We start from the raw sequence: 69,589 nt of genomic DNA, 5'->3' as shown, positions 1-69,589 counted from the left end.
CGCTCCAGTGATTTGCGGTGTGGCGGTCTGAGCTCAGCAGTGCTTGGGGCTGGATCTGGCCCTTGACCACCAAAACACCATTTCCACGAGCTATCTTCCCTCTCTGCGTTAATGGGAAACACTCATGCTGCATGGCAAGGGAAAGGGAAACTGCAGCAGTGAATGCTCCCGTCATGGTAGTTGTGAAATGTGAAGTGTGGGGCCATCCTGGTCAGGGGGATGCAAATCCCTGGTCACCATGTCCATAAATCCTGAGCACGATGATTGACTTGTGCCCTGCGTGAACCCCTCATTGTAGGGGTAGAAATCTCTTGGTGTTTATAGCCCCATCTTTGTCACCAATTAGGATGTTGTTATTGGATTAGATGCAGCAAGATAAGAAGCCTCCTGGGGCAAAGTGATCCTCTGGGGAGGCCGAGGCAGTTGGTGAGGGATCCACCCAGGGAGCAATGTGGCCACCACCGAGCGCCTCCAGTTCATCCTTCCCCTTACTGGCATTCATTTTGCAGGGCACCCCTCAAACCGCCACACCTGGGAATGGGCCTACGAGGCCTCAGTGTCCCTGTCTTGGTAATGCAAAGGGAACTTTGTTCTGCAAAGGACAAAAAATGTGTCCCTGGCTCTCTTGCAGGCTGTGTGCATGTGCCCAGAGATGGCGGTGTTGGGGATGTGGGGCCATTTTGGGGTGCCTTGGCCATTTTGGGGGACTTGGACCCCTTGCTGGGTATGGGCCAGCCCCTTTTCCCACCACAGTAGGGAACCCCTGAGGACAGCAGGGGCGCTGTCCCCACAGGAGGAAAAAAAAATAATAAATATAATAATCAACAGTAATAAAAAACTACAATTCCCAGCATGCAAAGGGGCGCAGCATGGCGGCCCGAAACTACACATCCCAGCGTGCCACGCGGCCCAACATGGCCGACAGCAAGCCCCTCGCCAGCCTACATATCCCAGCGTGCCGCGCGGCCCAGCAAGGCGCACGGCACCCCCCTCTTCCCCACGTACTACATTTCCCGGCATGCTGCGGTGCGCCCCGAGCATGCGCAGTGGGCCTCGGGCGGCGGGGCCGCCGCCTGCCTCGGCCTGCGGCGGGCAGCAGGGGGCAGGCGGCGCCCGCCTGAAGCCTCCCCAGGCTCACGGGGGCCGAGAGCCGCTGGCAAAACGATTTTGTCGCCGTCTGTGGGAAGTGGCAGCACCTAAGGGCCGTTTTATGCCAGTTCTGGCTGTGCAGAGTTATTGCTGGGGGTCTGAGTACGCCAGAGTAGTGCATTTAGTGTACAGAAGCAGATTTCGGCGTGTGTATAGCGCTCGAGTTGGTGTTGGGGGCAAAAAAAACCACACCAAGCAAACCCTGACCTGTGCAATGTATCAGTGTGAACATGGGCAGGAGATTAAAAAGAGTCAGTAGTGATTTATCCAAGCTACATGCGTCATCTCCTTTTCCTCTGCCTCAGTCACACAGTACACGTTGCCATTGCTGGGACTGCAGGATTCCCCCCCTAATTTGATCAAATTCTGTCCGTGTAGCCAGGGCAGAATTGGGTGGTTCTGTCATGGAGGGTTCTGTGAGTGATAAGTGCCCCATAGCTGCAGAATGTCGTGTCATACAAAACAAGGTGTGGTTGTGCTCGCTCACGACCCGCTGGAAGAAAGCTGATCGCTTTCATGGGTTAAGACAGGCAGCAGGATATCTGGAGAGAATTGTGATTATTCTGGTGGAAATTTAAGAAAATCAAATTCTAGTTCTCACTGTTTTGTGACATCCAGTAAGGCAAACGGTTGCCATTATGCAAGATTTGTTTTAAAGCCAGAAGAGTGTTTTTCCCTCTTATTTGGGACAGTCACCCAGAAAATGCTGTATGGCACTTTAAAGAAATAGTGAATACCAAAAGCTGTTGTGTAAATCTTTGCTGACATCTTTTTGGTCATTTCATCACATATTTTGTGGATAATCGAAAATATTCAACTACTGGAATTACCATGATTAGCAAAAGCACTTTGAGAATGACTCTCTTGACCACGCACTTAACATGTTACAGACCTGTGATGTCTTTTGTTTCACTATCTTAATATATTTATTTAATATTAATTTACTATTATTGCAGAGTTCTACCTTGCAATAAATTGCATATTATAAATTTCAAATCCACAAAATGATTGAGAATCATACACGAGTAGGGAAGGCAAACATAACAAAAGAGAACGAGCCACATCAAAGACCCTTACTGTTGGTGAAACTCTGAGGTGTGTGCATGGTATTGTCTATTCCTGTAATGGCTGAAAGTTTAATTAGTGTTTTGTTTTCATCTACTTACAAGGAGTCTCCAAACTAACAACTCAGGGAGTTGAGGTATGAAATATACCGCTAACTTGAGGTATTGACCTCTGAGCTACTCACCTTGTGTTCCTTTCACAGTGAGTGGTGATACAGCCATTAATATCCAACTCGTAATCCATGCAATCAAACAGTGGGGTCTAATTTTGGACAGAATAAATCATCCTGACATTTATGAGAGCTTGTGCAAGACCAATGACACAAAGCGCTGTTGCAAACCGCCTCCTTTACCTGCATGACAGTGAAGGAGGCTGTGGGCAGGGAGCTGGCATGCCACAAACACTGAGAAAGAAGGATGCGTGCCTCTCGGCTTACAGGAGGGCAGCCTTCCAACAGGATAATGCAGGGAACTGGACTACAACTGAGTAGCATCACAGATTCTTCCTGTGTTCAGCTGTTACAGCAGGAACAGTCCAAGATCTGACCAGCACAAGATTCTGTTTTAGCTGGTTTTACACCTTTTTTGCCTTGATCTCTGAATATATTACTCTGCAATAAGGATAAGGTCCTTGCTTCGTGAAAAAGCATCTATAAATATGGAAGACGATGTGGATTTGCAACGAGCATGCTGATAAATGACATTAGGGCAGTGACCTCTTTGGCACAACAGTCTAACCTTACTGCCCCTCAAATTCCTATTATGCTACCTAAATTAGATGTGTACAGAACAATTATACAAAAAGGATCATTCTTCCTGAATGTAGCAAAACCAAATTATTTCATTACTGTAAGAAAACTCTTTCAGGCCAGCAGTCTTGCATGTAGTTTATGAACAATGACTCATGTTGATTCTGCTCTTAAGAGAGGTGATCAGAGTTCATTTTGCAAAGATTGGCAGGCAAATAATCTTCCTATTTCATCTCTAGAACACGTGTAGTTGGAAGCTTCTTCTGGAACTTGAGATCGCTGTTAGACTGAGTCTAAGCCTCAGCATTCATTTTTAAGGCTTTCAGCTGTATCCTCTCATCACCATCTTCACCATTGGAGATGGGACTCATTTCTTGAATATTCAAGAGATCTCCGGTACTGCAAGTCTTCCCCGTGTTACTGGAACTCATTCTCAGGGCTCTTCTCGGAAGGTCTTCCTTTCTCGAGCTGATCTTCTGAAGTTTAAAAGGGAGCTTGTTTTTCTCTCCTGCAATGTCAATGCAGTCAAGTGAACAAACCTTTTCTCTTCTGGTCTTGTTGTTATCAATAGGACTGTTCAAAGAAGATGACAGAGAGAGGTTTTCTTCTTGCTCTTTAACACTGTAAGGAGGAGTGGGGACTTCAAATGTAGCATGAAACTGAGAATAATCAACACGGAAAAAGCCATCTTCCAGGGACATTACTGGCAGGAATCTGTGACCCCAAAGAACTTCATCTTCTGTATACGAGGTTCTAGCTTGACATGTCATTCCTGTGGAAACAGAGACAAGAGCATGGCATTGTAACATGAGCACGCAGACCAGCAATGGTCCTTAATACAGGAATCACATAAGGGTGTTGTACTCAAGGAGTGGCAGGGTGCATCTCTTCTCAGCTGTATTGGCCATTTTGGGCACCAGTAATGGCAAAGGGAGGTCTTCTGTAGCCACGGAATGTCAGTAACCTATGGCAGGATGTTCTGGAGCATGCAGGAGCCTGCAAGGATTGAGAACTGCCTCGCTCAAAATACCAGGACTGAAGACAAAGACTGAAAATTAGAGCATGCGTCTTACTCTAAAGCTTACCAGTAGTCTCAACGATTCCTTCAAGGATGACAACTATTTCAAATTGTTCGCTTCTTAGTGATCTTTGTGAGAGACAGAAAAAGGGGCTCTTTGAGTTAATTTCATGACAGATGGTTAATGGGGAAACTAAAAACAGCTGGTCAGCTCCAGTTCCAAATCCAACATCCAGTTCACATTGGTCTAGTGGCAGAAATTCCCCCTCCGGTGTCTGTCGGGACTAAAGATGAAAAAACAGTTCAGTAAACACTGTGTGAAGCAAAACACAAGAAGCAATGCAATGAAATTTAAACCCGCCTCTTTCGTGACATTGTTATCTCTGTATCAGGTCATCATACGGAGATACAAGTAATGCTAAAGCCTACGAAGCTAATGTGTATGACTAACTCTGACATTTCTCATCATTCCACCAGATCTCAAACTGGATTATGACATATACGTATTTTACAAATCCCTGACAAAAACATCAGGTACTACATGCCTGGTAACAGATACTTGCTATGCAGCAAAAGCTGTGATTAGTGAGAACACAATCGACGAGCCAGGCATATTTTAATCCATTGTCTGAATTCCCATTGCTTTACTTTTATGTTACTCATTTTGGTTTGCAGGAACTGTGATGTTCTCAGGACTCAAAGGACTTTAAGGTAAGCAGCACAGTAATAGTAGAGCATGTCTGGTGCATCACAGTTCCACAAAATCATCCGAATCACTGTTAGCAATGCTATCATCACTTCCTAATTGGTATGTACCACCTACTGTTCAGTATTTCTTATGGTCATTATTAAGCTGAGTGCTGTGTTTGTATAATTTCCCAGGTCCATTATAAAATACTGATAGGTTAGCTTTTTCTTTCCTAGCTCCCTACGATTTTCCTGGTATTCAAAGTGTAACTGAAGGCGTACTGCAGTCGACCAGGCAGATCCTCAGCTGATTGCCTTGAAGGTCTCTGGTGGAAATTGCCGGGTAAAACTGATGCTTTGCAGAGCCTATTGAAAATCCCATTTAAATTCCTGTCTGCTTATTGCTTGGTTAGAAAGCACATAACTCTTTGAGAAGCTTATTATTGATGATAAATGATAGCTGATGACATAGTTACTAAATAGTTCTAGCTGTGTTGCATTAGTACTGACAAATGTATTGGTTTCATTGCTTGGAAACTCCATCCATTAGTCACAGGGGACAAGCTGAAGCCAGCAGTTTTGCTGTTGACTTGGATTGGATTGGTTTTCCTCAATGAAAGTTTCTGTCTTTAAAAAAAAAAATTAAAAAAAAAAAAACAACCTCTAAGCAACTGCCATACTTTCAGATCATCTCTCTGCTTCACTTGCATCTTAAAAATGCTAAATATCTGCCTGCCTGGCGTTTCCTGCCATTACATAACCAGTTAGGTAGCTGCTGGAGTGCTGCTCCTTACTAAATACAATGCTTTATTTCATTTATGTGCTATGTGTCTGCTTTTATGCTCAGGAAAAAAAAAAATCTTCCCATCTAAATAACCAAGTTCTCCCTTAGACAAGAAATGGTTTCTCCACTAGCGATGAGGACAGGGAAAATGTCGGCTGCTTGCTTGTAAAAATGTTCTTGAGGATTATTAGTGCTCTGAGAGGTAAAGGAAAGCAATAGAAAGTAATAGGGATCAAATTCACTACTATTTAGCAGTCATGATGTTCTGTGGTACGCAAAGTGTAATCAAACTACTGCAGAAATAGCCCTCCTCTTTCCCTGAGGGAGCCAGCAGAACCGAGCTGCAGACTTCGCCGCGGCTTTTGTTGCCTGGCTACTGTTCAGCAGGTGCACAGATCAGCTGGCGATGGATGATCTTTGCTCGAAGGTAACGAGGCTCAGCATGAACTCTGTGAACCCACGTCTAAACCTCCAGTTCTTCCAAAGTTTTATCGAATACAATTCCCTAGCCAAAGACGTGTGTGTTTGCAAAAATCACTGCCTGGATGAGTTAAGACCTGTTTCATCTAGAAACCGTTTTTTCTCTGGGGAATAGTTTTTGATCAAATTCACTCAACAGTAAACAAATCCAGCAAGGATTAGAGGTTACAGATCTGGGAGAAAGCAAAAGGTTGTGCTTGAGGTATTCGGCATCTACACACATGACTGATTTATGCAGGGCATGGAGAATTTTCAAAATAAACTTATTTGTTAAATGAAATGAAATGAACCTAAACAAAATAGTTTAATAGCCATCATTTTTTTTTTTTGGCTTTTTTTTATTTTTATTTTTTTCAGAGGAGCACAGAAGAGGGCACAGGGCTGTAAACAGTCAGCAATATTTTCTCCTGTAGTTTTCTGCCACTGGATTTTTGTTTTATTTCTTATTACAAGGCAGATTTGCATCACATCATCCTTTAGTCTGTTTTTGTGTCTGGCCAAACATTTTATGCCCTCTTACTCTTCGCTCCTGTTCTTCATTCATTCTTGGTACTTTTCTAAACCCTGTTTATGCACATCCTTCTTTAACTAGACATGATGCAGTTATATTATTATAATGATATACTATTACAATAAGGTTGGGCTTTTTCAGGCCAAAGAAGAGATGGCTTCGAGGGAAATCTAATAGCAACCTTCCAAAACTGAAGAGGAATGTAATTAATAAGATGGAGCCAGGCTCTTCACAGCACTGCACAGCGGGAGCATGAGAGAGAGCAGGCATAAGTATAAACGTGAAGTTCAGATTTAATTTAAGAAAAACTCCTCCACTGTTTGGACAGTTAAGCAGTGGAAGAGTTTGCCCAGCAAGGCTGCACAGTCTCTTTCTTAGATGATTCCAAAATGAGACTGGATAAAGCCCTGAGCAGCCCGGTCTGACTGTCTAGCTCACCCTGCTTTGAGCAGGACTGGAGACCTCCTGAGGTCCATTTCTAACCTGAATGATTCTTTGATTCTAAAAAGCATCTCATTTGCCCCATCTGCATGCGCCCTGCTTATCGAGTGATTGAGATCACAGTATAATTAGTCTTCTGACTTATTTGCCATGCCTATCGCCTGCCATCTACAAACCTTTAGTTACAGTTCTGTTTGCTTCCTGCTCATTCAAAACTGAATTAGGACAGCTCAAAGAATAGGTGTATGCCAGTCATAACTCACACTGCACAGGCTGTTTGACTACCGTGCCTCACAGTTCAATTTTAAAACTATTACTTAGCACATGCTGAAATCAGTCCATGATGATTTTACATTCCTTGGCTTTCTGAATCAAAATGTCCCATACCACCAGCTGAAATGCTGTGGTGTGAAACACCAACACTATCATGTTTATCAGTGAAATCTGTAGTCCCATCAAGAAAAGATACAAATAGGTATCACGGCTAATTTAAAAAAAAATCAATCACCATATGGTGGATGCTGCTTGTTGCTGTTATCACCAGGCTCCTCAGGCACACTGGGAACTAACAGGCTGTGACACTGAAAAAGCCAGAACCTGGAACTGCACTTTTTCAGCAGCTAGTTCCAACCAGCTTTTTTGTGGTTCTTGCCCCCAGAGTTTGCTTTTCCCCTCTTTTAGAGCCCTCAGTGTAAATTAGAAAGACTCAGGTTTCTGGAAAAGTTGTTATTGAAACAAGCACACATAGTCTTGTAACTCTGTTTTCTAACTCTCCACAACAGCATCCAAAAAGGGCTCCAAACCTCTCTGTGCCATCACTGTGCCACATTGCTAGGCAGTGCCCTGGACCAAAAAAGAGCCAGCACTGCTTGATGGCACCAGTGCAATCTGCTGATTATCTGAGGGTGTGTAAAATGCTAGTAGTAAATGCCATTGGGGCAGACTTCGATTGGTGTACTTTCTTTGCAAAGGTAAATCCGTGGGGCTCCCTTGGTCCCGCTGAAACACTATGTTCAGTACAAAATACGGCTTCTGTCTCAAGTGGGAAGGCATGATAAGACATATCCCTTCACATTGTTTCACTGTGACACAAGGAAAAACATCTCACTATCTAATCGGATGCAGAAGTGTAGCAAGATCAGCTGTCAGCAGTGCTGCACGCAGCACAGCTGAAGGCACAGCTCGCAGGAAGGCAGGACTTGCTAGAGAGAAATGGTTTGTCAGCTACGTCACATTCACCATCGGTTTACAGGACACACAAAGGAAGCTCCTGCAAGGCAGCTGATGTGAATTCACATGCTGCTGGAACAGCCGCTGCGACTGCTTGGAACAGCGTGTCCAGCTGAAGGAGGCACCTCGACAAACCGATGAGGATTTAAAAAGAGACCTGGGAACCAAGAAGAGGCTAGAAAACAACCCGTGTAGTAAGGACTGAGGGTGCAGGTAGTACACAAACATCCCCTTTCAAACCTTCTTGTGTCCATAGCTCAGCTTTGCCAAAGGTCGCAAAGCAGCTTGAAGTCATGGGCATGATGCTAATGTGTAAGAAATCAAATATTCCTCAGTGATCCACTGCCTCATCTATGAAACAGCGATTGTGGGAATCAGCCAAGCAGGTCTCTCGAATGCCCTCATGTTTTCTATATATACCAAGCATTGTGTAGCAACTGAACTGTTAGCACCAGGCTGCGTGCTCAGTGTCTTATTTCAAAAGAAGTTTGCAGTGAATTACTGTCATTGTCAAATCCCAACTGTGGCGCTGCTCCTATTCCACCTCGGCTTGCATTCCATCTTGGATGAGGGCCAGAAATAAATACTTTAGCAGAGGCTTTCTGCTCATTTCTAATGCTAACGATCAGGAAAAATAATGGATTATCTGGCTTGCTGATTCCTACAGAAATGGTTCTTCTATAATTCTGGGCAGTCTGTTTCCATGTACATATTCAGACTCTTTTTGAATCTTAGCAGATCTCCGAGGTATTCTGTGACAAGCCAAATTCACAGCTAAGTCAAGCATTCTGCACAAAACAGAGGAAAAGCAGCCCTCCACATTTACCACTGTCCTGTCATCTCCTGTATCAGGCTTGTTCCTGCAGATTATTAAAATGGCCAAACAGTTGTTCCAAAAAGAGGATTACCATACAGAATACGGAACATTTCTGACACAACTGCACACAGTATTTTCCTTCCATGCTACTCTTGCCCGGTGTATCTGAGAACTTCTGTGGCTGCCAAACCGTCTCCTTTATTTTCTTTATTTTTTTTGGATGTGATCTCCTTTGAATTCCAGTTCTTTCTTGCATTCTGAATTACACTGACCACTGTCAGTGCCTACTAAATGGATATTGGTGACAGTTAAAGGGCTTTTCCACTCAAGCTCATGACACAGACCCTCTGCAATGCTGGAGGGCCACTGGCAGGACCCGTGGGGTAAGGAATTGTGAGTTAGAGCTCCCCGAGTTTTCCCATGGGAAAAACAGGGTCAAGGTTTATCTTTGTTCTCAGCAAATGCTGAGATCGATTCCTTATTCACCTGTGAAGGGGCATGCCTTGGTATTCCTCCCTGCTTCTTCAGACATCCTTCCTGAGCAAGCTGGCTTCCCACCAGCCTCACAACCCCCCTCTGGTGAGACTGTCTTTTCCCCTCCACCTGCTTGCCTCTTCCCTGGCTCCTGCTGGAGGCAATCACCGCAGTTTCTTCTGAAACTCTGTCCCACCCCAGCCAAGTCCCCTCGTCCACGCACCACCGGGCAGGGCAGCGGGGTTGCTCTTACTGCGTGTGTTTGCCCTCGAGCCGTGCCCTCCCAGCATCGCCCACCACAACCGGGGTACCTCAGCCCTCCTGCTGCCTCGCCGAGCCTCACCTTGATCAGCTTGCAGCGGATCTGGGCAGAAACCATGTGGCTGTTGCGGAGGTTGCCCACGCGGAACATGAGGCAGAGCTTGCCATCCCGCTGCGAGACGACTGCGGCGCGGCTGAACATGAGGGTCTCGGCTCGCTTCTTGGGCTGGGACATCTTGATGAACATGCAGCCGATGAGGAACGCGTCGACGATGGAACCCAGCAGCGACTGGAAGAGGAAGAGCACGATGCCCTCAGGGCAGCGCTCGGTAATGTAGCGGTGCCCGTAGCCGATGGTGGCTTCGGTCTCTATGAAGAAGAGGAAGGCGGAGGGAAAGTTGTACACGTTGGCCACGCACGGGCTGTAGGTGTCATCGTGCGCCCGGTGCAGGTCCCCTCGCAGGTAGGCGATGCCCCACCACATCGAAGCCATGACCAGCCAGGCGACCGTGTAGGTCAGCAGGAAGATGAGCAGGTTCCAGCGCCACTTGAGGTCCACCAGCGTGGTGAAGAGGTCGGACAGGTAACGGCTGCTCTCGCCGCCCAGGTTGCCGTGCTGCACGTTGCAGCGCCCGTTCTTGTCCACGAAGCGCTGCCGCTCTCTGCGGGCACCGCCGCCGCCTGGGCCCACCGCCTGGTACTCATCCCCAAACTTCCTGCGCACCGCAGCCATGCCGCCGAGCCCTTCGGTGGGCCACGGGGGGAGTGCAGGGATCCCCACGGAGCTGCAGCCAGCCGGCGAGGCTGCGCAGCCAGCGGGAGAGCCGGAGCGGTGGGCGGCAGCGGGGCGGAGCGGAGCTCGCTGCTGGTGGCCGGGGGCTGGCTCGCTGAGGCCTGTGGGGTCCGGTGGTCAGCTCGGTGTTGCCCGTAGACAACGGGGTGCTGAGCGTCGCTCCCAGGCTGGGCAGGAGCTGGCTGCTGTGGTTTGGTCCAAGCTGCTCGCAGCCGGCGCCTCGCTCGTCGCTCTGCCCAAATCTCGGCTCACTGTAGCACCCCGGTAGCGGAGTGAGAATAATGATGGGAGCGGCAGCGAGGCATCCGCCGAGAGAGGCCGTGCTGCCAGCAGCGCCAGGGATTTTAAAAGGAATTCCTGAAATAGGTCAGCTTTTAAAGGGATGCGAGCATGCTAATCCTCAGCCTGCATTTAAAAGAAAATAAGTATTCCGAGCAAACACAGGCAAGTCTATCAGAATTAGACTGTGATTATGTCTGGGAGTTATGCTTACAGTCCAACTAGCAGAGAAGCTGCTTGAAAGACAGCTCCCTAGAAGCTTAAGTGATTTTAATGCAGCTCTTGTTTTTTTATTAATGGACAGAAAAGGTCTGAAATCAGCAATGGTAATTATTACTTGCATTAGAAGCTCTGCATAGGGCTAGGCTAGTGACTTTTGTGCCTGCCATATTAATATTTGTAATGTTTCTTTCTGAAACATAATCAGTATTTGAATTTAATTCTCAGTTATATAAGAACAGTATTATTATTCAGGTCACTCATTTCAACACCTGATTTTCAGCAAATCATCTTCATTACAAAGTAGTGGCCTGCAGTTAATGACATTTTTAGAAAACAGTCTGTAACAACGGGTGATGGTGTGTTGCTTCAGTTCTAGACTGAGAACTGAATAAACTATCAGTCTGCCCAAAGTTTAATTTTGGATGTTTTAAATTTTTAATAATACTGTTAATTTTTAATGGTATCGTTTCCAGAATAATCTGAAAGAACTAAACATGTCAGCCTTACTGGTTTAATGATTCTTAAGATATTGTGGATTTAACACTTCGTTCTCATCCATTCTTTCACTTTTCCTCATTCTTTGTGTGCTACATTGAAAATAGGAATACAAGTATATGGGAAAGGGACAATATTTATCTGCTGTTAGTGGCACAAATCCCATCTTAACTAGGCTCAGCTTAAGTAGATGGAGTTTAGAGATTTTGGGTTACGTTCATGAAAGGCCACAAGTACCAAAGTTGAAACTTAGGTCTTTAAAAATTCCTGCCTCAGTCACTGCCAGGTCTAGATACTTTCAGGCTTTTGAAGATGAAATGGGTGCTGTGTTTCAAGTGTTCACCCAGGGTAGGAGAGTACGGTTTCAATTCCCTTGAAGATAAATCTTCAACTTGCCAGGGAAATGCACCATTCAGCAAACTGTCTGCTTGCACTGTACAAATCTGGCACTTGTTAGCCTATCCAAACAGTAATAAGCTCATTATGACTCTCTGTTTACCACTACAGGTAGCAGTGTTACTGCTACATACAGTGGTGAGGCTGCGTTCCACAACAGCAAGATTACTGTGCAAAGAGTACCTCAGGGTGTGTTTGAGGTTAATTAGCAGAAAACCCATACTGCTTGCCTGTAGATACCATCTTCAGTCATGGGCCAACCTGATGCTCTTTTGTTCAAGCACACGATACTGGGTATGCCCATCAGGGCAGCACATTCCTCTGCTTTCCCTCTTCTGTTCCCCCTTCCCAGGTTGTACATGCATGTGCAACCATACACGTTCCCCATACGTGGGGATCCATCCTGACCTTCAGCTCTAATAGATGCTCTTCATAACGCCAGGTAGAAGGCAGAAGCCTGGGTCTTCCCGGACAAACTCATATTGCTTAGTGCCAGGATGGATGGAATTTGTAGACAAAATACAAGACTAGCAGTGACATGCAGAGTTGTGTCTTGGGATAATATAATCTGGGGAAAAGGAGGCTGAGAGGTGACCTCGTTGCTCTCAGCAGCTTCCTGAGGGGAAACAGAGAGGGAGATGCCAACTTGGGCTCCCTGTGAACCAACGGTGGTATTCATGGGGACAGCACAAAGCTGCACCAGGGAAGGCTCAGGATGGACATGAGGAAACATTTCTTTACGATGAATGTTGTCAAACACTGGAATAGGCTGTCTAGAGAGCTGGTTGATGCCCCATGCTTGTCAGTGTTTGAGAGATGTTTGGACAATGCCCTCATTCATATACTTGAACTTTTGGGTAGCCCTGAGGTGCTCTGGCACTTGGACTTGATCATCGTTGTAGTTCAATTGGAAGTGACCTATTCTGTTCTATTTTCCAAAGGATGTGTACTGGGGCTTGAATATCCATTGCTAACATGCTGGCCTTTCAGAACAGGAGGGCTTGTGTTTCTATTGAAAGAAGAATCTGGCTGCTCCCTTGATGCCTGGCCACCAAACATCCCCCAATTTATCCTGAAGTATTTTCATGTGTGCTCCACTTCCACATTAACCTCCCCCCGTGAAGAAACAATCCAGAAAGCCACCGCCGGCTCCTCCAAGCCTCCCAACACCCCAGCTGCCACATGTGGCAGGGGCTGGCCGGGGGCCGAGGTGGCATCTCGGTGCCATCGCTCCCTGGGGATGCTTTGGGAAAGGGCGGCTCTGGAGCCTGTGGGACACCGGGCAGGGGAGCAGCTCCGGCCCGGGCCCACCGGGAGATCTTGGGGAGATCCCCCCCGGGCACGCCGCCACCTCACAACCACCCCGGGCTCCGCCGTTGTCGCCCGCCCAGCCCCGGGCAGCTCGGGGGAGGGAATGAGGGCGGGAGGCGGCGCGTAACCGGCTCTAGGGGCGCATGAGCGAGGCTCGCAGCGGGCTGCAGGGAGGCGGGCACCGGGGGAACCGCTCCGCCGGGGCGGGCAGGCAGCCAGCACCGCTCCGGGCCCGGGCTCGGGCCCGCAGCCGCAGGTAACGGTCGGCCGGCGGCAGCACCGCTCCCGGAGCGCCGCTCGGTGCCCGCTGAGGGGAGCGGGGCGGCGCCATTTTGGGGCCGGGCCGGGCTCTGACGCGGCCTCCGCTGCACGGAGCCGCCGGGGTTCCTCGGGCGAGCTCCGCCTGAGGGAGAGGGCTCGCGGGAGGCGGAGACGGGGTCCCAGAGCCCCTCGCAGAGCTTCGGCTTCGTGGCCGGTGAAGCGGTTCCGGAGCTGCACCGCCTCAAACCCCCTTCCGTGGGTGTGCGGGAGCTGCCTCGCTCCGTGCCCGGGAGCCTCGGGGAGCGGTGCCGGGGCAGCCGAGCCGCCTGCCTGCCCTCGGGTTATCGCTGAGCCGCTGTGGAAAAGCCCCTGTGAGGGTTCCCTGCTTCTCTCAGCCGTCGGAGCAGTCCCTCTGCTAGTGCTGAGGTGGGCGAAGTGGCAGCTGAAAGGCTGGCTCGGTCAGCCCCTGACACTCGGTGGGCACAAAGGCAAGGAGAAAAAAAAATCCACATCGTAGCCATCACCTATGAGCTTCTCGGTGTGCAGGTGCCTTTCCTGGCCTCCTCATCAATAGGGTAGTTTCTGGGAAGATGTTAAAGTGTCCCCGCTTTCAGAAATGGGCTTTTACTGCTGTGGTATATCTGGGTTATGGAAGCTTTATGAAGGCTTTGACCAATATATCTGGGTTACAGACGATTTATGTAGGCTGTGAACTGCAGTAGGTCTATTTTCTGAGGTAATGGGGGCATGACGAAGTATATCACATCTCTGTTTAATCTCTGACCCCATGAACAGCATCCATGTGTTTAGCCCTTCCCACACATCAACAGGCCTCTTCCTGGGCAAGGGAGGTGGCTCAAACACCTGGGCAAGGACACACACACAAAATGAATTGTGCTGTAGAGTTTTAGATGAATCTGTTCACATATCCCTTTCGTACCGTATGGCTGAAAGGGTAGATAAATGATTTTGAGCCCCCCTTTCAAAAGTCACATGCCCGTGGCTGAATTTAGTGCCTTGAAGCCAGCACTGAGTATTGACAGGAGGATGGCAGCGATGAATTATTGAACGTGAAATACTTTTCAGTCTTCTGAGTGTTTAGTCCAAGCAACTGAGTCTTAACATGGATTTTACAGAGCATGGGAAAGGCCTCTACAGGAAGCCACCATTTTGACTGCTGTGCCTAGCTCATCTAAGTCTAGCGCTCTTGAGTTTTGTGCCACGTTTTTGAGATCTTAAAACATATATTTTCCATATTGCCGGGTAGGATGCTGTTTGGCTAAGAGTCTGGAAAATAACCTGATTTACTTTGGTTTTGGTGCTAAGTGAGTTTGTCTGCAGGAAGCACGCGTTCTCACAGAGTGGGCAATTAAAGCTCTCTTGATAATCAGAGAATATTTCAAATATGTGTCAAATTAAATGGAGTAGTAAATGTACCAGAGGGATGGGTTGAATGAATTGTGTGTCCTATACATTTCTTCTGGCATGAAGTGGCAAGTAGAGGATGGAATTTGCATATTTCTTCAAAGCAATATGTAATAGGAATAGTCTTGAAAGTTAATTAAATGAATTTTCAGCCTGTGTTCTACAGTGGGGTATGATCCATAAATCAGAACAAAATTTCAGCTGCCTGTGAGCTCACCAGTTAGAGAACACACATAAAAGCACAATATACATCCTTTATTGCGTTCAGTAAAGAGTGAAGTACCTCTCTTTCTTTTTGTGTGTATGCTGTTATGGCTGTTTCTTTTTCTGCAAGCAAGAGTTTGAATAATTTTGTGAGCACAAACAAGATTTTAAATGCCAGGGAGGACACAAAATGTTCTATCCTGGACTATTGATTATAAGTGTAGATTCAATTTTGCAGTTTGAAATGAAATATTTCTGGAGTCATTTGCTCTCAAGAGAAATCCACAATAAAAGCATCTAATGGAATTTTTGGTGCAAAGGAGTCAGCCTTATTTGTTGCAGCATCCTTAGTACCCATGACCAAGGCTGATGGAGTGACACTCCTGCTGGCTTTAATGAGTTGCATCTAATCGTAGCACGGTCTGCATTGGAATGCCAGAACATCTTCTCATGATGGCATCTTCCTGCATGCTCTGTCTATTCCTGGGCATATGGTGTTCATTGGTGCTTTTAGCCATCCATTCTGTACTGTACTTTTTCTTTTCTTTTTGAGAGAATTACTTAGGCCTTCTAAAACTTGAGACTAGAATAGGGAAGCATCTGTTCTCTTCAGCATTAACTCTATCCAAGATATTGTAAAGTTATTATATAACACAGATCTTACATTCTTGTGTGTTATTGCGTATGTAGAAGAATAACCGAAGGACTCTGCCTGATTCATGTTAAACCAAATGCTTAAAAGTTGTACTAGGAATTTGCTATTTTTACATGATTTTCATTTTTCTCATGTGCTCAAGCTTAGATTTTATCTTTACTCATTTCAGGAGTGCCTCTGAATTGCAGTCCAGAAAGAAGAAACAATCGTCTTGATTTAAGTTGAACGTTTGTGTCTAAGACTAAGAACAAAGCCATGCCAGTGCTTTCGGAAGACTCAGGTAACTAATCTGCATGCTTTCAAGAGACTGGTGACTGAAAACTCGGTGTACGTGCAGGAAATGAATTCATGTTGCAGTTAAATAAAATAACATTAAGATGGCTCAGCTAGATTTCATGGGAGTTACATGAAACAATATATACAAAGACAGTCGAGTATAAAAGGTGGAATTGAATAAAGTTATTAAGATTTCAGGAAATACCTGGTTTCATAAGAATTCTTGAATCCCTGAATGAGCGTATGCTAGTAACCAGGCTCCTATGGACAAACCTCTGTATAACATAGGCTCCTATGCATGCTTGTTAAATATCAGCCCTTACACCTCTGCTGCTTGCTGTGCCACCTGTTATTTTATTTTTTTTAATCAGCCATGGTCCACCAGGAAAAAACTGATGTTTGTCTGCCTCTGTACACTGCAAGATAGGGATATTGACGGTTTAAGCACTTAGAAAACTAGCCACAAGCTTTGCTTTCAGCTCAGCACCAGGCCTTTTCTTCTCTGGTCAGACCTGACTTCCTAAAAGTTGCCTCAGAAGTAGAAATGGCAGGGTAACACTTGTAAATAAAGTTCCTTGGGAAGCAGAGCTGGTGGCTGTGCAACAAAGGAGGTGGCTCAGTCACCTTGTGAGTCTGCTGTGATGCTGTAATAACTCAAAGTTTGTTAGAGGGCCAGCTGTTACAGGAACAAAGGGAAATGAACAAAGGGAACAAGGGGAAAACTTCAATTGTAATAACTTTAAAAAGTGCATGGTTGTAGTATTTTTTGCCTTAATATATGTTGTGTCTCAAGCTGTATTTACTGCTTAAGAAGGAAGCATTAAAAATGAGTGGAGGTTAAGCACTAATCTATGTGCAAACTTAATAATAAGCAAGATGGTACCCAAGTAAATGTAGTTGACACTTAAGTTTGTAATAGAAGATCCTGTGAGACGTGCCATTTACAAAAGTTCTATTCTGTCTTGAATTTAAACCTAGGTTTACATGAAACTTTGGCTCTTTTGACATCTCAGCTAAGACCTGATTCAAATCATAAAGAGGAAATGGGATTCCTTAAGGACGTCTTCAGTGAAAAGAGTCTCAGCTACCTGATGAAGGTAAAAGTTTACCAATTTACATTTTCCTTACAGGTTTATTTATTCTCTGTTCCCTCAATTTATCAACCATTTGCTTTGGCAAAGCTAACTTCTTATGGCATAGAACTCAGTTCTGACCAGAGCACATATTTATTTGAGCACAAACATGGAGAACATTCAATGAAAATTGAGAAACTTTGTTCAGACAAAAAAATTTCTGCCTGGTGGTGGGTGGTCATGTTGAATTGTGTAATTGGAATCAGATTGGAAGTGCCATTCTTAAGGTTTAGTTGATAGTTGGATTGAGAGCGTTTTATAGGTTACTTGATGTGATTGGGCACTGCATGTGCATTTTGGCAATAGCTAAAAAGCCATGTGAAATGCCTTCATTTTTCTCTTATGCTGCTGAAGTCCTAACAGATCTTCTGGTCTGTGAAACTAAGATTAGCAAAAAGAAAACTCAAAAACTCCTAGACAAAAAAATGACCTCAAGAGAGAATATTTTTCTGATGCTAGTCTCAGAAAAGTTATACATAAAATATTCCATGTATATTTAGGAAGTTTTGTATCTCTCTGTGGTAATATACTCGAATACTCTTTTTTAGATTCATGAAAAACTCCGTCATTATGAAAGACAGAGTCCAACTCCTGTTTTACATAGTGCAGCGGGATTAGTTGAAGATGTGAGTAAAAATTCTTGTTTTCCTTTTTATCCCCCTTTCTTCTTTAAGCCTGCTCTTCTAACAAATGAAAGCAATTGTGCTCTGTATTTCTCCTCTCTCCTGCTTCCCCTCCTTCTACCTTCCTCCTCCCTGCCCCTTCTCTATCCTCCTAAGCAATCAGCCTAGTGCAAGAATGCTTCCATTGTTTCTCTCTTGTTTGTTTGTTTGTAAGGATTGGGACTCCAGGGTGCATTTTGGTATCCAGGCTCTGTAGGGGTACAGGGAGACTTCTATTGTGTGATGCATGCAGATAATGCTGCCTGGTTATAGAAACAGTGTTAAACTGCTTTATCACAGCATAAACACAAGAGTGTTGTTTCACATACCACTAGTGAATTCTGTATCGAGTGTCTAGAATTACAGACGCCTTTTATTTTCAAGTTGCTCATTTTTATTTTAAAGGTAATAGAAGAATTGCAGACTGCACCAGTGAATAATGAAGAAAAAGAGCTTCTTCAGCTGTTGTCAACACCACATCTCAGGGTAAAAAAAATACACCGCAGACCTTAGTCAAATTCTTTCGCATAACTCCCAACAGTATTCTGTACAGGAAAAGTTACTTTGGGGAGTCTGTAAGAGAAATCAAAAGCCTCCTACAAACTAGTTCTGTTCCACTGTGGTTTCCTGCAACAGGCTTTAGAAAGTGAAGGGGATTGAGAAGACACAGTATTAATGCCTGGACTTACTTTACGGATTGACATATGCCACCATATAATTTACATGGTGGATAAGATAATCACCATTAAGAGAGTCTTTGACTTCCCTCTTTTTCTGAAGTGTATAGACGCAATGAGACAAGTGCAAAGGTGTGTAGACTAAATGAAAAGAGTAACTGACCGATATGACTGAAAAGCATGGGTCAGTTTGTGAGTGAGTTCCTGTCTTTGAAAGTCCAGGAGAAGGGAAAGGAAACACCCTGTGTTCTTCCACCATGTATATTAGTGCTTTGACAGTAGATTAGCTTCTTATTTCTTTTTATTAATGTAAAAAGAGCAGAGTTTAACACTGAATACAGGCCTTTTCAGTATTATAGCCGGAAGACCAATAAGAAATCACTTATTTATGCTACAGGACTTCTGTGTAGGATTTTCCTTAAGATAGCTTTTTGGGGAGTTTTTTTTTTGTATATATATTTTTTGTTTTTCAGTTTGCTGTAATGTCTGAAACATAACTGGAAAGCTGTGATACTCCATTACATTACTGTTTCTGACTTTCTTTAAACAGGCAATGCTTGTAGTACATGACACTGTAGCACAAAAGAACTTTGACCCAGTCCTTCCACCTCTTCCCGATAACTTTGATGATGATTTTGATGAAGAATCAGTGAAAATTGTTCGGCTAGTGAAAAATAAAGAACCCTTGGTATGTTTAAGATAATCTGTGTCTAGTCATACAATTCTGTAGTGCAAAAGAGTTATTGTAAGTACAGAGGAGGTAGGTGAAAGAATCTGAAAAAAAATTAGTGTTCTGAAGCTAGTAAGATAGCATGAGAAGAAAACTTTGGTAAACACACCTTCACATCTTGCATGAGATACTTTATAGATACGTGTTCATACCTTAACTTTGCGGGGAGTATGACCTCTGAGGAAGCAGTATATGTTAAAGTAATTATGCTTATTATACATATTAATTATTTTATTTTTGTAGCTAATGTAAAATGAATACCTTCATTTACATGAATGTCAGTGATGTATGGTAGGAGTATATTTGATGGCTATATGTAAACCGTATATTGATATAATATTAATTTATACAATTGGAAGTGGAAGAATTAATTTCCTAAGAAAAAATAATTGCACTGGGGAAGAGATCTGCTAAAGTGCTTTTTGAAACTGTACATGACAGTAGGTAGTAGAAGAAAGCAGGGACTTGATTCCTGATTAAAGTTTTATATTGCCAGCAGAGCTCGGAAGGAAAACAAACACATGGAAAAAAAAAAACACCTAATACTTGGTTTTCCTCCCTTTTATGCTTAAAAGGGCTGGCTCTACTGTATAAAGATTCAGAAGACACATAGAGAAAGCTCATTGCAAGGTATTGCTTTGCACACTTGAGTGACTGATCATGACTATAATGTGTAGGTGTGTGATAAACACTGAGCACAGTGGTCAGAAAAAGAGGGTGCACACATCTTCCTGCAATCATTTGAGATAGGCACTAGCAAAAATTGAATAGTGGTGAAAATTGTCAAGGAGGAAGACAAAAACTATAATAGAAATGAATTCCAATTTAGAAGATATACTAGCTTACACATTATTTTGTTGCTTAGTGTATCCTAAGGAAATTTCTTATGATGGTTTCTTTTTTTGGGGGGGGTTATGTTTTATTTCAGGGAGCTACCATCAGAAGAGATGAGCATACAGGGGCTGTGATTGTAGCAAGGATCATGAGAGGTGGTGCAGCTGATCGCAGTGGTAAATTTCTGAAGAAAGGGGGATTTAAAATAGCATTTATAAACTGTTTTAAAATTCCTAGAATCATGCACACACACATGCACTATATACACATACCTAGAGCAGTAACTTCTAGCTAAATCTAATGGTTTTTATTTAAATATATGTAGACTATTTTGTTAAAAAGATACAACTTGCCTAACTCTTCATAGGCAACTGTTAGAGGTCAAGTCTGAACTACTATGTGGGCTCTCTGTGTAGTCAGTGGAGAGAGATGGACATTGCTGGAGAATGAATCATCCCAACAATGTTGGAATGGGTTTCCACTGCTGGAATTGCCTTTCTTTCCCATTGACTCTAAGGGGAGCCTATGTGGTAAGCTCATCTGACAACTGAATTTCAGGTGTCTGATGGCAGGAGAGGCTTCCCTGCACAGGCTTCAGCATGCTTTCAGATTCTACAGGGTTAATTCATGCAAAGTTTGACCTTTTGTTTTCTAGAAGGTGCTCATCCAGACTTTATTAAATTAAACTGAATTGGCCTTATATGTGATTCATAGAATCCAAGCCTCATGCACTTCTCTAATATACAGGTAATACAATCCCTGAATTAATGAATTACTGTGATGAAAAAATATTAGCTAATTACAGTTTTTTCTTGACTGTTACCATTTCTCATATTAGCATAATCTGATAAATGTAATGCAAAATGACTAGAGCGTGTGCTTAGCATTTCCGTATTTCATCAGTAATCTATTATTTTAATTAGATACATTTTTGTCTAAAAGAGGCACTAGGAAAAATGCCAACAGAGATGGGAGAGGTAGGTTTAAGCCTTAGAAGAAAGGGAGGAAAAGAGATTTTTATTTTTTTTTTTAGTTTTAATCTTACATCTTGATATGCTTGGTGTTTTCAATGTATCGTGAGTTGTTTTCTGTTTGCTTTACCGACAAAGTCTTATAAGTCACTAAGTAGTAGTTAGACTGCATACAAATGCAGTATTTCTTACTTACCTGGGTAAACAAACCTAAAACTCGTAAGGGCCTTTTCATGGCTTGTGTTTTTTGTTGTGGTGCTGTTTTGTTTTGTTTTTTAAAAAAAAAACAAACTCCAACAGTGTTTCAGGGACCATGTGGTGTTGATTTGTCAGTTGACAGCCATGTTATTCCTGCCTTTATAGTCAGCAGCTTGTCTCCTGACCTTACAGAATGTGATCGTTCTTAGGAAACTGTTCCGGTTTTGCATTCTTAATGCTAATCCAAATATAAAGACAGTGACTTTTCCAAAGTATCTCACCACATGTGCTCTGACTCCACATTGGTCTCATATGTGACTGTGGTGCGTCAAAAAAAAAAAGCCATGTGGATGAAGAGCACATTGCCAACAGAAACGCTTGGCTGTAGTAGGAAATCCACTAAGCTGAGGGGGAAAAGAAAGGGAGTTATGTGCTATTGACGTAGGTCAGACATCAGAGGAGTGGTGCTTTCTGGTCTGTAGACTTACTTTAATATACTTGTCTTTTCAGGTCTTGTCCATGTTGGAGATGAACTGAGAGAAGTCAATGGTATTGCTGTGCTTCACAAACGACCAGAAGAAATAAGTCAGATTTTGGTCTGCACTGATTTTTGTTTCAAGATCTTTTCTATTGGGTGATCTAGTAAATACAATAGCTGATGAGATATAACCATGAGTTTAAGCTGTATGTATAGAGCTAAAAGATGGAATCCCTGCTTGTCTTTGCAATAAGAGTTGTTCTTCTCACCGTGGATTATTTAGTCCTCTTCTTTTGACTTCAGAAACTTCCATGGAACTGAATCGGTACCAAGTAAGATACAAATATAAAGTTACATGTTGCATTGTCAAGAAAGTCCCCTTCATGCTTTGTTTATGACAAGCAAATTGCAAATTAAAAGTGTGTTCCTAATACAGAAGCAGTTTATTCATAATATGGTATGTTGGGAACCAGAAGGAAGTCAGCTGTGTGTCCGTTACAGCTGCCAGTCTGTTCTGTATTACCAGATTTCTTGAGGCATTGCCAAATTCGTGCTTCAAGCTTCTCTAACCCACAAATATTGATAGCTCTTTCTAAACCTCCACATCTGTGGTCAGCCTGTTGTGTTGCAGAAAGTGTCATAGCTCTTACTCGTCTCTGACTCCCCTCTTGTGGCTTGGTTCCCCCTTGTCTTGGTGTCAAGTGGGGTTAGTGACGCATTAAGAAGAAAAACAGCCCTCAGAGACAGAAGTATTTGGCAACGGTTCCATCACCTGATTTTAATTTTGATCAAAATTATACTGAATAAGGAGAATGACCCCTTTTAAATCAGGAGGGGGAAATCAAACCCATCCTTTGCAATAATGTATAAAGTTTATTTGTGGGGGCCCTGGGATGGTATTCATCTGTCATGTTTTAAATGCCTGCAATGTAATTGTTTCCTTTTCATGGTTTATTTCTGAGGAAGAACCACAAATATTTATCCAAGCTGATTGTATAGCTTTTTAATCTGTACAGAACAACAGGCTTCTATGGGACACAGTTCATCTCATGCAAAGGAATGTATCTAAAAATAGATTAGATAAACCTATTGTAAATTTCCAAGCACCTAGAAGCACTTTTAAATTTACTGTAGCAAATAAGTGAAATTTGTTAGCAAAGATGCTTAGAATGAATGTAGATGTCTATATTTGCACCCTGAGCAGTTAGCAAGAAGAGCTGTTATCTGTGAAAACAAAAATATTTTTAAATGGTGTATGTCAAAAATATTTAGGCTGCAAAAACTTAAGTTTGTATCAAACTTTAAGCCACAGAAGTTTTTCATGACATATGAACTGTAATCCAGAAATTAATTTGGTTGCTAAAAGGAAATGAGGGAATTTTAATGCACGTCTTATTATGTTCTAGCTAAGGAGTTACTGTCGATGAGTGTCTCCAATAGGGAAGACGCTGTTTTGGAAGATTCATGGAACATCATGATAGCCTCTATAATGAAGTTAAATAGTAGGTTAGCTTTGCCTGTTAAAGTTCTGAGAAGAATAGAAAGGCACTTACTCCTAAATTGGAAATTGAATGGTTTGCATTGTGTCCTTATTGTGCTTTCAATGTTTAAAAAAATACATAAAAAATAAAAATCTCTTTTTCTCAGGCTCAGTCTCAGGGATCAATAACATTAAAAATAATTCCAGCCGTTAAAGAAGAAGATCGTCTAAAAGACAGCAAGGTATGTAACTTGGTGGAATACTGAAGCACAGTTTTCATACTTGCATTTACAGGGATGCCAGTATTTTCTAAGATTCCTGCTGATTCAGTGAGGGGCAGCACAGAATTAGACCCATAATCTAACTAAAAAGATAGTAGGGCACTTTCTTGACGTAAAAGATAGTGCCATCTTATTCAGTATAATTACTTAGATGACTTCTGTCTTCTTTATCTTGGCACATGCTCATTCGTAACGTCTCTGAAATCTACCCTCTTGGTTTGGTTCACATAATTAAAGCCAGTGTTCATGCCAGTCTCCTCTTACCACATCCACTCTTATCTGTCCGTTATCTCTGGGCATTTTGCCACTCACTTGAGATAAAACAGATCTACCCGTGAGCAGAGCTGCATTCATCATCTGACCATGTTAGGTCATGGCAAACTTCAGCACACCTCTCTGAGTGCTTCATTTGGCCTCCTTGATCAGCAATGACGAACTGTTCAACTCATCCCTTCCAGGATACCTCTGTCAACCTCTGTTGCTGCTTCCCTGCTCTCAGTTGATGAATTTTTCCTTGAAGTGCCTCAAATTACTTATAAAAGTGGTTCTGCTTTGATGTGTTAAGTAGTGACAAGATGCAAATCAAAAGATGAATAGTAGATTTTGATGCATTAAGGGAACGTTCTAAAGACAGCCTTTATAATAAGGCTACTTTGCCTTGAATCCTTCTTTACTGTTTTCTCTCTCCCCTTAATTTTTTCTTGCTTGTTGTGTTTTGTACTTATGTAGACTGTGAAATGTGCTTACTTGGGACTTTGACTCTTGAGTCTCATGTTCCACGGTGCCAATACATAATGACTGGGTAGATGCTTGAAAGTTAGTTTATTTTTCTGCATAGGCGAGTAAGTCAAAATACAGGAGCAACTTGCTGGGATTCAATATTTTTGAGTAGCACAAGGCATAAAGGAGAGATGGAGAGCGTATAGTTTCCTAGTTAAGGATGTGTTAGGAGAGTGCCTTCTAACAGCAGTTTGAAATTCCAAATAGGACAAGAAGAAAGGGTATGTTGCTTTCTTTTGAAGGTGTTTATGAGGGCCCTTTTCTGCTATAATCCCAAAGAAGACAGAGCCATTCCTTGCCAAGAGGCTGGTCTGCCGTTTAAGAGACGACACATCCTGGAAGTTGTAAGCCAAGATGATCCTACATGGTGGCAAGCAAAGCGTGTTGGAGACACCAACCTCAGAGCAGGCTTGATCCCCTCAAAGCAGTTCCAAGAAAGGTCTGTCAGTGAACATTACAAGCTTTTTTTTTTTTTTCCTTATTTTTCTTTAACTAACCATATGGTGTCCCACATTTTTATGTTGCTTTTGTTCACAGGAAATGAAGGGCAGGATCATTCTAGGGAGAATAGCAGATGCTTAGAGGAAAGTGCTAGAAGGCTCCATCTTCTCCAATTATATAATAAACTTCCTAGCTTTTTGGGGATAGTTTGTAACTGGCTTGTGCTTTGTAGCATGACAGAAGCACTTGCAAAACATATTAGAAATGAAATGTGGAATATCAGTCTCTTGAGCTTCTTGCCTAATAGAGACATTGTATTTTGCAAACTTGTGCTTCCATAGTATGAGGAAATACTGATTTATTCTAACAGTTCTGAATTTAATGCATTAAATGCATGAAATAGTTGTTTGTTTGTTTTTATTTAAAAAAATAAAAAATGTATCTGGTGTTTCATCTGGCTCCTAAGAGTGTCTTTAGCTTAGACCCAGGTATCTGCAGCTAGAAGCTTTCTCTGTTTTCACAGCAGGATACATGTAACTTCTAAAGCAATAATATACCCAGTGTCTTCTATTTACAGTAGTAGGGGATTTACAGATTTAAGAAGGAATCTGATTTTGGCCTCTGGTTTTATTATGTGATTCTTACTCTAAATTGCTGCTTATATCTTCTCTGGACTGTGCATGTTGAATCAGAGACGTTTTTTTTCCAAGAAGTGCCATTTTGTTCTTTATTTTCAGTGCTATATGTATAATATATAAACTCTTTATAATTCTGAACATAAATGGCTAAATTGTGATTATTTTCTATTTAGACGACTGACTTACAGAAGAACTATAGGCACTCAGCAGAATCCCAAAATTGTGAAGAAGCCGTTATGTAAGTTCCTTAAGCGATGTCTTAGTTGATGCTGACTTAGCAGTAATGTTTTCTGATTTCAATAATGATGCTTTTCAACATGTTTTGTGTAATCTGTCACTGATTGATTTGCATGGATATAAGCTGCCACATGGGAGGATTTAGCTTTGAGCTTTATTCAGTGCTGCGGGTGCCTAGTGTTTTAAAAAATGGTCATGGCTGACTGTCTCTTTCTGCTCTAGAACACGAGTCTGTAAATGTTTTTTTAGGTGCTGTAAAACTTGTTAGTGTTCACATCTTTCCACAGTTTGAAACTTGAAAGCTGCAAAAATAACCCAGTGCGCACTTCTTCAAATTCATACATTAGTACATGAAATGACTGAGCTCATAGGAAAACAAACTGGGGCTTTAAGGAGGATAAAAGCCATTTGAGCTGTCAATACCATCTGCGTTTCAGGCTACAGGAAGAGTTCAGCTTTACTGGTCCGTTTCTTAGCGTTACAGAGATGGTCTTAGGCTTTAAAAGGGTTCTTGTTTACAGCTCTGAAGCCTCTGTCAGTGAATTATTCACACAAAACCTGCCACTTGTGATGAAATTGATAGTGATGAAAGGCAGGAAGCATTCTATTATCCCAGAATACAACGTTACTCTTGCTCTTAAAGTACTTCAGCCCGGCTATTACTGATGTGTGGGAGAGCCATGAGAAGCCCAACTGTGCTAGGAGTGCCACCCTCATGTAGACTAGGAATCTGGAAAGCGTCCCTCTTCGATGACAGAAGCCAGCTTCTGCCCCATGATGCTGGTGTATCTCATGAAGAAATACTCTTATGCTATGATGCTGAGTGAAGATGCTCAACCTAATTATAACATTGCATTATTCATTCGATTGAAGCTTTTCAGTATTAGTTTCCATTACATTCAATGTTAGGAGGCATGTAATGGGGATTGTTACTTAGGCAGACGTTTTTGAGACAATTAAGCAGACAAATGGTTTTAATACTAAATTATTTTTTTACTACTAAATTTTAGCATAAAGGTCTTTGATCAGTTGGTAAGGATATATTACTGCGTGGGTTTTTTTTGAGATATAAAAGCCTGATAAGCAAATCAGACCTAAAGAACCTTCCTTAGCATGCTCTCTAATTCTACACAATTATTTGTCAGTCTGTAATCATATCGACTCTGTCTTTCATGCTAACTGCAGATGATCAGTCTTCTGATAAAGGTGGGTACTCTCCTAACTCATTTTCTCTCTGAATGTAAACAAATCTAAAAGGTTTGGTAAGACCCCAAGCAAAGGGAGTAGTAGACATAGCTTATTCCTACAGCAGTTTCTTCCTTATATATTACTTAAACTAATTTAACTTGGATTGGCTTAGGTAATCCAAAGCTGGTTGTTCTCATTTGGGAATTATAAGCACTCAGTATTGATCTTAGGATTTCAGTATAGTGTTTTGCAGCTAAGGATCATGCTTTCATTTTTCATAATTCAGGGGCCTTGGAGGTAGTAGGTAGTAGTTGGGAGGCATTATTATTTTATTTTTTTTTAACCTAAATATGCATCATCATATTATTATTATTTTGTGTTGGCATGTGTCTGATAAAAAGCATGGTGTCATTGCCATTTTAGTAAAGAATAACTCAACAGTGATAATTTAACTTAATCAAAATGAAGACATTTAGAGAAGTTATTTTGGTCATCTCTGATTACCCTTCTTCAAGTCCAAATATCTTTGAAAAAGTCAGAAGAGGCAATGTAATCGTATCCATTTATAAATCCGTTCATTAAAATAGAGCTGTGTTTGTGGAGTCTTCTTGTTTTACTTAGTCTGAAAAATACACTTTTCAACAGCAGCACTGATCAAACATAAAAGCTGAAGGGTATAAATTCTGGAGACCATAAATACCGAGACATACAATAGTATTGTGCAATATTGACATAGAGGTTGTTGTTGTTGTTTTTAATAGAAAATACTAGGTAAGGCAAATACTTCTGTGTGTGTGTGATTCATATTTGTGTTAGAAAACAGTATACGCATATAATGCTGGATATAAAAATTTTCCTTTCCTCACCAACCAGCCAGATGCATACAGAAGGCACTGTTTAAGCTATCTCCTTCCTCTTCTTTCTCCCTCCTCTTCCCTGTGCCCTCCCCACCTTCTTTTGTTGCAGAGGACTGTGACTGTGAAGGATATTTCAATGGACATTACATAGGTGAGAAACCAAAATTCCCTTCCTTTTCCCTGTAAGAAAAAAAACCAAACAATTAAAAAGAAAAAATATAAAAAAATATATTTTTTTCAAAAATAATTTTTTAAAAAATAAAAAAAATCTACATACATAAACATTTCATAAACTAGATTATTTTTGTGTGAAGGTGCTTGGTTTTCTACCTGATAAACAGGTTTGTCATGGATTAGATTAGCATACGTGCAGTGATTTGATCTTTAAAAAAAAACAAACTATGAGACTAACTCGTATTCAAAGACTGTAGCTACTAACTGAACAGGAAGTTTAGGTAAATGAAGACATGGTTTTAGTGTTTCTTATGTTTTTTCCTCTACAGCTGGTTTACGCAGGAGCTTTAGATTAAGTCGTAAAGAGAAGGAGAACAATCTCAATGACACAAAGCAAGCAGATCAGGCAGATGCAACAGAGTTCCTAACGTATGAAGAAGTCACAAAATATCAGCAGCAGCCTGGTGATCAACGGAGGCTGGTTGTTTTGATTGGTAAGATACAGAATTGGTTCAAATTTTTAATATACTTCCTTCTTCCCATTTTTACGCCCACTCCAAGAGATTTTAATTTTTTATCTATTTTTTAAGATACCTATTCTTGGTCAGCATTTGTTATCGTCTCTTAAGTGACAATCCTTTAAAACACAAAAGCAAACAAAAACACCTCACCAAATCCTTCAAGAAATAATGACACAGGACTGTGTAATTTGCTTGATTCACTTTCAGTGTCGGGGTCTGCTTCTCAAACATGCAAGCTTATGCTGTCAGAACAATAATGAAAAGCTGGATGTTGGACAGAATTACCTATCAAAATTTTGCATGTAATTCTAATTCAGTGTGCTTAACAGCTTTTTGCTTAGCCAGTTTTCTGGAGAAAATCAAGCGTATCATACAACACTGACTGCTAGTATTAAAGATTTTCTGATTTACCGCCTGACAAATGTTTGTCCAAAAGCTGTCAAGGATTCGATTTGTTCCTGATAATATTCTTCAAAGTAAAATGTGGCAGGTCATGAGGTGTTTCATGGACAAGTTTCTTCAAGAACTCTCCTGTATTAGATTGTTTGTGTAAAACAGATTTATTTATTTTTTTTAACAGTATTTCATTCCCCACAAAAATCTGTAAGTCATTTCTATTTTATTAGGTTGCTTGGGGGCCAAATTAAATGAGCTCAAGCAGAAGGTTGTGTCAGAGAACCCACAGGAGTATGGTGTTGCAGTTCCACGTGAGTCAAATTTACTGACATTTGTGTGCTGCTGCTTTATCCCATAAATTCTGTTTAATAGTGTAGCGCTAGTTGCATTGATGAATGGTAATTTGTATTTCAAATGTTGATTATATGCATATTTCATAAGTAGTTGAAATTATTTTCTCATTGTAATAAACCATGCTTGCCTTTAATAGCTGAGTAGATGATTATATAACTCGATGCATATGCAGTCTGGAATTTTGTCAACTCAGTTGTTTTTTTAACTGTGTTTTTCCAAATGAATAGATTGCATTTTTCTCAAGGCACATTAAAAAAAAAAATAAAATAAAAAAGAGAGAGAGAGAAATTAAACACAGAAGCTAAAAATAAGATTGTAAGCTGCAAAAAAGGAACTTATGTGGAAAAGCTAATATCTTACGATTCAGCCAAAACAATGCAGTATTCAGTATATTTGTTTAAAAGAGGATGCTTTTTCTTCAAAATGTAATAAACTACATTTAAAGAGAGCAAAAAACAGCAATTAATATGTACAGGGGAAAAAAAAGTCAAAACTTTTACAAGGTTTTGAATTGTTGATTACTGTATCTAGTCTGTTCATACGAGCCAGTTGCAGTGATAGAGGAACAAGATGCTTTTGAAATTTAAAAAAAAAAAAAAAAAAAAAAAAAGACATTGAGGGCATTGTTGATAAAGGACTGTTAGGCAGGTGTTCAATCACGTGAGTAATTTTTACTTGAATCTAAACGTGCACACACAAAATACCAGACATTACTTCCATGCCAGGTATAGATTTCTAGAATGATCACCAAAGCTTCTCCTATATTAATAACAAATATTAAATGAAACAATGTCAAAAGCAGGGGATGTACATAATTGTGCAAGTTTCACAGAAGTGTGGGAACAGTGCTGACAGTAAAGGAAGCATTCTGAGCCTACTGCTGACAGATCAAGCTGCTCTTCTCCTGCATTAGCAGGGAATCAACTGAGCTGTAGCAGGAAGGCTTAAAGGAAACAGTTCAATGGGAAAAACGTCAGGGAAAGGTAGAGATGAAATAATAAAGGTAAGTCAAAAGTGGTCTACCTATAATGATTTTCTACTAAATGTATCATTCTTGGTCTACAAACTAATAATGTTACAGTTTTTGTCTTAATATAAATTCAAGGAATGTAAATGGGTAGGAAAATCTGACTTGTCTCCTATGTTTTGCTTCCTCTCTATTCTAGATACAACCAGGTCAAAGAAAAGTCATGAGAAGGAGGGGGTAGAATACAATTTTGTCTCTAAGCAATCATTTGAGACAGATGTGCAGCAAAACAAGTGAGTTAATTTTAAAATACTGACATAATTAGCAACATTTTTAAAACATGTTCAATTACATTTCGTGTAATACAAATACCAAAATCAGATGTAAACTTGGAGAAGCTGTTTGAGAAGGGTTCCACTTGCCAGTAAAGGTTTTTACTCAGTTTGGACTCTTAGTATGAACCCAGAAATCTAGTAAGAGACGATTCAGAAACAACAAAGGAGTGGTAGGAAGACCAAAAGTTAGAATCATAAGTTATATGATTGGTCAGAACTGAATCTAGTGAAAGTAACAGATAATTAGTTGGTCCTACTCTATCCTCTGTTTAATGTGAAAGATAGCATTGAGGAATTTTATTTGCAATTCCACTTTAAAGTGAATTGTAGACTAAATTTGTGCATGTAAAGGACTTTCTGGAAGATGAATTATGTTTCCTAGAAATGCAGATTTTGGCTAGTATCCCAGAAGAAGCTAAGTCCATATCCTTGTTGGCCTTGCTCTGTTTAATGTGAGAAACAAGTTTCTTCTGTTTGGCTTGAACATCAGTCAACTGAATTAATGCAGCTTCTTCCCCTGCTGTCAGTAGTGCTGATTCACTATTAGTGACATGTGAAGAAGACACTTGCTACTAAGCAACCAGAAGGAAAAAAAATAATTGGAAAAAGAAATGTTTTTTTTCCAGACTTCCCTCCTCCCATGTATTTAACTACTGTGACTTTGGGAAACAACTGTCAAATGATGAAAGTTAAATATACTTTCTGGACAGTATTTAATTATTTTTTTTAACTTTTTAGATTTGTGGAACATGGAGAATACAAAGAAAACCTGTATGGCACAAGTCTTGAGGCAATCCGGTCTGTGATGGCCAAAAAGAAGGTTTGTTTGGTGGATGTGGTACCCGAAGTAAGTTCTGCAGTTTATTTTAAGGAAAGCAAATGTTTCTTATTAGGCTGCCAGCCTAAGTAACGAATGTTGTTCACTGTTTGTGGCTACTCACTCTGCAGAGAGCAATGATGATCTTGGAACGTGCATTTCTGACAGGTGGCCTGGCTGCTAGCTGAGCAGAATAGGGCTCTTCAGAAAGCAATGAACTGTGTACAGTTACTAGATGCCTAGATGATACAGCTCACTGTGCGGTTTTATCTTGCTGTAGGAGAAGTGCACATTTCTGTCCTAGCCTGCTGAAGTCCCAGTCTGTGTTTACAGCATGGATGATTATTTTTTTTCCGTTCTTGTTCCTTCTTATTACTACTGAAACACTGCTAAAGTTGTAACCAGTATACATACTAAGGCATAGCACGCTAATCTTTCTTTGAAATTTTGATGCAGATCGTGCAACAAGTCAGGAAAAGACTTCTAATGTTATCTCAGATAAATTACAGATTTAAAATAAGTGTTTGTTACAAACAGTAACTTATCTGTCAAACCCATTTTTTGTCCTTTTCTCAATGTTTATGGCTATGTCTTTGTTTTGGAAATTGCAGATCAAAGCAGGGTGTGTGTGCAGTTAGACCATGCTCCAGGAAGCATACATATGCTTGTAATACCTTACAGGGCACTGACATTAATTTTTCTCTTGAAGAGCAAGAGGTTATAGTGGTCAGACGTATACTGCACAGGACTTGATTTCACTTGTACACACTATGATATTATTGATCCCAGCTTGAGCAGATCATTGGCATTCTATGCAGCAATAAATACAATATGGATTGACAAAAAATATCTGTTCACAGGCAGTGAAACACTTGAGGACTGCTGAATTTAAGCCTTATGTTATCTTCGTGAAGCCTCTCATTCCAGAAAAGAAAAAAAATGTCCTAAAATCTCCAGTGTCAGAAGAAATCTCAACGCCCTTCGTAAGTATTCTATCTTTACCTTTGAAACACGAAAGAGGTATTTGGGCTAGTATTTCTATTGTATGGAAGAGCACCTCTTCCATTACAGGGAGCATCATAGTTAGGCACTAAGTAGGTCCTGTGGACATCCAGCCTGTCAAATGGAACTTTAAAATGAGGTTTTGGACTCCCCTAAAACTTGACTATATAAGTAATGAGAACACACAAATTAATGAGAGCACATCTTACATGTGGATCTGTGTATGTTGGTGAAGGGTGCAGCCTTGGAAGATGCTACTGAATTCAGATAAACAGCTTTTCAGCTTTAGAAGAGTACAATTTCCAGATGTTAGGTTAGGCAGCACTTCTAATTTTGTAAAATGTTGTGTTAGTGTCTTACTTCCCTCTTGTAACATGTTTCTTCCCCCTCCCTAACACGTCTTGAATTTTTGAAACAGCCTGCCAAATTCCAGCTGTGGCATACGTCTCCTTAATCTCAGTTGTAAGATTTTTACATACCCTTTCCTAGTGGTAGCAGCTCTTGTTTTGTTTCTTTCAAAGTACTGATTTAGTGTGCTAGTATACTTAAAATGTTGATAATTAATTAAAGAAGCTTACTGAAAACTTTGTTTTATCTTTTTGTGTTGATCAGCAGGATGAAGAACAGCAAGAAATAATTAATTCAGCAACATTCATTGAAGAGCACTATGGCCATTTGATTGACACTATACTGGTGAAAGAAGATGTCCAGAGTGCATGTAATCAACTTAAAACTGTGTTAGAGAAGCTAAACAAGGATTCCTTTTGGGTGCCAGTCAACTGGGTTAGGTCATAGCTTGCTATCATCTATTTAAAGGAAAAAATTGTATAAAAAGTATCTTGTAAATATATGGATTAGAGAAGGGAAATGTGTCAGATTTGGTTCAAAACTGCCATTCTATCTAGAAAGTAATACATAAAGACTGTGGAAAAAAATGAAAGTCAAAAGCTGACACTGCCCCCTTGAATTGGAATCCTGAGTAGCAGCTGTCATTTAAAAGTGTGTACTCAGCCTAAACAGATGAGTAAAATGGACTGGAGTAACTTTTAGACTGTAAATACTGCATTTTGTAAGGTAAAAATTCACAGAGGGTCCCGTGCTTCCAGAGCGTTTAAGCAGGGCCAGGACATTAACCAGCTGGAAGTTTCAGTCTTCGGTGATGCTTTGTGTGGCCAGGTACGTCTGAACAAGGTACTCTTCCAGGAACAAATCTACCTACAGAACAAACTACTTCAGGTAGGTGGGAGGAATATTCTTTGGAGAGTGCTTATATCCTGTCAGTTACTTAAAAGTTCAGCAGACTTCCTTGCACTTAAGATCACTGGTTGCAAATCCTTTCCAGTCAGGCAAAAAACCTAGATCAGCTATGTAAATTGTATATGTGTTAGCAGCTGAGAAATGGGGTGGTTTTGTTGTTGTGGGTTGTTTTGTTTGTTTGTGTTTTTTAAGCCCAGCCTACACTTCCCAGTGCTTCTGGCTGTCTTGCAGAGTTAGTAATTAGTATGCTCGTCCATGGCTTATGCCCACTTTTCCCAGTCTCTTCCTAATGACACAGGACAAATGTAAAGCAACCTGTAAACAAACCTGCGTGACTGATCGATCTCATAAACCAGAGACATTTCTTTAGTCTACATTAAAATTGCATAACAATGTAAAATAGGACTTTAAGAAGCTTATTTTCTACAAGGTATCTTTGCAAATGCCACCTACTTGGGTACCACATGGACAGCAACATAGCAGCTCTGAAAGGCTGCGAAAAGGAAGAGGCAGAAGTACCAAGCAGGTGAGCTACAGCACTGAATAATTATTCTTCCAGCACTTATGAATACCTTTGTTTGAAATCAGGTAAAGGCTTCCAGAGCATGTTGTTGTCAACATCAAGTCCTAAGAGGAAATCTTAACTGTTAGAGGGCTTTGCAGGTATTGCAGGAAATGCGAATATGAAACCTGTATAGTTATTTTTAGGTGGGCAAGACGAAGAAAACACAGCAAGATCATTCTGGAAGTGCCTGTACCTTTTAGTTATTTGATGAATGTGTGGGTCTTGTGCAGGTGTGTTAGCTGAAACTTGTTCCTGTTTTCTATTGCCTCTTGAGTTCTGATCTTTCCTATGTACTATGCCCTTTAACAACACCTTCTGGTGCACCAGTCTTATTCTTTTAATCTTAACAGTATGATGTTATTCTTGGTCCAGTGCATTCAGCAAAACTAACACCATTGCTTATTAAAAACACATTTCTTACATACCAGTGTCACTGAATCTACGTTAACTCCAGCCCGGAAAAGTTGTGCATCCATCCCCAAACCTGTGCGCCCTGGCAACTTCTGTGTATCATCCTGCAAGGATAGTGCTTTTCACAGTCTGGTAGATCTGTTCTGGCTTGTCAGAGTAGATATGCTGCCAGATTTGTGGCCTCTCGCCAAATGCACAAGGATTCCTTCACACACTGGTGGCCTGTCAGCTCTGCCAGTAGGTTGCTATAATCTTGGCCCAGCACAGCCACCAAAGATAATGTGACGTATTAGAGGCACACTGACAAATCTAGTGACTGATGTGCCTTCATCCTGTGAAAATCTGAGTGTAATATTTTAAAACTATTTAAGTAACAGCATCTCAAACTAAGTAGATTTATGAAAGTATCAAATAGGCAGATTGATCTCACCATAGATTTATATTGCAGCTTACACTTGGTTGTTTTTTTCCTTTTCTTTACAGTCTGCAAAACATCAGATTGTTTAGAGAACAATTTAAAGAAAAAGAGGTAAGACAAAGGGTCAGAATTCACTTAAAGCAATGTTACTATCTAACATCTTAGCATATTCCAAAGGACTAGTGATAACTTAGTTTATGATCTAACATAGTCTAATAGTGAGATGTGCAAAGAATGCAAATTCATAAGTACAGTTGAAGTTACATTAACTGAAAATTTAAGATGTTAAGATATACTACAGCTGTTAAATATAAACTAAAATATTCAGTATGAGTTGAATAATCTTTTTTGAAATCTGTGCAGACACCCCATATTGATGTACAGTCACAGAGGTACTAACTTGAGATAGCTTCAGAAATACTTCATTTTTTTGATGTAAGGAAGGCTTTTTTAGATTCAAAGTAAATGATGGTGAGAGAATACGTAAGTATCTGCTAAAGCTTGAGGGTAGCTAAGATGAGCTTCTCTCACAGGAAAAAAGAACACATTTGATGCTCTTATTTATTCTAAAAATCCTAGGAAAAGGGTACATGCAGCAGATTGCTGTTACCAGGACAAGATTCCAATCCAGACAAAAACACTGAGTCCTTTCCAGGCCTGGTATGTGTTCCTGCCATTAGTGAGAGGAAAAAAAGAAGAGATTATAAAGAAAATCAGAATGTAAAATGTAATTCAAAGTCCTGTTTTTTAAGTGGTGCCAAAAACCCTAAGTCAAAGCACTTAAGCAAACTGAACTATTTTTCCCTTTCCCTACTTGCTCACACCTAAAATTAATGTAGCCTTTCATATTTCCTGTTAGGATTTGTAGTTACTGAATGATGAGCCTTGGCTAACAGCTACAGTGCCTGAAGTTTTCAGGCAGCTTTCCATCCATACTGGCTGTATTTAAAACTGTTTCCCTTTCTAAAATTAGTTGTGTAGTGTACATCCAGGGCACACTGCAGTCAGCGAACTCAGACGTACTCAGCTGGTTTTAAGTAATCCATATCTCCAGCCAAAGTTCTAATAGGATTAAAATAACAATTTAAAATATACACATTTCACGTGACTATGAAATGTGCACAGTCTAGAACCCTGATACCTTGAACTCAGCTTACGATACATGCATTGTTTTTATAAAGTGAAACCAGGTGTAAAACAGCATACCTAATTCACTTGAGAGGAGATACGGCATTTTATAGTCTGTTTAAAGTATCTGGTGGTCTGTCAAAGGGAAAAAAAAAAACGTTACAGGTTTTATCATCAAGTGTTATTAGGCATTGTTACAAAACCACCTAATTTATAGAAATATAATTCATGCTATATTTCCTACTCGTACGCATCCAGTTCTTTTACACCAATTAATAATAACATTCATAGTCAAGTCACCTATGCATTACTTACTCAAGCAATTCAGTAGTTATGTATGGCCAAGCTGGGCATAGGTTTTAGGTATTGCCATATCTGAGAACTTGAGTTAGGATATCTTTACCTTAATTGTCAGAGAGTCAGAATCCCAGAAAGCTAGCATAATGGGCTTGCCATACAGAACCTTTTAAAGCAAGCCTAGGCTTGCCTGACAGTTTTCACCAAATATGAATCATCTGTAGCTATTGATTACAGTCAGTGAGTTAACTTTCACTCCCTGAAGCTTACCTGGAATGTAACATGCCCTGTAGAATAATCACAGCCATGGTCATTGCCAGGGAGGAATCAGAGATAAAAATGCATTTAATGTAGCCCAACCTCCAGCACAGAGCCATGGCCCTCTGAAATGCTGCTAGTGTGGTTAGGGAAAATGAAATCTAGGACCCTGGTTGAATCACTTAAACATCACAGGACAGAAGCATGAGAACAGGGAGGGTACTTGGTCATCAGGGTTTACATCAGCTTCTTCGACTAAAATAAAATGAAGCTATGGGCAGTCCAAAAAAATTATAGTGATTGAGTTGTCCAAAATGGGCTCACAAATTTACTTTGTTTTAAAAATTGTTAGAGCTGCACATTAAACAACATGCAAACCAAAAAAAAACCCACAACCCTGAGTAGTATGCCTTCAGCATTTATGTTTCTGGGACACAACTTCTTCTCGCACTTGTAAATTGAAGCCTTTCAGAAAATGAGAAGGGACAGTAATTCTTTTGACAGGTAAATTACAACTTTTTTTTTCTAATTCTGAAAAAAATAAAAAACAAATGTACTTTCAAAGAAGCATGTATGAGAAAAATCCATATATAACAATGTTAATCTGGAATGTATATAATAGCAAATTGTTCTTTATACTAAAATATATACTAGGTAATAGGTAATACTTACTGAGAATATCAGAATAAAATAGCAACAAAATTCAACTTCAGCAAGGCTATTGCCACTTAGACCATGCATGCTTTTTTCATACAGTCAGCACTTTAGCCCAGATTTCTAACTTAGTTTTATTCTAGAAAATGCTCTGCTTGCACCTAACACTTCACTATGTTGATTTTAAGATAGTTTTCTCTAGTTCAATATACAGTTAAATAGCTATCATAAAAGCACACAATATGGTATGTAATATTATTTAGAATATATAATATACACAATATACTTAGTTTGAAGATAGAACATAATAGTATATATACAAGAAGTTAAATACATGCCTGCCACCCAGTATCAGACTTCTTTTGGTAACTGGTAGGCTTACACTCAAGAAGCCTTTTCAAAATTCCCTGATTTTCCATGGTGATTGTCAGTATTTTCCTGTTCTGTGCATCTCTGTTTGATCTGTAAGCAAAAATGAACACATTTGCAAACACAGATTGGGAAGGGGGAGAGAAAGGAAACAGAAAACGTTTTTTAAAAGGAAGGGACTGAAAACAGAAGTCTGTAAGGAGCCTGTAGCAGACAGTGATACAGGCTTTGGTTTCTAAACTAACAGCAGAATAGAACTCTCTTTGCAGGAATTTCTCTTCAGGAGAGGAGGTAGGAAGGTACAGCCAAGTAGCAGGTGCTAATTCAGTGCTTTAGTGTTACAAATGGTTCCTTCCCAAGCTGAAAGATTTCATCAAGGACTCCTACAAGAGCCCATCTATAGCTGTAATTTTGTCGGGGCAGTGCAGCCTTTCAGAACCATTATGAGTGGAAGTAAAGGGCTGGTGGCGACAGTTCTACTTTTGTAAACTGTGGATCCATCCCATAAAGTGATGCAACAAGCTTTTTACTCCTGGAACAAAGGATAGCACCAGCTACCTCCTTTGAAAGTGTTCATTCCAACAGTCTACAGTTGCTGGCCCTTGTTGTATCGCAGCTAGGCGCTCCATCAGCTTCTTGTTCTCTCTCTCAATCTGATAAATTCGCTTTTGATCCTCCTGTGCAAGAAATGCCAAGTTTGCAATGTCATTCTCATGAGAATCTACTCGGCTGGCTCTCACAGATATGTTGCCCATATGTATAAAAAAAGAAAAACACAACAACACTTCTTATTTCTGCACTCACCCCATCCCAAAATCACCATGTTTTCTTGCTGTGCTTTGTCACTATTTCCTTGCTGTCCTTCTCCTAGCACCCCCTTGTATCTCTCTCTCTCTATATATAAAAAAGGATATAAAAGCAGCATTGCATTCAATTTTTTTATCCTTACTCTTTTTCTCATTAACTTTCAGTTTTTTGACTCTGAAAGGATAAAGAAAGCACCCTTCTCTTTATGTTCCTGAAGACTTCCTTGCTGCCTGAGGCATTACCATGACACAGACATAGGTGTACCATTACCTGAATCCTGCGCTTGTTAACATGTTGCCAGGTCTGTGCATGTGAAAGTTTTTTACGCACACGTGTTCTTCCTTAAAGGAGGAGAAAAGAAGAAATGTTTTAAGTGAAAAAGTTTTGTGAAGCAAAGCTATTGAGCCCCATATCCCTTCATCCAGCCTTTCCTTTGCCAGCATTCCCCAACAAACAGTGAAACAGCTTTCACTGGGGAAAGCACTGCAGGTCTGCTGTGGTTTTTTTTAGAAGCAGTAGAAACAGAAACAATGCTTCAGACCTGCACAGACAGGAAGGGGAGTAGCCGTTTCACATTTCCCTAACCACTGTTCATTAATTTTTCCTGTTTATGTGCCAGACAAGACATATTGCACCTCAACTCACAGTAGATGAGCTGTGATATTGCTTAAAGAGTTTTATGCTCAAAAAAAAATAAGAACATGGATCAAGATTTTTCTTCTCAAGCTTCATTAGAAGTCAGTTGTTTGCAAACAGAAATTCAGCAAGTCCTCTTCATGACATGCTAACTAGCATCTAGCAGTGAAGAGGACTGGAATTTCCCAGCAGGACCTCTACAAACCCTTCATGTTGATGGCAACTGCTATTTTTTCCACTTCCGTTCAACTTACAGGTTAAGATGCTTACTAGTATTCAGTGAAAATATCATTTTGTATTAAAAAAAAAAAAAAAAACAAACAAAAAAAACAATACACAAAGTTATTGACAGGAATAAGGGTGAAATAGTTTTTAAAACACGCCACATTACAGCTTGTTACTGCAATTCAAGCAGTCAACAGCACCTAGATAGTTATCACAGCTCTTTGCAATTTGGACCTATGACAGAATAGGCTAAGCACTGCACCGTGCCCATCTCTGCAAGAACAATTTGTTCATTACAGGACTTCCATTGTGGCACAGACTAGCATCTGATGTTACAGCAAGAGTATAGTAACTTCTAGTGATGCCACCTATCAAATTTATGATGTTGCTTTCATCAACAAATGTAAGGTTAGGAAAACGAAGTTAGACAACCAGGTGATACCCTTTGTACTGTACAGAAGCATTCCGTACCAGGAATAACTCATGCCTAAACACCCAAGTTTACATTTCATTTTGTAAATCTGGGACTGCCAATGTGTTTCTTGTAGCCTCCATTAAGAATGGGTGTGAATATCTACATTACCACTTTCAGACCTGACTGCGTTTCAGAATCAAATGAAAGACCAGTTCCTATAGCTTGTTACCCTCAAGAAGTTATGCTCATGACTATAAATAAGCAGAACATCTCCATAAACTAATCAAGATGGGTTTGGGTTCTGTTGTTTTTTCCCCCCTCCCTTCCAGTATGATAGTGGAAATCTCCATTGAGTGGGATTGCATTTGCAGCCAGCTGAAGCGTGATGTAAAGGGAAATTATGTTCCTTTTAAACAGGCTGCCAGCTGTTTAATTCTTTCAGAAAAAGAACTCACTTAAGGGCACAATGTCCTTCTACAGAACGCAGACATCAACTGTAGCACAGAAAAGCTCAGCAATTTCACCCACATTCAACAGGACTACATGTAGTCTTCTGTCTCATCTCTTCCTAAACCCCAGGGAACATAGGAAAGAAGTGACTAACTTGTTGACAGGCTCACTGCAAAGTCATTTCCATCACCAGAACAATAGACAAAGAGCAGAGAATGCACCAAGACCATTTTACAGTCTACTGCTCAGAGGCCATTCATCTCAATCGTCTCATGACTGTCTCCTTCCCAGCCTTCCCACCTGTTTTTGTGGTTTTGTTATAGTTGCCACGGCCTCCCATCTTCTGAACTTGACTTCCTAGTCTTGTTTGTCCATGTTCTGTTTACAGCGATACCTGGAGATTCCAGACAATCTTGCATTATGACACACTCGCATTTTGCTCATAGACATTTGCTCACTGATGAGTCCTTACCTTCTGTGAACTGCTTGCAGAAGGCCTATCCAGCTGCCATAGGTCAAGGCAGCAGAAACTGTTTTTTCTTGTACTTACTCAAAAGTATAAACATCATTCTAAAGGGACACTTTACAGACTGAAACCAGGATGTGGTATAAGAAGCATCCTTCATGTAGCTGCAACGAGATGTGCTTTCCATTGCTAAAGACATTAAAAGCCACTACAAATTCTGACATCATCCTCCTCCTCACACTGGTTTCAGCAGAGAGAAATACATAGAATTCATATTCCATCCATGCAGCCATGTATATCCAGTGCAAGACAAACAGACTTACATTCATTGCAAAACAAACAGAAGCAGATGTAAAAACACAAGGCAGGTATTTTATTTACTTACTCCAGAAAGAATTATATGCACATACTTTTCACAGATGAAAACAGCTCCAAAAAGCACTGTATAGAGAACAAGGGCTAGAATAGTTCCAAAGTAAAGCTAAAGTTATACACCTTGTCTTCAACAGTGGTTCAGTAGTGGTGTTAGTCAGGAAAACACTCTTATGAATAATGTAACTTAACTAGATAGCAATGAACCAAGATATACCCATCCTAAGAAAGGCTAACCTTTTCTGTTCCAATTCAACAATGTCCTGTAATAAGAGTGTCTTTGGCTTTGTCACTTGCTTACAAGCAGCTTATATTTTAAATGCTGTCCCTAAATTTTTGGTCACCTTTAGTTTTTGGTTATTTTAAGTTTTTGGTTACTTTTACAGTGTTGCAAGCACCCAAACCAGAAGTCTCCTAGAGGCATTGCTACCAAGAGCAGACAGAATCTAGGTTAGCATCTTCCATGACTCAAGGCTTGTTTTCAAGACAAGGCAGCGAGTCCAACGGGGATGGAGGGAAGGTAAGAGGCAGCTATCTGGTAGCAATAGACTCTTCCTAGTGGACAATCGTCTATCACCAGCACATTTTATATTAAACGTAGTTTTAGCCCTGCAGTTGCTAAATGAGGGCAGAAACACGGGTTTGCAGAAAACTAAAGGAAGGACCCACACTGTAAGCTGACCCAAAATGATGACTCTGAAATGCAGGTATTTAAGAGCAGCAAGGTATAACCTACAGTGTACTGCAGAGGAAGAATTTTCTTCCTGCAGAATGTTACTGAATATTATAGTGAATACTATAACCCTAAAATTTAGTAGCACTTCAGCTTGTTATCTGGGGGCACGTAGGAATTTCCAGTGCTTAAAACTATGCGAAATAGAAAAGCAAAGTCACTGTTCAGGTTGACTCCTGACTGATAACTACATTAAAGCGAAGCTGGCTGCCTGAGAAACTCCATTGTCATTCTGGGCAAGATAAGCTTTTCACTGATATTCCAAAATGGAATACTGTTTTAAAGCAGGAATGTCAGGAAAGGAACATGTTGGCTGCTGTACTGCAAAAGCATAATATAAGAAGCACTATGATTTACTAGTGAAAAATCTGAGTTATCAAAAGAGCGTAATACTGGTATCTGGAGATATCAGAGGCACATAACTGAGAAGTAAATTGTTATGGAATAAAAGAGTATTTTGCTGATCAGCTTGGTTTTCAGATCTACACACAATTGGTGGCAAGTCAAACAAGGCACTGTTTAGTGCCTGAAATTTCTTAGTATATATTTCAGCAGTCTACTCAGCTTGGACAGAACAGGCACCTGTAGATTTAAGAAAGTGGACAGTATGCACTACATAAGCTTTTCTCCTTCTGCGAAGATTCCATCAGCTGGAATCCCTGCTTCTTTGTGTTTTTATCCCAAAGATCTGGTGTCTGCAGGATCTTTATGACTAGTTCCTCAAAGGCATGCTGCACTCCATCCTCTGTTTTGGCACTTGTCTCTGGGGGAAAGGAAAAGAGAGGGGAAAAAAGAACACAAAATAATATTTTTATCATATTTGCAGAGCACTCCTCTTTGTAAAAAGTTCTTTTAGGACCAGAGAGAAGACTGTAACTTTTTCATCTAGTAAACCTCATCTCCTTTATCCCTTAACGGCACACCTACATTGATAATGATAAACAGAAATGTATCCCATCTGTCTGAAGCATCTAATTTTTCCACCCAGAAAACTTCCACCATTCCCCATTCTCTCCTAGAAAACAGGAATTGTTCTTAGGTTGCAATAACATATCTATTAGATGATTATTCCAGAACTAAGTTGGGAAACACAGAAAGCAGAAGGAATAGCATTTTTTTTTTCCCCATGTATTTGCTATAGATCCTTCTCCAAATCTTTTAAGAAACTTCACCTAAAAGGTGCCTATTTTACACAATTTGTTCCCTATCTTTCCACATCATACATTTTACTGTCTAAGCAATATTATATTATTAATATTATAGCACTATATCTGTCTTTTATGTCCCTGCAACAAACTTGGAAATTAAAAAAAATATCCGTGGTCCCTGCTAGCATTACTTAGGAGAGAGATTTCAGTCCCTAAGACTCTGAGTTAAAAAACATTCAAGAAAATATAGAACTCATGCCTACACAGTACATGAAGGAAATCTCACTTTCAGCAAAAAGTATTTTCAATTACAGTCAGTGCAGAGCATCTCTGAAAAAAATAAAACCTACAGCCATGCATATGGAACTGCTGCCACAACAGGAACCCAAATTCACTTCCAAAACAAAACAAAACGATGACCTGAAATCAGCTTATTTATTGATGCCAAAATATATACATGAACTTACCAATTTTTTGGCACAGTTACTTACCTATAAAAAGCAGCGAGCGTTTTCTAGCAAACTGGAGTCCCTCTCTTCTCTCTACTTCACGATCAGGCTGCAGAGACGAATGAAGAACATGACTAAAATAAGCTACATTTGCCAGTTTTAGGAACTCCCTGGAAAAGCACCACTGCAGAACTGAAGTTTGGCTGAAAAGAAAGAGAAAGTCTATAAAGCCACGTAGCAATGGATTTTCAACTGGATTTTCCCTGTTCTACAGTCAGCTTAAAAGCTGCAAAGAACTACTGCTATTAGGCAGAGCCAATGAAGGAGGGTCAAATTGAAGAGCAGCAACATCAGATCAGCAGGAAATAGATGTATTATTATCTTCTAAATTAGCAGGTAGCAAGGTACATGCCAGAAAGGAGGCTTTAATTGTCAAATAGCTGAAGAAGCAGACCAAAGATAACTGAAAAAGATGGCAAAAGAGGATAATGCCACCAAAATTTCAAGACACTAGTAGCGTTAACTACTCGATACAGACATGCAGCCAGATAAAAATTCCAGTTACATAGTTCAGGATAGCTACACTAGAAACCTCTTGTAGTAAAGCAAGAGTGAAATACATTTCACTAAGCTGCAAGCATCTAAGATATGTCAAAACCACCCAGATATATGCAGTGACTTCCCTTCATAGAATCACCCTTATTAATTGCATCTCTCCAGTAGCATTTCCAGGAAGCTAACAAGATCTGCTTCCCAAATGAGGTAGTAAATGGAGCCTGCCTAGCCTAGGTTCCTCATATGAGCATATCACCTCCTCACTCAAGAGATCTGTTAGTTTCAGAGCTTATCACCCATTTATACTCCATCATGACTGAGCAATCAGTGGAAGAGTGTAAGATGATGCATTTCTAAACTGACCTTATCGGTTTTATTGCCAACTAACATCTTCACAGTGTTGCTTTTGTTGGTGTACGTTTCCAGCTCATTCAGCCAGCTCTCTAGTCCTGTGAAAGTGTCTTTTCTTGTAACATCATACACTGGTAACAGAGGAAAAGGAACTTAACAGATGTAGAACCTTGATCAACGTTTACTTCATCATGGCAGAACTTAGTCCCTACTATCTCATATTGCCCCAAATAATAAGCAGTATTAGGGAACTGGAGAAAGATGCAGCCATATGGTCTTTCCAGAGCTGGAACATATTGGCTGTTCTCACCCAAAGTCACCAGGGATTACAGAACATAAGCATCTCTGCAACGCATCTGTGACTGGAAATCAGGCTTCACAGCTGAAGTCTTTTACCTGTTGCTAGTTCTGAATTGGGCCACACAGAATATTTTAAAATATTCTGTATTTTCTCACCTCATTTAAAATATAATTACATGTATGCACTGCTGTTAATTAACACCATTCTGGGTGTTAGCAAAAAGTGACTTTTGGTCACTTCATAACTGCATTCATTTAATCACTAAAGTTAAAAAAAGCTGCATCATGTCCAGAAAGAATATTTTGTACAGCAGGGTGTTCAGCTGTCACAATCCCTGAGAATAACACTGCTCTCTTTTTCTAAATTGGTAATTACACAGAAAAGGAGTAGCCATCTATAATTTGAGCTGTAAACCTCATGTTTTATGGTAATCACATATTCTAATCACAGTTTCTAACAAAAAATAAAAAATACATTAGAGAAAACAAAATACAAAAAACAACGTGCCTTATGACCAGAAATTCACCAGAACAGTTATTACAAAGCTGATAATTCATCCCTTGCCAAGTGACACTGCTGTATTTTTATTTTAAAGTATTTTAAAGAATCATTATTTCTTGCCAGTAGTTTTGCATATTCAGTGTTTGAACTAACAATTCAGAAATGCTGTAAAAAACACTGAGAATCACAGGAACAACATGTACATTTAGGTAGTTAGACCACGCTTCTGCAATCGTGTTTCTCATCCATATGCTTCCTACCTAAAACAACCCCTTGAGCTCCTCGGTAGTAACTGGGAGCCAGTGTTCTAAAGCGTTCTTGTCCTGCTGTGTCCTAGAGGCAAAAACAAACAAACACATATACAAAAAAAAAAAATACATTTAGAACAAAAAAGGTAACTTAAATTACACAAAATAACATTTTTCTGACCATCAAGGACAAACAAAACCATAACAGAATGAGGGAAGCAGTCAGAAAACTGCAGTAGCAACAGAAAATACGGGGTAGAAAAGCCTGGAGAGGACTGGATTGAAGGTTAAAGTGAGAAGCACAGATACTTGTACCACGAGTGAGACAACAACTAAGTAAATGGGATGTAAAAGAAAGAAATAAAGATTATTCCTGCAAGCCAAGCAGCTGGGTTTAGTCAACTAACAGTCAGCTGAAGTGAACAAGGTGGGGAGTAACTGGTTTTCAAGTCAAGAAAGGAGAAATGGTGGTTCCCCCAAAAAGTAATGCACCTTTTGTTCCTTCCAAACAGGAAAGGAAAATTCAGTTAGAACTATTCCAAATTTAATGAGACTGTAAACAGGCAAGAAATTTAAAAGAAATAATTTTATTAAATTATTACTGCATTATGTCACACTCTCATTAATCTTTCAAATAGTTCCTATGTGCAATGTGAAATTCAAAACCCCACAGAACAAACAAGGAGGCGAAGAAGTTACACAATTTATTATTATAATTGTACAGAGAAGAATATGTACAGATTACAATAGACAGACTAACAGCTATGTTATCGTTTATTTCTACTTTGCTGTATTTAAAAAAAAAAAAAAAAAAAAAAAAGGGAGTGAGACTAAAACCAGCAATATATTGACTTAGTTCAGGCATCCTTACTAAGAATATTCCAAGGTATCCATGAACATGTAGATAACAAAGTAAAAGCCTTGATGCTCTGTACATGCATTGGAGTTTTTATTTAACACACACAACTGCCCTGCTTTTTCCCCCTAATTACCAGTTTCTCCTGATGCTGTTACAGACTGCTGCAAAGTGCCTTTTCCAGCTATACGACTTGTGCAGGTTCTGGCCCTGCTTTTCATTGCCCAGCAAGGAGGCACACCCCTGGGTAATTACGAGGCCAAACATTTCTTGGTTACTCTGAGCAAAGCTTCTGCTTTGCATGCAGCATGTTGAGAATACAGCCAACACACATGGTCACTGGCTAGACCAACCATGACTTCAATACTCTTGCTCTACATTCTGTACAGAGTGTGAATGAAAACAAAGAAATAATGCCCATTTTGATACTTACTTAGTTTCGTTAATACCAGCCCAAGGCATGTTGCTGTCCTTTCAGAAGTCCGAATTACTTCATCCTGAATAGTGTGTTCTTTCTGAAATACCTATGACCATGCACATAAAGCCTCCTCTTTCTAGGGCTCTTTCACTCCATTTAGGAGAGTACACATGGAACTATAGCAATATTATAAATAAGCCTGAAAATATAGCTGCAATCTGATTTCCCACTTGTCATGTTCTGGAAATATAGTTCAGGGCAAATGCTGAAGTCTCCCAATAAATCCAGACCAACCTTTACATAGTTCATAATTATACTCTTGTTTCCATCATTTTAACCAGAATAAAGTGTCTGCAGTGTTTCTGATATGCTACAGAGTGTGTATCAGCACAGTCCCTACAGGAAATCATGCAAAACATTCACCAAAACATCACTTTTCTGCAACTGACTCGACCTGAGTGTTGTCTGTCTTGGGTCATACAGGCATGCAATACCTGCCTTTCTTGCAAGGCCACATCTTCATAAGTCTAACAGAATTACTGAAACACAGAGGTGTAAGTGCAGGAATGAGCACTTGATCTCTACTGGAACTGAAGGAAATCTCCAGACCAGAGCAACAAAGCGTTTATCTGTGTTTTATAAGAACCTCGCCCCCCAATTCCTGTGTTCAGTCTGACAAACGTGGCGTACATATAAATGCGTGTATAAAAACTCTAAGAGACTAAGAAAACAGGAAAAAGGTGTACTTCCGAGCAATGCTGCAAGTCAAGAGCTGACCTTTTCAAGACTGACTTTTCTACCCTCTGTACATTGGCACAAGTGCACAACCTCAGCATGCAGATGTTAGTGAAGAGGGTGGAAAAAAAAAAAGAAGTTCCCACATCTGTCCTGAACAGAACCTACCCATATTGCAAGCTGCACTGCGTGGCCATCTACCACCATTTTCTTCACTTTGAAATCAACACCTGCCACATGAGAAGAAGACCTATGAGAAGGAACCGGGTGGATGGCAGCCCCACAGCCAGCCCCCTTCTTCCCTCACAGCCCCCTGCCATCTGCCCAGAGCCCCCTGTTCCCCTCATAGCCCCCAGCCATCCCCTCACAGCCCACCTCTCCCCTCACAGAGCCCCTTATTCCCCCCCATAGCCGCTCCACCACCTCCTCACAGCCCCCCTCTCCCTTCACAGAGGCCCTTGTTCCCCATAACCATCCCACCACCACCTCACAGCCCCCTTAATCTCCCCTCACAGCCCCCTTAATCCCCCCATAACCACCCCACCACCCCCTCACAGCCCCCCAAGCCTCACCGATAGTGGGCTTCAGGCAGGGCTCAAACGAGCCATCTGTGAACCTCAGCAGGAGGCTGCGGGGCAAGCAAAGAAGCCAGAAATCAGCCCGGTGCCCGGAGGAGCTGAGGGGAGGCACCCCCCGGACCCCTTCCAGGCCTCACCTGGACTTCCCCACGGCGCTGTCCCCGATCAGGAGCAGCTTGAGGGTGAGGCCCGAGGCCTCCATCTCCCACCCGAGCCGGGGGGTCGCAGCCAAATGCCCGCTGCCCGCCGGCGGAACCAGCTGACGGGGAAGGGGCGCTCCGCCTACCGGGCGGCGGCCGGTGCCAAGCGGGGCGGAGCGGGGCCGGGGCCCCGGCCGAGCCGCTTTGAGCTCCGCGAGGCCCCGGCGGTGCGAAGGGGGTGAAGGGGGAGGGTGGGGGGGGGCCGGTTTAGAGGCCATGTCCGATTACGAGATCTCGGTGGAGGAGCTCAACGACCTCCTGGCTAACGGCAGCGGCTGCTACAGCCTGCCCAGCGCGCACAGCAACGAGGTGGTGCCGCGCATCCACGTGGGGAACGCGTGAGTGCGGGCCCGAGGCGAGGCGAGGGGCCGCGAGGGGTTGCGAGGGGCTGCGGGGGGCTGTGAGGAAGCCGGAGCCGGGGTGGGGGTGTTAGGGCCTGGGGTGAGGTGCTGGGATCCGCCGGGCCTCCGGGAGGCTGAGGGTGCGAGGCCCGGCTGGGGGCTGCTGCTGCTGGTGGAGCCTGGCAAAGTTGCAGCCCCAAAGTGGCACCCGCTGAGGTGGCACCCGCTGAGGTGTTTGGTGTCTCTGAGGTAGCAGAGAGGTGAAGGAAGGTTACGCCAGCACGCCGGGCTTTTATTTCTTCCCGGTGTTTTCCTAACGTTGCTCGCACGCCGTGGTCAGCGCCGCCAACCCGCATGGAAAAGGGAGGAGAGCCGGGATGGCCGAGGTGGACGTGCAGGAGCATCTCCTGGAGCCGTGTCCGAAGCCAGTGCAATGACCCTGAGCCAGAGGAAAGAGGTGGAACGAGAAGAACGAGCCAAGGAGCCATGGGCATGTTAGGTCGCAGTTTAACCATGTGCAAAATGACATAAGGCAAAGGTTTAATAGGAGTCGCCTCCCCTCCCCAGGCAGCGATTGGTCAAATGAATGCTTCTGCACTCAAAGACCTAACTAACCTCAATTAAATAGCAATAGACATGAGCCAGAGGCTTACAGATGTGGCTAGGATAAAAGCACTTAAAAAGGGGAAAAGCTTGTTCAGGGTTCACCAACCACTCTTCCCTCAGCCATGTGATGTTTATTTTTTGCACCAAGGTTCTTTCAGTTAGCAGTTCCATTCCCATCGTCTCCTGCTGACTCTCTGCCTGCCTTTGCCCTCTTGATATGTGTCTAGAACAGCAGATTCTCAGTCTTACGTGGAGTTTCTAACTCCTACAGAAACATAAGTCAAACCCATCAGTTTTCATTAACATTCTCCCAAGACAAACCAGACTTGGCCTTGGTCACACCCAGTTGATGTGGGACACACTCATCTAGAGATAGGACCCAAATAATGGTCTGCTGACAACCACCTTCTTCATATTTTTAGCAGTTACCTGAAGATATGAAGCCATTGCCCACAGGGTCTGAAAATAAGTTGTTTGTGCAGTAAATAATTAAAAATAATTTTAAGGGTAGCAAGCAACTAGAGGGTAGTTTTCATTGTTCAGTAAATTAGTCTAATTATACACTACGGATTTTAATATATTTAGATTCAAGATTGCATAATAATGGAGGATGCATATGTAAGTTCCAAGATGGAAAATGTCTGTTGGAAATCCTTAGCTCAGAGAAGGACTTTTTATGTAATAATTGACAATCAAAGTCATCCTGAGCACTAGCGAAATTTGTAGCAAGACAACAGTTTAACTGCTGGGTGGACTGACAGATGATGTCTGATTCTACTGTCAGGGTTTTTAAAAGGATGCTGAAGAACTGGGGAGGACAGCTAGAGGTAAGAAGTAACCGAAAACGTTTCACCGTTGAAACAAACAACCTACTTCATCTATCGAGCCTTAGTAAGCAATAATATATGTGAAGCATCCACAAAGAGCTAAGATAATGCACTGCTGTAACTGAATGCGTGGCTGTGTATTGCGATTCGGTCACTGCAGACTGAATTTGATAGCCCCAGATGGGAGATAATACCAGCTCTTAAGAGGGTTTTTTGTACCAAACGGGGTTGTGCTATAGTAGTTGTCATCCTGCAAAAATTCGAGCTGTGCAGGTCTGTTCTTGTGCCAGTCCCAGCTCCGTGTCCCTCTCCTGTACTCTCCTTGTGTTAAGGCTAACGAGAGAGCTGGTTTTATGACCTGACTCATTCATCCACGAACTGCTGGGGGAGTAAACCAACGCTGCACGCGGCCTGTCAGCCTTTGTGCATATGTGGGCCCAGCAGTGTGCAAGGCATCGAGAAGGCTTTTACTGCTGTGCGCAAGAAAAAAGCCTCAGCGTTGTTTGGGCCCCGTATTTGCAGATCATTAGTCTGTCTTGTTCCTTCCACAGAGCTTGAGGTACAGCTCATATTTTCAGCCGCCTCGGTGCAGTGTGCATCAGACTGGCACTCGCCTCATATCTCGGGTTTGGCCTTTGTTGCACAAATCTTCTTAGCAAATCTCTGAGGAGCTGTTGGAAGCACTTTGCATTGTGCTACAGGGAAGTCGGGGAGAGCAGTCCAGCAGAACAAAGTAATGTGGTCATTAGCTCTGACATTCAGATCTCTGCTTTGACTTGGACGGATCAAACGCTTTTGCAATGTCAGGCCCCATTTATGGCTACAGATGGCAGAGATTTTGTAACAATCTGAATTTACAGACTAGCCACATCTGTGGAGAGTTTGAATGTGGGGAGATTGGAGTCCCAATATCTGGCATAAAAGCCATAAAAATTGAACAGGCTTTATGCAGGAATTCATAGGAAGAAAGTAAAACGTCTGAGTGAGATTCAGAAACTTCTGTTCAAAGCCATTTAAAATATTTTGCATTGGGGTGCTGCTGGCTCTCCATATGAGTGACTCATCTTTGGATAAAATTGACAGTGCTGAGACATTAAAGAGGATGAGATTAAATTGGGTCAGAGTGTCAGATGCTAATTTATCTGTCAGGTACTGCATCTTGGCGTGCAATACATAAAAGTTATAATTAATGAAACACAGAGATAAAATGATAAAGTACTTTGAAAATAATGTGTTTGCATCTCACAGTAGACAATTCTAACCTTTCAAAGAGATTAGACAAGGTTCCTGAAGATGAGTCAAAATGTACTATCACTAAAACAAGAATTATGATATTGGTGACATTAGCACAATTACTTATTTTCCAAGCAACAGCACAGCAAGACAATTCAGAATATGTCAGAAGTACAAATCATTTCCTATTACTGCAAAAGTCAAGATGTCTTTGAGTGTAGCATCTTAATCAATGACTGGGACGGCTGGACAGCATGCATCTTTATCAGGTTGGCAGATGACACACCTGAGTTTTCTGGCTGCTGGAGTGTGTGGGAACGAAGCAATTATTTGTTCTTAAGGGGCATGCTGTAAGGAGTATGAAAGACATTCTCCCAAAATTAACATTAAATTGAGTGACTCTAAGGGAAGAAGTGGTGAGGAAGCAATTTCACATGAATATAGCAGTAGAAATTAAAATGTGTTATCGGATGGTTTTTTATTCCATATTAAGGATTTGGTTTATTTGCTTAGGTTATTTGCTATTTGTTATTTTTATTTAGGTTTATTCGCTTGGTTTATTTGCTTAGGTGACCAGGTGCATGGATAATGCCATATGGCAATCCTTTACAGCCTCACGTACCCTTAATTCCAGATGCACCATTTCCTAAGAATTGTGTTTTGTGGTTGGTAAAATTGTTCATCTCTACTCAAAGAAACACTTCTTAATGCTGTTACAGGGTGAGGAACAGGGAACTTCTGTATTGAGAACAGACAAGGTCCCATGAATTCTCCTGGGGAAACAGAAGAGGCTGATGTTAGCTTCTCTCTACTACCTGTAGGAGCTAGCATTTCACCACTGAACACCATGCAGCTGGACTGAAATGTTAGGGAGAGGTCCGACTGTGGGGAAGGAGAAAAAGAAATGGTACACAAATACTCTGTTTTTCACCAACAGCTGCGTAAGGAAATCGGCTATAAATCAGAAAAAATCATTCACTGAGAATGTGGTTGCCTCCAGGTGAGCCAGAACTGTGTTGCCAGACTCAGCCATGTTGTTGGACACAAGCTCCTACTGCTCCCAGCCAGGATCAGATATGTACCCATCTACCTACTGCTACTTATACCAGACAAAACATAGGAACTCGCAACTGAATTAATGCTTTCTGTTTTGGCCTTGCCCTGTAGGAGTTACTTTTGTGTTACAAGCAGAATTCCCCTGGCACTGGTACTTGTCCACTGGCACAGATGATGTCCTGCCAGATGGAAAAATCTGTCAACATTTGTTTGGGTAATGAAGTTCTTTGCAGATATTTGGCCCATCGCCATAGTTGTTTGGCACAGAGAGCCGAAAATGTAGGAGCTTCACTCATGCATAAGGATTCATGTGCTTACATTATAATTTAAGGGGTGAAGAGTCATTAGGAGAAAAGGAACGCTCTAGATGTTCATATAGCCTTGAATTATGTGCAAATTGTGAGCAAACGCACGACACTTGGAGATCCATATAAATGCAGACTAACTCATTTGGGCATTATATTAATTTTTAAAAAAATTGCTAGGTGTCCAGCCAAAACCCTGAGATGCATTGCCGTTCCTTAGAAACTTGTCCAAAAATATAATACACAAATGCTTAGCTGAGCTTAATATTAAGATTCCTTGAATTTGCAGCTTATGAATTGAGCCTTGGGGAGATTTTTCTAAGATTTCTATTTCCATATCCAGTAACACGCACAGTGAAAGCTGCCTTAAAAAGAAAAAAAAAGAAAACAAACAAACACAAAAAACCTTTATGTCTGTTGAGGCTACATCTTTTCATAGAGAGTGCAGGAACTGAGTTCTCTCTGAAATAAAACCTGTCACTTTCTGTGGTGTTGACCAGAGGGCTCACATTTTACTAGGCAACCACACGCTGTGATCAACTAGATCTCCTTTATGTATTACTTATTATGTAAAGCAAAGTTCAGATAAAATGAACGTTCGGACCATCCGCTAGAGTAGCAAGTACTGCTACCTGGCCCTTGCAGCAGTGGTCGTAGGCAGCAGAGGCTTTTTATAACTGGCTCTTAAATTAGCGTATGTAGATAGTGGTTAATCTTGGGAGTGACTATCCTGGGCTTTCTCTTACCTCCTATACTTTCTTAATTTGGTCAGAATTTTATGTTTGGAAAGAGTAATAACTTTATGCTCTAGTAGCATCTAAGAGATTTTCAGGTGTTCTCTGCTCAGTTATCAGCCAAGAAAGCAGCCTTCTCTCACGTACAATTAGTGACTGGGGCTCTAAATACTTCTGTGGATGTAGAATATGCAGCTAATTGGAGCACTGTGTATTTAGCATCTATTAACAGAAAAATAAAAGCTTTTGGTTAGCTTCTGGGGACATCATAAATACTGAGACCATTCACCGAGTTCTAATCGTTTTCTTGACACTTTTTATCGTACAGGTTCATAGCCAAGAACATTACGAAGCTGCAGCGCCTGGGGATAACCCATGTTCTGAATGCAGCAGAGGGGAAGTCATTCATGCATGTGAACACTAATGCAGAATTCTATGAAGGCACAGGCATCAGATACCATGGCATTAAAGCTAACGATACACAAGAATTTAACCTCAGTCGCTATTTTGAGGAGGCAGCTGATTTTATTGAGAAAGCACTTTCCCAGAAGGATGGTAAGGCAAACTGAAATGTCTTTCTGCCGTGTTTTCTGTGCACTGCATATGTGTTAGTCATTTACTTCACTGTTTAAAATGGTTCGTTGCTCAGATTTTCAGCTGAACAGGCAAGTCAGTAATTCAGATCAAGGCTTGGGATCAAAGACACCTGAGTACACAATAAAACAATCTTCTGTCTGTACTTGTGGACGTCCAGTATATGTTAAGTGGAAGTCTGTCATTGTAGGGGTGACTTTGCAAAGTGAAACAGCAACTGCATCCTAAAATAGCACCTGTCTAGGAAGACGTGTCCTTATTTTTCCTTAGACATGGTAAATCATAGGAAAAATCCAGAAAATAAATGCAGGATCTAAATGTTGTTTAAGAACACTAGAAGTTAGAGACAAAAATGATACAGGTACTGCATTGTTGTAGAGTACTCACACAACCTCTTATGTGCTTTCTTTTCAAATGTACAGTAAGGATGGAGACTCTAGCCTTAACATTTTTTATTTTATTATTTCGTGTGACAATTACCTCATTATTCCCTAGCATTCCAGGAAGCTTGGAGATGATATTTGCAGTGTTGTTGATTGCCACATTTTTCTAGAGTTTCCTCAGAGCAGAAATCTGAGGACATAGTGCAGTGGGCCAGACAGTGTTTCGTGTCTGACTGTTTCAGCATACCACTTATTTCTACATATGCTTGATTTCTTTCTTGCTTCACGAGTGAATGTGAAAGAAGAAAGTGGGCAAAAGAGGAGCTAGAGCTGTGATGTGCTTTGGACAGATTGAGAGAAATTTTACCTCCAGTTTGGTAAAGTATAAAAATTCTGAGAATTAACATACAGCTCTTGCAATTTGCTTTTTGACCAAGTGATACAGGCTGCAGCAGGAAGAAGAGTTTTAACAGTGCCAGCTGTGCCATGACTGTTCCCACTGAGTTAAACTCATCTCAGTCCTCTGAATAGTTGCAGAATGGATCTGAATTTACAGTACCGGTTCTACTTGGTGATTCTTTCAGCCTTAATATTGTCTACAGTGCCTGCCACTATTTTCTTACTGCAGTAGACAAAGAGCAAACTTGTGGCTGGGTGATGTTGGAGCCAGTTTTAAGATTAACTCCCTACTGAAATTGGATAGTCGTGTTTGACGGTGAAGTGTAGAGTAAGGACAGTGAAGCAATGAGGGATGCAGTGGTGTTGTCTCCCACAGTTTTGTTTTAGCAGTGTAGCTGCATGAAGTTTGGGAAGGTAGCTAAATGAAGGCAGGTCTGCCCTTCTAAAGACAGCCCCTAAGACTTGCTGCCTTTCCCAGAGGAAGGTTAGAAACCCTTTTGTATACAGGAAATAAATTCTCTTCTACAAACCTGCTTAAGGATCTCTAAAGCTTGCTAATTCATGGCTACAGGCCCTCAGGAAATACGAAGAATAAATTGTTTTAGCTGTTTGACTTGCTTCTGATTAGAGGTTTGCCTTGAGCTGCAAAGCCTCTGCAACTCAGAGCAAATGTGGTAACAGGCTTTCTGCTAGTGTGGTTCAGAGCAAGTTGTGGTCATCATGAAAAAGTGTATGTACAGTTCATCTGTTCTCCTGTTTCGGGAAAGAATTTGCCCTGGAGAGTAGCCTGGGACTGTATTTTATGTCTGGAAAAGCAGGTCAAAGAGGACACAGCTGAGAAACAATAAAAATGAGTTAAATTTCTCAAGGGGATTAGTGGCTTGCTTAATTCTTGTTGGACACCAACCTACAGCATTTCCCCAATAAATATGAGGAATGATTTCCCTAATCAGTTAGCTGGAAGCATTTTATTGGTGCTGGCAGTGGTGTGATTAGATACTCCTGGTTCTTGTTGCTGCATAATCAGCGGTTTCATTTACAAGAGTGTTAGTGTGACTTCAGAAACAGCCAAAGAAGTAGCCAGGTAGGATCCAACATGGGGTTAGCATAAGAATTGCCAGCAGTGCACCATAAAGGCTGGATGTCTTTGAAGAGATGCAGAGTATGACAAACAGCATGTTGCTGTCTTCAGCATATTTTAAACTGCATTATTTATGTATGCTCCTTGGTACTGGTCATCTTTAGGGGCAGGATTTGTTCTCAAATACAAAGATAGGAGAAAAATGGACAGGCACAGGTTGGCCTTTGTAATATGGTAGCAAATACATTTTAGTAGAGTGATGTAGAACTAGGTTTTTCTGCATTATTCGTGATGACAGACAGTAGCAACCAACTATGATAGCCCCTTTCTTCCAAGTTTTACATAGCTTTGGCAGCATTCTGAGTTTAGAGTCCTCAAGCTACCGAAGAACTAATTATTACGCCTTACATCCTAGCTATTTCATGTTGCCTTTCAATCACATACTCCATTATAACCCACCTTGTGACCTGTCTTCCCTGCAGGACAAGTGTTTGTGCATTGCCGTGAGGGCTACAGCCGTTCTCCTACCCTGGTCATCGCCTACCTCATGCTTCGCCAGAACATGGATGTCAAGTCTGCTTTGGTCACTGTCCGGCAGAAGCGAGAGATTGGCCCTAATGATGGCTTTCTAAGGCAGCTTTGCCAGCTAAATGAGCAATTAGTGAAGGAGGGCAAACTGAAGCCCTAAAACAGAGCGCTCTAGTATTTTTGAAAGTTTCTCAAATCACCGGAGGATATGTTAAGTGCTTTAGATTCCCTACCCCCAAGCTAAGCCACAGAATGTGAGGGAGACAGACAGCCTGCTCTTACCTAGTGAAAGTATCTTTCTCAAACCGTAGGTCTGTCTTTCAAGATGGCACCAAATGGTGTCACTTGAGTCTTGGAGCTGTTGCAATAAAGAGGTGTGTTTGGAGGGGCAACTCCCGTGATAACAGCTGTTTTCTCAAGTATTTCAGAGCCCCCTTGCAGACTGTATAACACGTGCTTTGCATTGACATTGCATTGCCTCATTAAGCTTTGTGTTTTCTCCCACCAGAGCACCATTTTCTGAGAGCCACAACACATCTCTCACTCTTAATTGAAGTACTGTGTTTTCCAAAGCTTCTTCATGCACACAGGTGCCTAAAGTTTGAGTGTAGGAGCTTCAAGGAATGGAGAAGCATATATGCAAATGCACAGGTGCACTCTTGTGAAATGAAGTATGCAGTGTTGTGTTTAGTGTGGATATATGCAATACACAGTGTGTGGTAGTAAAGCCATGTAGCGCCTGATCTTGATGCACACTGTATTTCCAAGACTATTTGTACCTCTTGCTGTTGTGATTGACATGAAAGTCTGATAAATGCTTTTTTAATCTTTGTTTTAAACTCATACTAGAAAAAAATGTTGAGTAAATGTTGAGGATCAGACTTCAGCAAGGAAGAAATAATGTCTGTATTTAGGAGTGCTTGCACTGGGTGTGTGAAAAAGTCCTAAGTATCAGAATAGAAGGGCTCCTGAGGTTTGTACTGAACTACAGTCTCTCTCCCTCCTTTGCTTTTGCTGTTTATTAATGCAGAATGGAACGATCACATACATAGATTCCTTCCAGTATTGCAGTACAGATGTGCTTACAGAACAGTTTGTTGGTACACTCTGACTCGTTTCGTTGTTTGCATGGTTCCATTAAATAGAAATGAACATTGTTACGTACCACGTGGAACAGGAAACGTTTCCTTTTATTAAAATAAATCATGTCTTGATGCTGTTTGACGTGGAGATGAAATGAGTCATTGCAGTGATGGGAGAGGAAGCTTTGTTTACAGTATGCCTGACTCGGGGTGTGTGTGCCTGTCAGTTAGTGTAGCACTATTAATGCAGAGGATCTCCTACTGCAAACCTAGAATTGTTGGTTAAACTGACAAAACCCTGAGATGTTTGTGTTCCTTTCTTTTCTGTGCTTTTATGTAGATCTAGATTTTAAAACCTAAACACTATTTTAACTAGAAACACTGTTGTATTAGTAATCCATGTAAGCCCAGAGCCAGTTTTGTGCACTCATTTCACTAAACAACAAATCACAAAGGACATAGATTGTTTTTCTTCTAATTGATTTGTTTTTTTGCTACCTATATAGCTATATAACTTGCTTGAAATTAAACTGCAGATATATTTCTTCTGGCTGAAGACAGGACTTATTTCTTTTTCCTTGCATAGGATGGGAACTGCCAAATCAAGAAGCCCTTTGCCTTTTGTGGCCTTTAAAGGGGCAACTGGAGAACATTCTGCGTACATAGGGTTGTTTCCTTTCACCTTCCTACAGTCAGCCAGTATTTAGTGCTTGCTTTGAAGCAGAATGTTTCAGTAATAATGAGCTGTAGTAAATTTCACTGGCAAATTACATACCTGTTTGCTTTCTCCCATTGTATTGGGATTAAATGATTTGCTGCTTCAAAATTCCTGGTTACTACTTTCATACTACATAATTTCTGGAATAGGAATATTGGCCTTACCTATTCTATTCTATTTCATCCATACTGTAGTCTTATTTACAAATCACACTCTTAATTTTTTTTTTACTGTGTGCACAGATCTTTTTCCTGTCTCATCTCACACCATATGTTCATAATGCCTGTCCACGCTACAAATAAAAAAAAAAAAAAGAGGAGATCGATGTGCATGCACTGTGGCTTTGAGCTGTTACATAGAACTCAAAAATTCCCGTCCATTAAAGAGCTAAGAAAATATTAGGCATTAGATCTTTTGTTACCATTGCACAGACTACAAAAAGGCTAATAGTTGTCTGAATAAAAACAAAATGGTTTGTTGAAGTGGAGTCTGTTTGCTATGTGGTGATGTTTTTGTACAGTTCTACAAGTCTATAATGAACTGTATGAAGTGTTGACAAATCAAGAAATACTGCCACATCAAAAATAAAGGAATTTGTTCTTATGCTCAGTATGCCCTTTTAATTGGGAGGTCCCTGCTTACTTCTGGTGGTAACTTTGGTGATACTCTGGCCCATTAATCTGAGTCTAACAAAGCTTATTTAACAAACATTTTGGAATAGTTGGTGGATTTAAATAAAGAAAACACCATTTCAATTTGATTTAAAAACCCGAGCTCTGAGACCGTATATCCTATTGTGTGTTACTGATGGATGACTCAGTAATGAAACCATTTCCAGCTTTGCTTTTAGAATAGGCTAAGTAGGGTCTCTGTAAAATTTGCATCTGTCATAGAACAAAGATAGCTACCGTGTCAAATCCAGCACAATGCAAGAAAATGCAATAACTTGGGGTTTTTGTACTTAAGAGTTAGAGAACTTAGGAAGTGGGGAACAGTGGGGGCGAGAGCTATTGTCATTTTATAGCAAGGAACAAAGAAGAAAGTTCAGCTACATAATAAGCCTTCTAAAATGATGATATGTGTAAAAACAAATCCGCCCTGTACCTCGTGCTGAGCTAAGTCTTTCAGCCATTGCATAAGCTCAGGAGAGAAGTTTATATCCTAGAAATAAAATTCAAAGCAAAAACAACATTTTCTGAGTGCATCCTCACCCTTTCTTTGGTCCTGCAGCTAGGACTACACCTACCCCCTTGGCAGCAACCATGTTGCATGTAGCATGCTCCTCTGAACTGCAAAAGGAGAGGATGTTGCAATGGGGCACTGCTGGAAAGCTCACATTTTGCAAAGTCCTTTCTAAATTAGAATTAACAGCACCCAGAGTCAAGACTAGCAGCTGTGACACATTGTATTCCAATTCCATTTTTCAGCCCTGAGCCTGTGTTAGCATTGGACACATTTTTCTCCCAGACAGGAGTATATCTGGCTTACCTCTCCTGGTGCCAGGAGAATTAATCTCCATAGAAGGCTCTGAGGATGAAAAGCACTCTGTGTGACAGCACTACATGGTCCTGGAGCTGAAAGACAAACTTGTGTCAGATGCTTCCTCCTGCTGAATAAGAAAAAAAACACAACAGGATATTCGCAATGTTTATTATCATCATTTAAGTAGTTTTACTGAGCTGTCTTCTTTTGGCCAGAACTAGTTAAATCTCTGATGCTAGTACTGGAACTTTTTTTTCCTATTTTTTTTTTTTATTAGTTTTGCTAGTTTATTTTAATAGTTTTAGCACAGAGGGACTGACTATCGGAATCTCACTTAGTATAGCACAGAGGTTTCTTCTAAAATTACTTTCTGGGCTCTGCCAATGAGTCGATCTGAAAATAGAACAGGCCTGAGGAGGTAGCTAAAAGGACTTATAAGTAAGCATTCGTGGCCTTATTCCTGTGCTAGCTAAGGCATCCTGCATATGGCATTACAATTCGGAACCCTGATGAGCATTTGGGACCCAGTAGTTTTGTTTTGGGGGTTATTATTTCATGAGGATTTGGATTTGGAAGACTACAATACCATTCTCAAACGATTATTAAAATCTATAAATCATATAAAGGTCAGATGGACATTAGCAGAGAGAAAAAGCCTGCCTTTAACTTGAAACAGATTTTATTTTCCATGTCATTCATTTTTGTCAGCTGTTCTACAGGATTCTCACAACCCCTGTTCTTTCTCTGATGTATTCTCATATCCCTGGAGCTCTAGAAACACATTTAAATGTAAACCACTCTGGTAAACAGAAAAAAAGAAAAAAAAAAAGCAACAAAAAATGTGGGACAATTATGATGGCATTGACCTAACATTAAGTTGGTGTCAGAGAAACTGCTGTATGGAGACAGTTGTATTTCCTTTTTTTTTTTTTTTTTTTTGGTAACTTCTGAATAGGCAATAATTATATTCCAGTTCTCATTCTTTGGACAAACTATTCATTTCTTCTATTTTGGAAATAAGCCCTGTAAATGCAGGTTGTGAGAGTAATTCAGTTGAGGGATTTTTTATTTTTTTTTTAATGTATTTTAATTCCAGCATGCCAAGGTTGCTGGCCAGCTGACTCACCAGATGGAGCTGTAAGCTTGCTATTCATTCTGCAGACATCACTCCATCCCTGAGCAGAGCTGTTGTGGGAATCTGATGTACCCTTATCAGAAAGGCAAGCTGCTGGAATGATTTAGCAGTGCATTTGCTGGTCTCTGGTGGGACAATAATAAGATTCCATTTATTCTTGGCTACTTAGAAGCCATATCACAGCGTCTGGGCTGCTGCATGCAGAAGGGACGTGGCTCAGCTGAATTCCTGGGAGACAAGAGTTACGTGGGCAGGGTGACTTAGCAGCATCTTAGGAAAAGAAGTGTTTGAGAAGCAAACGAGCTCTTCAGAAACAGAATTGCTGGGCAAAGTGTAAATGAAGAGCCAGAGTTCAGAGATGAGCTCAGACTGTGCGTGGATGCCTAACGGGACCGTGCACCCCCATTTCCTAGGCCAGGAATAGGGAATGGGGGTGCTTGGTGGGCACCAGGAGCTACATGTGGACTGAACCAATTGCAGAAACTGTTTCTTCTGGGCATGCCTTCCCAGGACAGCAAGCACTTTAGGACCAAGGCTTGAGTCAAGAAAGTAGCAGCAAGGGATTCAGGCTGAATATAGGATGTTAATTCCCTCCTTGTATCCCTTAATAACTTAGAAGCATAGAATCACATATCTGATTCTTTATTAGCAACGCTAAGGATGGTGTTTTTCCAGCTCAGAAAACAGTATCCCAGTTCTGATTACAGTGGATCCAAACTCAGGTCATTCTCAAAGTGTCCTTTGATATAAGTCACAAATATTTTGTTGTTTTTCTCCTGCGCTTCATTAAAAGAGCAAAAATCAATTGTTCATGGGGGCCACAGCCCGGACTGTTCTCCTTGATTTGGTTCAGAAAGTGCTGCGAGCAGGCAAGCAGCTACAGGATGTGGAAGAATGTGTTTGTAGTTAAGGAATCTGAATGTCTATGGGATTTGGATTCTTTTCTTGCCTCTATTAGGCTGCTCTCCTGGATCGTGGACAAGAGGTTTGAAGCCAGAGGCTAAATATAGCTTCTGGTTTTGACTTTCATAGTTTTCGTATTATTTCCCCACTGGGTGATACAGATAAATGTTAAGACAGTTAAGAGAGGGGATTGTTTAAGTACTTAGAGAAACTACCTGAAGAAACTTTTTATGTTTTATCTGGGAAGAGATTACTGTGAATTTGCTCCTTTGTAGTAGGATTAGGCTGACAGTGATAACTTCTGGAAACATTCTCCATGCAGACACTACATGAAAAGAAATTAAAAGAAACTGAGCTTTGACAGGCAAAGACATACAGTTTCAAATACATTTAAATAAGGTAACAAATAGCAAAGTTTCAGTGACTGTGAGTACTTAACTTTCTCGTGCTCCCCCGTTCTGCCTTTTGGCCGTATTCTGCAGAGCCGTGAGCTGTGTGGGGCCACTTTGGAGAAGGTCACTGTCCTGGTGGTGTTCCTAGCTGACAAGAAGAATAACAAGTTACAAACCCTGTTAAGTTCCTGGTCATTCTTACCTCCTTATTCAGTACAAACAAAGAAAAAGATGACATATCTATATTATAAGGCCTGAAAGCAGAGCTCAAGCAATCATCATACACGATTTCAAGTATAACTTGAAATACATATAACAGTCTAGCCTGTTCTTGGAAGAAATAAATAAACAAAAATAGAAACCACACAAATCCTACAGGGCTGATTCCACAGCTTTCCAGGCTGCTGTCTGTCCTTCAGAAACCCTTTGATTTGGTGGGAAATCGGGTGATGCCCCCATGAAGCTGTGTGCCACTGGCATTTAATTGATTTCACCTGTAGCTCTAAGCCAAAAATACTTATTTGGAAGTGAGGGAAATTATACTTGGAAAAACCTTTGCAATGGCTCAGTATTTGGGCTTGTCAGACCATCATTAACTGGAAGTTATTAATGAAAGCTCATCAGTGCTGTTGATGTTGACTATAGGGAGAAAGGAAACAGCACATCTGAGGCAAATTGTGTGACAACAATTGTGTTGAAGAATCACATTCTGGCTGTTCAGAAAGATGTTATGTATGAAGAAAACTGTGTGCTGCATGCCCCCTAACAACAGTGTAGCGCCTGAGCTGGTAGGGTAAGATTTGGGCTGTGGGAAGGGGAAAGGTGAGGAGAGACAGTGAGTGCACGCAGCTGTAAGCACCGCAATGCCCCACTGCTTTTAGAGACTCTATGGAGGATTTGGAAATGAAGACTTCTCCGAGACTTGCTAATCTCTCTGATCTTGGTCGGAGAGAAAGCATGCCACAGGATATTTCAGATGCTGGTATTTTAGGAAAAGACCACCAGAACAGGTAGGCTAAAGCTCATCCAGCGCAGTAGCAGCAATGTGTCTGCTCTGTGTGTGTCTGTCTGTGAGTGTGGAAGGCCAAAGAGGTGAAATGTCCTCCGGTCATTACTGTTGTTTGTATTATTTATCATCAGGGTCACACCAAGGGAGAATCCACCTCCACTTTAAATTTGGTGACACCTGTTTTCCCTGCCGGGTCAGGGGAATTGTCAGAATGGAATGTGAGCCTTAGGTAACGAGTTCCCTACAGTAATAAGGAAAAACCAGACAGCCCCAACTGTTTTCAGCATTCAGAGAGAGAGAGAGGAGAAGTCAGAGGCTGTTATTGACATTCCGAGTAATCTTTAAAATTACTGAAGCCCAGTGAATCACTTTGGAATCTCTCGTACATGAAATATTTTCACGAGGATGTATGTGACAAACATTGCAGTAACATGCTCAAGTGTCCCTTTACTGCTCTAAGCACACATTTGCTTTCAGGAGCTATGAGGAGCTCGGTATCTAATCTTCCTAAAACATGAGGTTCTTTCTGATTTATGTATCTAGCCTGCCATCTTTTGTAAATACCTCGGAAATGTTTGTGCTCTTTAACTGCAGAAGTTATGCAACTGGCCGCATTATCATCTTATTTCTGCAAGGAAAAAGAATACCATAGATGAGATTTTAAAACACAATACATTAATAAAGCTTAGGCATAGGTGCCTGAGGCATAAGGTCACCAATTCCCTCTCCTTTTTTGTTTGCATCATTCACAGAAATCAGTCTGGCTGTGTTCTTGTGTTTAGAATAACCAAATGTCCTGTATTCAACACTTGTGCAAAATGTCAGCAGAAGTAATAGGAAGTAATGATATTACAGCCAATGCATTAAAAAAAAAAAAAAAAAAAAAAAAAAAGGAAAGAGGAAAAAAGGTAGAGCACCTCAGAAAGCATGGTGAGCACCATCCTGGCTGCTTACCCTGACAAACACACTGAAGCTAAATAAAACAACTTCTCATTTTGAAAAGAAGCTCTTTCCTGTTTCTTCCAGTACATTTATGACACAAAATGTAGAGCTCCTTTTTTGTAAAGGAGGAAAAAAAAAAGCAATTCCCCAATCCTTTGCCTGCAGGGACTGAAAAGCATAACTCCTGAGCTACTGTTTCTAGGTCTGCTTCCTCTATACCTGGAGGTGGAGGGGAGAAGAAAAAGATTTAAAAAAAAAAAAAAAAAAAAAGTCTCAAAAACCTTTGCAAAAGACAATAGCCAAAGATTCAAATATGGTGGTAGAAGCAGGTTTTAGTTATAACATTGTTTAAACAACCAAATAAAACAAAACAAAACACAACAACAACAAAAATACACAAAACAAACATAGAAACCTGCAGAAAGACTTGTCAGGCTGCAATTCACCCTATCTTGTCAATTAGCATCGTTGCCAGGCACAAAAATGAAGAATATGAGAAGTTTTCATGTCAAAGCTGTAGAATACTGTCAGTAAGCCACCCCCACACACCCATTTTATTTCACACTGACAAAAGCTGAGATGAATGAGTTGTTGTCTGGCCCTTCCCACTTTGTATAGTCATTGGCTGGCTTGCTTCTAAAAAGGATTTAAAAAAGGGGAATAATTTGCCTTTGCTGGGAACTGAGGCTGTCAGGGTGCTGAAAAGCTGATCTGTGGGCTGCCACCATGCAGATCTCTTGGGCAGTGTGCTCTGTCTGCGTCCTAATCCAAATCGCCTTTCGATCTGTGGAAGGGTGGCAAGTGTTTAAAAATGATGCTACAGAAATCATTCCTGAGATCACCGAAAATACAGAAACACCGATGGAGCAGGCTTACAGCAACAACAACACAATGAACCAGGCAAAGCATGGGGGAAGACACATACAACAAGCTCCAGACCCTAATGGTAAGAAAAATAACATTACGTTACTCTTTTGGACCCTAGCAGGCAGCTGTAAGAGTGTACTTGTTATCAGATTGTTGTTATTTATTAAGGAATTTAAGTAGGAGGTGAAAATAATACTATGGTTTCTAAGTGTTGAGGTAGGTTCTGACTAGGGATGTTGGAGATCACACAGCAGAAGAGGCACGGGGAGGTTGCTCTCAGCCAGTTGAGAGGTGTGCTGCTCGCTGCCCTTTGCTAACAGCCAGATTTTCAGCCACATTCCAGTAGCCAAAAAAGAGTTAAAGCCCTCCCAGTGGGAATTCATGCCCAAATGAATTGGAGGGGATCCTGGTTTGCAGGGGTGTGCAATTTTGGGAGCGATTTGGCTACTTTGAAGGCACCAACACACTTCAGAGATGAGCTGGTGCTGCATTTGGGCAAATGTCTGGCATTAGCAATGGTGCAGAACACCAGCTTTGTGAGGAGGGATGGAAGGCAGGGAGTTAGCATCAGACAGGTGGTTAGAAAGAGAGCCCTCCTGGCAAACTGGGCAAGCTTGGTCCTTCAGACCAACACATTTGGCTGCCAAATGCACGTAGCAGCTCATCAAACATATGGTTTCCACTACTGTGCATTGCAAATCTGAGCTAGCTAATTTTTTTTTTTTAATTTTTTTTTTTTTTTTTTTTGAGGACAGTTGGAAGGGAATTGTGGTTTTCTGCTCTAGCTGTCAGTTAGGGTGTTTACAGCATAGCACTAATTTAAAAGGGAGGAAAAAAAGAGTAATCTTTTTGAGAGTGCCACTTGATAAAAGTCTGAAATCCCCAACAGGGGAGCACTCTGCTTCCCACCAACCACCAGGTCAAGGCAGGTCGGTTTGGCAGTGACATCTGAAAACCTTCATTTTCCAGCCTCTGACCACTCTGGCAGCAACTGGGGAATCTGTGCCACTGAAATGTGCATGGGTTTTCAGGTGGAAAAGAGCAAGAAAAGGGGATTGGACATTATTCAGGATATGCAATGGTCTCACATGCTTACTTTAACGTCTTTAACACAAGAAATCAAAACAATCCCCCAAAAGCAGCCAGACCTTCCAGGGACACATGAGGTTGCAGAACACCATAAATGATTTTGCAGCTTGTGGAACCCATGCACATGCAAGATAGGAGGTATATGCACAGAAAAGAAACCTTCATAGCTGAGGCAAATATCCTTATATTCATCTGTATCTGCCTATGTGCTATGATGGTACAAAGCACCTGATTCAGACATGGACCATTTCATTTCATTAACACAGTCCTTAAAACTTCTAAAACATCCAGTCTTGCATGCTGTACTTTGATGAATATAAACCTGAGCACTAAAAACATGTTTCTGCTCTCCACGGGAGAAACAAGAATGAAAACATCTGTATAAATACTGGTCTGCTGCTCACAAGTCAGGGTCAGAATTCTCTCTGGAGGCACAAGGGACGGGGGGGAGCACCTTGTGCACAGCAAAGAGACCGGGACTGACAGACACAGCCTTCCATTTGTAAGCTGACCTTGAGGATTTCCATCCCAAGCGGTGTTCCAGACTTAAAATCATTCTTTTCACCAACAGAAGAACATCACTGTGTGTTTATCTAGATAAAGTTCTTTGATAAACACCTTCAAAAATCAAATTCTGTGCCTTGCAAACATGTCAAGAGGCAAAGCATCCCAGCTGGCAAAAGAGACCCCTCTGGAAAAGGGGCCCTACAATAAAAAACTTTTTCTTAATCCTGCATGCTAAAAAAATAATATTTATTTCCTAATGTTTCATTTGCCAATAGATATCCATTAAGGAAAAAAAAAAAAAAAATGGAAAAAGAGGAGGAGGAGTAACCACCATAAAGCTCTTAATCAGCCAGGAGATGCCTCTAGCTGTCTGAAGGAAATTATGTGGGTTGTGGGATTATTAGAGAACAGTAAACTTAGAAAACATAATGCCTGAAGAGTGGGAATCCCATAGCACTGCTGTTATCTGCTGCTTTCCCTCACCTGGAACACGTTACACTAACTAAAACTCACTTCAGGAGCACTTTCCTTGTTGCAGAAGAGTTTAAATCAGGAGCAAACCTCTGAGGTCAATAACGTGACTTCACATGGTGCTGTAGGCCTCACATGAGGAGCTGTAGGGAAAGGTTTTGCCTGTTGGTAAACGAAGCCAGCAGAATCCCAACAGAACTCCCCTCAGAGTGACCACTGCCACTGGGGTTGCACTCAGAAGCTCAGATGCCCACTGGCATGGCCTGGCGCAGAGCTTGCCTGGTGGCAAGGGCAGGATCTTGGTGGTCACTTGGTGGCCACTTGGTGGTCAACCTGTACTCAGCGGGTCACAGCTGGAGCAGCCAGACACCCCCAAATCCATCACTGGGGATGTCTGAGCTAGGTGCTGCAGACCCGAGAAGGCTGATTTCTCGGGGATGGGGAACGAAGTAGCCAGATGTTAACGGGCTTCTCGTTTTCAGATGCTTCCGACTTCAGCTGCAGAGAAATGCGAACCACCCGCTACCTGACGGAGGGGCCGTGCCGCAGCATCAAGCCCGTCAAGGAGCTGGTGTGCTCGGGCCAGTGTGTCCCTTCCCACCTCCTCCCCAACTCCATCGGCCGGGGGAAGTGGTGGCGGCAGAACGCCCTGGATTACCGCTGCATCCCCGCTCACACCCGCACACAGCGCATCCAGATGGCTTGTCCCGAGGAAGAGACTCGGACTTACAAATTCCGAGCTGTCACGGCCTGCAAGTGCAAGCGCTACACTCGCTTCCACAACCAGTCTGAGCTGAAGGACTTTGGAAAGGAGACCGCCAGGCCGCAGAAGAACAAGAAGCCCCGTCTGTCCAGAGCCAGGAGCAGCAAGTCAAACCAGCATGAGCTAGAAAATGCTTACTAGGTCGCTCCGAGTGGGACAGCCCAGCAGCTCTGGATATTTTACAAAACGTCAACCGGCACTCACAGGCCGCAGAATGAGGTTCTGACTGCAGTGGGTTCCAATTCCTTCTGCTAAGCTGGGTCAAAGGCTCACATAGTCAAAATCTGTCAGATTACAGCAGTCACGGTCTGCTAAGAGAATGAGATAAACCGAGCTGGTGGTAGCAACACCTAAATTCAGTCTGAGAGGAGAGGTACACCTGGGAGATTCGCATGAGGCCTCGCGGCTTGTGCACGTAGGGAGGTGGAGGAGGGCGAAGCTGTTACGGTGACAATCACTATCACACTTTGTTAGGGGTCGTTCGGCTTCCCTGTAAGTGATGGGAGCACCACGATCCCTTTCCCACTTTTCCAAGTGCCATGATGCAGGACAAGCATGAGGCGTGGGGAGCACCGGGGGAGGCACCATGCTCTGAATTTGCTGCAGAAAGTTAGCAGTGAATGTGACTCAACCCCGGCTGTTGGGAAGTGAGCAGCCTGCCAGGTGTCCTCATGCCCCAGTTGCTTCCTCTAGGGAGGAAAACCAAAATACAACACTTGTTTTCTCAAAATGAAAGTGTGACAATTCTATTTCACACTTTTAATTAGAATACTCCAGGGTCAACAGATTCAAAACTGAAACTTGGCAACTAAGCCTCCTTATTTGTTTTAGGGGAAAGAATTTGTTTTAGGAACAATTACACAAATTTTATTAAGCGGAGCAGTTTTATGAAATGGATGCTCCCCTCAAACCAGATAACCTCACTGATGTTTGTCCTGTAAACAGCTAATGATGTGCATAATTTAACATAAAGAGATGTTGCTTATTCCTTATTTCCTAGCACACAATTGACTTTAGTGTCAACCTAGATATCTCAATTTACGTTTTCTATTCTGTAGTTTGAATTATCTGGCCACACACTTTGTAGAGCTAAGACCGTGCAAGCCAAGTTCTGGGAGTAAGGTTCTGCATGAAAAGTGAGCCTCTGCTAATTTGAAAGTTGTGAATTCCTCTAGAAAAGTCTTTGGTATGTGCGGCTTTGGTAAGTCTTTAGTTTGACAGCAACTTTACTTTACTTAGCTTCTCAACTTTCAGACTAATGTTTGTGTTTTACGTTAAAGAATATTATTGGGAAGTGAATAGTCTCGTGCTGTATATATCCTGTAGTAGTGCTAGGCCTAGTATCAGATCAACACAATTTGGGATAAAGACAGTTCCCCACTGTTCTTATTTTCTATGTAGAATATATGCTGAAATCATATAAACTATGGAAATTTGCAATGTTGATAGAATTTTGCAATAATTTTATGTGGGACCAGAATCTAGAGAGAAAAGCTATTGTTTCACAGAGTGAATTACGTATTTATTTTTTCTCAGAAATTATTTATGCAATGTTTTTCCTTGTAGAAAATGAGAAGTAATACTGCTTTCAAAATATCAGTCTGTTATTTTGAATTTTAAATACATTGTTAATAAAGTAGAAACAATGATTAATTATAGGAGGTCTCATTGATTTTCAGCTGGCTTGCTGTAAAGCAAGTGACTTACAGAACAGCCTGGGGCTTGACTCCAATCAGGGAAATACATATCTGTGATAGAGGACATCAAGGTCCTTAATTTTCAATTAATAACCTACACATTTCTAACGAAGCTCTGTCCTGTAACTTCTCACTCATTGCATGACATTTGTCATGAAAAACATCCACTCGGGCAGCTCTGAGCTCCACATCAATATTCTCATTTCTACTTCTCCAATGACAACAAAAAATCCTCAGCAGATTTCAGCTCTCCTTCTCCTCCCAGTGACTCTGATTCAGATGCTCACAACCTGGTGAAGCCACAGAAAAGGAGAAGTCCATCAACTTTCAGTCAAGATTTCTTAATTGAAATCTGATTGCTTCATATTTGTCTCATTGGGAAATAAAAATACAGAATTCCCTTTCAAGAGTTGCAAAGCAAATGTCATTTTTTTTTTACAATGTAATATACCTATGCCTATCTTCATCTGTAAGGCCACTTTCTTTGAGACAAAGGCCTCTTGCCATGAGG

At 41.3% G+C, this 69,589-nt stretch overlaps 6 protein-coding genes across 7 annotated transcripts; 3 read left to right on the top strand and 3 right to left on the bottom strand.

The window, feature by feature from the left end:
- Positions 1-2,006: 2,006 nt before the first annotated feature.
- On the bottom strand, positions 2,007-10,496 carry LOC116498568 (G protein-activated inward rectifier potassium channel 1-like). The gene is made up of 3 exons (XM_032202896.1): positions 9,748-10,496; positions 4,048-4,264; positions 2,007-3,734 (listed from the first exon to the last, which is right to left on the bottom strand). Exons 1-3 carry the CDS (start codon positions 10,396-10,398, stop codon positions 3,256-3,258), a joined length of 1,347 nt encoding a protein of 448 aa, XP_032058787.1. The 5' UTR covers positions 10,399-10,496; the 3' UTR covers positions 2,007-3,255.
- Positions 10,497-13,315: 2,819 nt separating this feature from the next.
- Positions 13,316-36,848, top strand: MPP3 (membrane palmitoylated protein 3). 2 transcript variants are annotated; one of them, XM_032202647.1, is made up of 19 exons: positions 13,316-13,417; positions 15,876-15,986; positions 16,961-17,079; positions 17,664-17,741; positions 18,183-18,263; positions 19,005-19,142; positions 20,113-20,194; positions 21,698-21,783; positions 23,313-23,387; positions 24,449-24,645; positions 25,459-25,523; positions 26,708-26,728; positions 27,677-27,718; positions 28,071-28,235; positions 28,889-28,969; positions 30,179-30,272; positions 31,053-31,161; positions 31,992-32,114; positions 32,746-36,848. In XM_032202647.1, exons 2-19 carry the CDS (start codon positions 15,962-15,964, stop codon positions 32,926-32,928), a joined length of 1,764 nt encoding a protein of 587 aa, XP_032058538.1. In that variant the 5' UTR covers positions 13,316-13,417; positions 15,876-15,961; the 3' UTR covers positions 32,929-36,848. The 2 variants fall into 2 exon arrangements, with proteins under 2 accessions (XP_032058538.1, XP_032058539.1); XM_032202648.1 differs by having other exon boundaries at positions 13,317-13,417; positions 32,749-36,848.
- Positions 36,849-37,447: 599 nt separating this feature from the next.
- Positions 37,448-38,245, bottom strand: CFAP97D1 (CFAP97 domain containing 1). Its single transcript, XM_032202511.1, has 2 exons — positions 38,049-38,245; positions 37,448-37,583 (listed from the first exon to the last, which is right to left on the bottom strand). Exons 1-2 carry the CDS (start codon positions 38,243-38,245, stop codon positions 37,448-37,450), a joined length of 333 nt encoding a protein of 110 aa, XP_032058402.1.
- A 2,596-nt stretch (positions 38,246-40,841) lies between these two features.
- Positions 40,842-47,988, bottom strand: LOC116498540 (ras-related protein Rab-18-B-like). Its single transcript, XM_032202860.1, has 7 exons — positions 47,872-47,988; positions 47,729-47,784; positions 47,325-47,386; positions 45,160-45,232; positions 44,110-44,228; positions 43,234-43,300; positions 40,842-42,357 (listed from the first exon to the last, which is right to left on the bottom strand). The coding sequence occupies exons 1-7, from the start codon at positions 47,934-47,936 to the stop codon at positions 42,185-42,187; spliced, it is 615 nt and encodes a 204-aa protein (XP_032058751.1). The 5' UTR covers positions 47,937-47,988; the 3' UTR covers positions 40,842-42,184.
- Positions 47,989-48,112: 124 nt separating this feature from the next.
- On the top strand, positions 48,113-58,430 carry DUSP3 (dual specificity phosphatase 3). Its single transcript, XM_032202707.1, has 3 exons — positions 48,113-48,272; positions 53,365-53,591; positions 55,976-58,430. The coding sequence occupies exons 1-3, from the start codon at positions 48,151-48,153 to the stop codon at positions 56,179-56,181; spliced, it is 555 nt and encodes a 184-aa protein (XP_032058598.1). The 5' UTR covers positions 48,113-48,150; the 3' UTR covers positions 56,182-58,430.
- A 5,980-nt stretch (positions 58,431-64,410) lies between these two features.
- Positions 64,411-67,759, top strand: SOST (sclerostin). Its single transcript, XM_032202804.1, has 2 exons — positions 64,411-64,630; positions 67,101-67,759. The coding sequence occupies exons 1-2, from the start codon at positions 64,411-64,413 to the stop codon at positions 67,520-67,522; spliced, it is 642 nt and encodes a 213-aa protein (XP_032058695.1). The 3' UTR covers positions 67,523-67,759.
- Positions 67,760-69,589: the final 1,830 nt, after the last annotated feature.

This window comes from Aythya fuligula, chromosome 24 (genome assembly GCF_009819795.1).
Source record: "Aythya fuligula isolate bAytFul2 chromosome 24, bAytFul2.pri, whole genome shotgun sequence".
In the NCBI taxonomy this organism is placed as follows: Eukaryota; Metazoa; Chordata; class Aves; order Anseriformes; family Anatidae; genus Aythya; species Aythya fuligula.
The sequence above is the reverse complement of the archived record's forward strand: the minus strand, read 5'-3'. Positions and strand labels throughout refer to the sequence as shown.

Bases quoted from the DNA above. Each gene is read 5' to 3' on its own strand.
- LOC116498568 (XM_032202896.1), bottom strand. From the start codon at position 10,398: ATGGCTGCGGTGCGCAGGAAGTTTGGGGATGAGTACCAGGCGGTGGGC. The intron at 4,265-9,747 runs GTGAGGCTCGGC...TTTCATCTTTAG, and splicing joins TCCGCTGCAAGCTGATCAAG to TCCCGACAGACACCGGAGGG. The intron at 3,735-4,047 runs GTAAGCTTTAGA...CTGTTTCCACAG, and splicing joins AGGAATCGTTGAGACTACTG to GAATGACATGTCAAGCTAGA.
- MPP3 (XM_032202647.1), top strand. From the start codon at position 15,962: ATGCCAGTGCTTTCGGAAGACTCAG. The intron at 17,080-17,663 runs GTAAAAGTTTAC...ACTCTTTTTTAG, and splicing joins GTCTCAGCTACCTGATGAAG to ATTCATGAAAAACTCCGTCA. The intron at 26,729-27,676 runs GTGGGTACTCTC...CTTTTGTTGCAG, and splicing joins TGATCAGTCTTCTGATAAAG to AGGACTGTGACTGTGAAGGA.
- CFAP97D1 (XM_032202511.1), bottom strand. From the start codon at position 38,245: ATGGGCAACATATCTGTGAGAGCCAGCCGAGTAGATTCTCATGAGAAT. The intron at 37,584-38,048 runs GTAGCTGGTGCT...TTTTGCTTACAG, and splicing joins AATGAACACTTTCAAAGGAG to ATCAAACAGAGATGCACAGA.
- LOC116498540 (XM_032202860.1), bottom strand. From the start codon at position 47,936: ATGGAGGCCTCGGGCCTCACCCTCAAGCTGCTCCTGATCGGGGACAGC. The intron at 47,387-47,728 runs GTGAGGCTTGGG...CTCATGTGGCAG, and splicing joins CTGCCTGAAGCCCACTATCG to GTGTTGATTTCAAAGTGAAG. The intron at 45,233-47,324 runs GTAGGTTCTGTT...TTTTGCCTCTAG, and splicing joins CAGTGCAGCTTGCAATATGG to GACACAGCAGGACAAGAACG.
- DUSP3 (XM_032202707.1), top strand. From the start codon at position 48,151: ATGTCCGATTACGAGATCTCGGTGGAGGAGCTCAACGACCTCCTGGCT. The intron at 48,273-53,364 runs GTGAGTGCGGGC...TTTATCGTACAG, and splicing joins CGCATCCACGTGGGGAACGC to GTTCATAGCCAAGAACATTA. The intron at 53,592-55,975 runs GTAAGGCAAACT...TCTTCCCTGCAG, and splicing joins AGCACTTTCCCAGAAGGATG to GACAAGTGTTTGTGCATTGC.
- SOST (XM_032202804.1), top strand. From the start codon at position 64,411: ATGCAGATCTCTTGGGCAGTGTGCTCTGTCTGCGTCCTAATCCAAATC. The intron at 64,631-67,100 runs GTAAGAAAAATA...TCTCGTTTTCAG, and splicing joins ACAAGCTCCAGACCCTAATG to ATGCTTCCGACTTCAGCTGC.